Here is a 64363-nt window from a genome sequence, read left to right as displayed (position 1 = left end):
GGTTATGATCCTGGTCAAGACCAGATCTGGTTATGATCCTGGTCAAGACCAGATCTGGTTATGATCCTGATCACTGGAGGGTGTGGATTCTCACCTGAAGTAGAGCACGGAGCAGGACTTGAACTGGAGTAGGCCTCACTCACCTGGAGGTCAAAGGTCACACAGAGGAGACAGGGAGAGAGGAGATAAGGAAAGAGGAGACAAGGAAACAAGGAGACGAGGAGAAAAGGAGGATTCTTTCTGGAAAGTGTTGCCTTGCAACTTCAATCAATGTTCAAGTCAGTGAGTCAGGGGAAAGGTCAAATCATGGAATGTGTCCAGAGTAGGTTCTTGTTGGTGTCAATCGGTGGGACTGACACAATCCTACCAAAGGATCATCGTATGGGGTGGTAGAGGCTCACAGTTCGGCTGAGACGCTCGCCATCAATGGATCTCGTCAACCTCTTAGACACCAAGGCTGAGAGCATCACTCAAAGAACCTGACCTGTATTTGCAAAATAGGTTTTATAATCCAAATTCTCGTGTAAGCAACTGCAATTAGGTTCATTAGATTCACCTAAACGTAAACAACATAAACAACATAAATTTATATTATCAAATGGAAAATAACTAAATATAGATAACAAGTGGGTAACTACAGTTACTCTCCAAATAAATGCCTCATATTGTTAAAATATATCATGCAACCCAGAGTAAATTCAATGAAATGTAATAATATGATCACATTTTACCAATGCATTCACTTATTTATGAAAAACACATTCACTTTTACCATATTTTCTGATATGGATCATCTTTGCAACTCTTTTAACAGGATCTTAGACAAAATAAATTAAATACATTGTTTTAATTAACAAAAAGAACAGCTTTGCTGGTTTTACCCATTTTAAATCACTTAAAATGGCAATTGTATCTTCAAATGCTTTTTACTTAGCTTCTTTTGCAGTGTAAAATATCCACACTGCACCTTTAATGACACAGTGAATATCACCATAAATTATCCTTCTTACAGTCAATAAAATACTTTTAGCAATATATTTCTTTACACAATGAGCTTAAAATGATGATCTAGCGTCTTAACACATACAGTCAGAGTGAACTCACCAAGATTAACCCAGGAGTGATTCAGCAAAACAAAACTGCTGCATCAACGCTTCACCACCTCTTTTTTCAACCAACACGTGAGAGAAAAGACTGCGCTCTGTGCGACAATGAGCGAGGTTAAACTAACAGTGTGTTCATGCTACTTCCGGTTTACCGGAAAAAAAAAACAACTCCGGTTTTCAAAATAAAAACATTTAAAATTTCCAAACAATTGAAATATTATTTGACTCTAACCAGGCGGTGTACAGTAATATTAATATTAATATTAATATTAATATTGGAAGAATTGACGAGTGTACTGTGTGGTTGCTAGGTAACAGTTACGGAATTCCACAAAGGAAGTACAATTTTAATCCTAAAAAAAACGGTTCAACTGGAATTGCTAATTTTGTGTGTGTGAAATGTGAATGTCTAAGATCAAATCAGACGACATTTGTAATTGGGCTGTCAAAAATATCAGAAATGAGAACTAATCAATACTAAAATGAATATTGAAACCAGAGACTCATTTGAGCAAGTAGTGGTACCGAAGGTCAGAGGATCAATTCCTGGTATTTATTTTATCTCTCTGATTATTATTTTTTTTAAATCACATAAACAGGGCAAAATTTTTATCAGGGTTAACGACACGGAACAGCTTTCCCTTATTTTTTGTGTACATTTTTGACCATGAAGGTTAGTCCTGGTTTAGTCCTGTTTCAGTCCTGATTTAGTCCTGATTTAGTCCTGTTCTAGTCCTGGTTTAGTCCTGTTTCAGTCCCGGTTTAGTCCTGTTTCAGTCCTGGTTTAGTCCTGTTTCAGTCCTGTTCTAGTCCTGTTCTAGTCCTGGTTTAGTCCTGTTCTAGTCCTGGTTTAGTCCTGTTCTAGTCCTGGTTTAGTCCTGTTTCAGTCCTGGTTTAGTCCTGTTTCAGTCCTGGTTTAGTCCTGTTTCAGTCCTGGTTTAGTCCTGTTTCAGTCCTGGTTTAGTCCTGGTTCAGTCCTGTTTTAGTCCTTGTTTAGTCCTGTTTCAGTCCTGGTTTAGTCCTGTTTCAGTCCTGGTTTAGTCCTGTTTCAGTCCTGGTTTAGTCCTGTTTCAGTCCTGGTTTAGTCCTGTTTCAGTCCTGCTGTGGGTGGGTGCTGCTGAACTTCAGTCTCAGATAAACTTTAATCTGCTCCATAAACTCATTCATCAAAATTAGACGCTCCTCATAAATTCACTGACAGACACAGACCTCCTCTCCTCACAGCCAGAAAGTCCCTGGTTCAACTCCGGGCCTTTCTGTGTGGAGTTTGCATGTTCTCTCTATGTCTGTGTGGAGTTTGCATGTTCTCTCTGTGTCTGTGTGGAGTTTGCATGTTCTCTCTGTGTCTGTGTGGAGTTTGAATGTTCTCTCTGTGTCTGTGTGGAGTTTGCATGTTCTCCCTGTGTCTGTGTGGAGTTTGCATGTTCTCCCTGTGTCTGTGTGGAGTTTACATGTTCTCTCTGGATCACAGCCTTTAAAATACAAACTTAAAGGGACATGTTTCTAATTGTATTCCTTCTCTTACTCGAAATTATGTTTTGATTGATTCCATGAAAAAACAAAAAACAAAAAAACCAAACATCTACTTTAGTAAAAATATTGAAGTACCTGCTTACAAATGTGCCTAAAATAAAAAGTACAAGTATTTGAATGTCATTTTGATAAATATTTGAGCTGAACAGAAACAACTGGATTATTTATTTATTTATTTTCTGGCTGTTTTAATTTGTATATTTTTGTTTTGTTTTATTTGCAAATGATGAATCTGTTAAATATAAACCCTTAGCCTTTTCAGCAGGTCTCACACAATAAAAAAAAAAGCTTTTACTTTTCAAAACAGTTCAGAAATGTAGTGGAGTAAAAGTAAAAAGGATCCACTTTAAAATGTACTCACCTAAAGTACAGATACCTACATTTTACACTAATGTACTAATATTCACTGTAAAATATGAGTGATGTGTGTTAGTAAACATCGGCTGAAAAAGATAATTAATTATTAATTCAAATTAATAATTAATGGATTATGATTAATAATTAAATATAACTTTACAACTGCACAAGCCAAAGGTGAGTTTAAGAATGTTCTAACTTAATCAACTCATTAATCAACCCTAAAACCTGTTCGGTAACTAAACATGACTAAGTGTTGTTCATTGTGTAAATGATGACGTTTGACTTGTGGGAGGGCATCAGGGCGTTTCTGCTCTATCAATCCAGTGACGTTTGGACTTATCGCTCATGAAACAAAAGAAATGCAGGTTTAACGAAGATGCAGAGGGTTTACATTTACTAAAGAAACACAGACCTGAACACGTACAACATCTACAACTGAGGCTTGGAACACAACACCCTGGTCCCTTGGTTTCTCAGTCTCTTGCTTCCTTGGTCCCTTGTTTCCTTAGTTCCTTGGGTCCTTGTTTCCTTGGTTGAGTGGTCCATTGCTTCCTTGGTCCCTTGCATCCTTGGATCCTTGCTTCCTTGGTTCTTTGGGTCCTTGCTTTCTTGTGTTCTTGGTTCCTTGATTACTTGGTCCCTTGGATCCTTGTTTGCTTGGTCCCTTGCTTCCTTGGGTCATTGTTTCCTTTTTTGCTTGATTCTTTGGTTCTCTGGATCCTTGGTTCCTTGGTTACGTGGTATATTGCTTCTTTGGTCTCTTGCTTCCTTGGTCCCTTGCATCCTTAGATCCTTGCTTCCTTGGTTCTTTGGGTCTGTGCTTTCTTGTGTTCTTGGTTCCTTGGTTACTTGGTCCCTTGGATTCTTGTTTCCTTGGTCCCTTGCTTCCTTTGTCCTTTGGTTCCTTACATCCTTAGGTCCTTGGTTACTTGCTCCCTTGGATCCTTGTCTCCTTGGTCCTCTAGTTCCTTGGCTCCTTGGGTTCTTCATTTGTCCTTTGGGTCCTTGTTTCCTTGGGTCATTGTTTCCTCTTTTGCTTGATTCCTTGGTCTCTTGCTTCCTTGGTTCTCTGGATCCTTGGTTCCTTGGTTACGTGGTCCATTGCTTCTTTGGTCTCTTGCTTTCTTGGTCCCTTGCATCCTTGGATCCTTGCTTCCTTGGTTAATTGGGTCCTTGCTTTCTTGTGTTCTTGGTTCCTTGGTTACTTGGCCCCTTGGATCCTTGTTTCCTTGGCCCCTTGCTTCCTTTGTCCTTTGGTCCTTCCTTTGTCCTTTGGATCATTGATTCCGTGGTCTCTTGCTTCCTTGGTTCTCTGGATCCTTAGTTCCATGGTTACGTGGTCCCTTCGTTCCTTGGTCTCTTGGTTCCTCGGGTCCTTTATCACTTGCTTCCTTCGTTCCTTGGTCCATTGCTTCCTTGGTCTTTTGGGTCCTTGGTCCCTTGGTGCTAATCTGTGCTTCCCATCATCGCTCACTCATATTACGTTCACACAGGCCAGTGGGTGAAGAGTCTTGCCCATGGACACAACAAGAGCATTCCTTGGTTGGAGCTGGGATTGAACAGGGAATCCTCTGGTTTATGGTCCTGGTTTAGTTCAGCATTCTCTGGTTGGAGCTGATATTAAACAGGAAATCTTCTGGTTTTGTGGAGGCTGCTGTGCCCCCTGAGCCACTGTTCCTGTCAGCAGCTCCTGTGGTTTGATGTTTATGGGCTGTTATGATTCCTGATGATTTTATTGATGATTTACGGCTTCATGACGATAACGAAGGACAGATAAAACTGTAGGTGGAGGTCTGTGTGGACAGAACAGCTCAGGGACAGGTGAGATCACGTTTCCTCCTCTGGCAAGATTCATATTCATACAGGAGCTGAAAGGTAAATGTTCATATACGATTTGGAATTGAACCTTCATCCTTCTGCTCTGGTGTTTCTCCTGAATTTCTCCTGTTTGAAGACTCCTCTGACACAGGTGAGATCACGTTTCATGTTGTTTTAGTTTAGTTTGATTTAATTTCACAGAATCTGATATTTTATTCAGTTGAATGTGAAGGATGGTCACCAAAAACTCTCAGGGGCTTAAACTGACAAAGTTCATAAGGCTTGAATAAAACAGTGGAACATTCATATTTGTAGCTTATGAGAGACACAGTTATGGGGTTTAACAGGAAAAGCCCCATGGAAAAGTGAAATGTTTCAGAGGGAGACATTTTGTTTGTGTTTTTAAACTGAAGCTGAGTGATCTGGAAAGGAGGAGGCTGTTCCACTTTTTAGATCCTCTGTAGAATATTAAACTGTTTGTTTATTCTTTTCTCCTTTTTAAAAATCTTTTTTACAAAGTAGGTATATAAAACAAGTCAAGATGCAAACACAACAACCAAACAAAACAGCATCAGTGAACAGATGCACTAAGACTAAACAAAAACTATAAAACAAAAGTAAAATAAAGAGGAGTTTATCTTTTGTTTTTTGCTGATGTTGATCCAGTGGGAGCAGGATGAGGAAGTTCTCGTCTCTGGAGATGTTCCTCAGCCTCATCGTGGTTCTTCTGGTCCTCTGCTCCATCGGCCTTGCTGTCATCGGCTTCATCAGTGTCCAAAAGACAGGTAAAGCCACAAACCAGGTCTAAACCAGGATTAAACCAGGAGTAAACCAGGTCTAAACCAGGACCAATGATAATGACCTTTAGTATTATATTTATCATAATGTGCTCAGGTCACGTCTCAGTGCGGTGCATTCATATGTTTTATATTTATATATTTTATGTTTCACCTCCCAGGAGCAGATGAGGTCTTGTTCTTGGGGAACATGAGACTCTCTGGAGGAGCACACTTCTCTGAGGACCTCACAAACTCCTCCTCGCCATACTTCAAAACTCTGGCCTTCGACGTCCAGCAACTGGTCAGGGACACGCCCACTTTCTGTAGCACTGACCTTCTTGTCTCCTCTCTCCTTGTCTCCTCATCTCCTCTTTCCTCATCTCCTCTGTACGACCTCTATGACCTCTGTGTGACTTCTGTGTGACCTTTGACCTCCAGGTGAGCAAGGCCTATTCTCTGAGTGACCTCAAGCTCCAGTTCAAGTCCTGCTCCGTGCTCTACTTCAGGTGAGAATCCACACCCTCCAGTGATCAGGATCATAACCAGATCTGGTCTTGACCAGGATCATAACCAGATCTGGTCTTGACCAGGATCATAACCAGATCTGGTCTTGACCAGGACTGTCATTCCTCATTTGAGTCAGAGGTGAATTGCATCAAAAGTGTCTCTGCACATGCTCAGATGTTTCTGCACAAACACTTGTCACTACGGCAACACAAATGGACAAACTGCATGTGATATTCTATTTATTTGTATTATTCTTTAAATCTGTTTATTTGAAGTGATCTGAGCCCTGCGCTGGTGTTAACAGCTCAGTTAACTGTTAAATATAAACCTCATCAAACTGTATTTGTGAACTCAGTTTCACTTAAATGAACAACTAAGTTTTAACTGACAGAAATATTTCACTGTTTATAAAATAATGAAAACAAAGTCAAGCTAACGACACGACTGACACAAGTCGTCAAATGACTCAGATTAGGGAATGACAAGGATCAGATCGGGAGGTTTTCTTTAGAACTGAACCTGTCATGTTAAACTGGTGTGTTCAGTAATGGCAGCGTTGTGGTGACCTTTGACCTGCGCTTCCTACCTCCTATGAGTGCAGCAGAGGCGGAGCAACAGCTGGGGGCGGGGCTTCAACTTGTTCAGGACTCTGGATTGGTTATTGATCTGAGCAGCATCGGAGTGACAGGTGATTAAAATTTCAATTCATTAACTCACTCTTCTACTCCTCTCTGCTCCTGTCTGCTCCTCTCTGCTCCTGTGTCCTCCTGTGTGCTCCTCTCTGCTCCTGTGTCCTCCTGTGTGCTCCTCTCTGGTCCTCTCTGCTCCTGTGTGCTCCTGTGTGCTCCTCTCTGCTCCTGTGTCCTCCTGTGTGCTCCTCTCTGCTCCTGTGTGCTCCTGTGTGCTCCTCTCTGCTCCTGTGTGCTCCTGTCTGCTCCTCTCTGCTCCTGTGTCCTCCTGTGTGCTCCTTTCTGCTCCTGTGTGCTCCTCTCTGCTCCTGTGTCCTCCTGTGTGCTCCTCTCTGCTCCTGTGTGCTCCTCTCTGCTCCTGTCTGCTCCTCTCTTCTCCTCTCTGCTCCTCTCTACTCCTGTGTGCTCCTCTCTGCTCCTGTGTGCTTCTGTGTGCTCCTCTCTTCTCCTCTCTGCTCCTGTGTGCTCCTCTCTGCTCCTGTGTGCTCCTCTCTGCTCCTGTCTGCTCTTCTCTGCTCCTCTCTGCTCCTGTCTGCTCAGTGTAACCGACTCAAGCTCTAGGTTCATCAGGGCTACAATAGGAATAAGAACAGAGTGAGTGTAAATGAAATGGCAGGAGACAGAAATGAGCAATGACGGTTTAATTTAGGCAGAAAATCAAATAAAATGAAAATGTTTACAACTTAACAGCCGACATTCTGTGATTCACATTGTGTAAAATAAATTAAAAACCCTGAGTCCTACTGAGCTCCGTGGTGTCTCAGTCAAAGTCAGTTGTTCAAAAAGGTTCCTCGTTGTGTGAGTTTGAGCGGTTACTACGTGATGAGATCAACAAGAAGAGTGGAAAAAGTTGTCATTCTCCATTCACAGTTCAAGGTTCGGGGACACGCTCGTCATTTCCTCTGAGAGTCTTCTGAATTATCACCTGTCATAAAAAACCTAGCCTGCGTAACAATAATGTATACAGCTAGTTAAAAGTCAATTTCCATTATCTAATCTTTGTAGAAGTAGTAGCTATAGCTTAGTTTTTTTTTTTTTATTTCAGATTATCAAATATTGTATCCCCATTGTACAATTTACAATATCAGTAACATACATGCATGTTTTAAACTCAAAATATCATTGTTGCACCTGAAATAGTTTTTAACCCATGTAATAATGTGATTGTTCCTTTAATCTTTCAGTCTCTTTCAGTCGTCTGCACAGATAAACAGAACTGTTTTGAGCCTGGATTTAAACATTGTCAAAGTAGAGGCCTGTCTCACATCTTCAGGAAGAATGTTCCAGGTTTTAGCTGCATAAAACTTAAACGCCGATTCCCCATGTTTAGTCCTGACTCTGGCACCAGCAGGAGGCCGGTCCCTGACGTCCTCAGAGTGTGACATGGTCCATATGGCACCAACATGTCGGAGATGTACTTTACACCTAGGCCATGGAGAGACTTGTACAAAATTAGAACTTCTGTCAAGTCTAATCTTTGAGCTACAGGAAGCCAGTGCAGAGACCTGAGCACAGGACTTATGTGCTCGTACTTCCTGGTTCTAGTCAGGACCTGAGCAGCAGCGTTCTGGATGTTCTGTTCTGTGTTAAGGCTCGTTTGGAGAGGCCAGTGAGCAGGACGTTACAGTCGTCTAACCTACTGGAGACAAATGCAGGATAAGTCTCTCTAAGTCTGGTTTTGACAGTTTACCTTTGATTTTTACAATGTCTTTAGGTGGTAAAAAGCTGGAACATCATGGCATGGAACATCACACTGTCACGGCCACTCTGGTTCACACATGGAATCATCTTAAAATAGCAGAAACAACAGAAACAATTTCCCAATTAGAATTCTAATTTTGTACCATAATTACATCAAAATTATTCAGTGTGCATTCACCAACAATCTGTTAGCTTAGCAAAATAAAGGGTGCGTTGACTTTTGTGTGTGTCCAAAGCATAAAAGAACAAAAAACTAATGTAAACCTGACATCGAGTCTCAAGGAGGTGGGACTTAATGACGTTCTAATTTGTCGAAAGTATCATCCAAAGTGACTGACAAAACAGGAGGTTAGTAAAGCGAGAGAGAGGATCACACATCCTCAACCAAAATAAAAGTTTATGATGAGTGCATTAACATTAGGAGAGAAGTAAGGCATGTTTTCTCTACTGAGCTACATCTCGGTTTGTCTCTAAATGTGAGTTGTGTGTTTTTTTCTTTATTCAGACAAAGGAGGTGTTTCGACCACCTCTGTGACCCCTCACACCTCTGTGACCCCTCACACCTCTGTGACCCCTCACACCTCTGTGAGCCCCAGCTCTTCTCCAGGTGAGTGCCGCTTTATGATATAAATACAAAAAAAAAGAACACCCAGGTTTACTTACCTCAGACAATCCACAACCAGTTATTTTGTGAGTGGCACCTAAATCTGAGTCTGGGGTCTACTCTGCCATAAAATGATTTCATTTCAGTTCAACTCAGAGCATTACGTCTCTGGTGTGACACAGAATCTGCAATTTTGCAAACACAGAGTGCAGTATGACAGAGGTCCCTACACAACCCCTAACCCCTGACCTCTAACCCCTAACCCCGCTCCAATGTGACTCAGAGATGCTCTCGTCACATTTAAATAATTTTAAACCAAAAGTAAAATGAAAATAAGATAGCACCTTTTAATATCTGCTCTGTCTGTCAGCTTCCTGCCCGGAGGGTCACATGACCTGCTCTGACGGCTCAGGCTGCGTTCTGATCGATCGATTCTGTGACGGACGCGATGACTGTCCCGATGGGTCTGATGAAGACCAGCACACCTGTGGTAAAACATCTGTTACACACCTGTACCTGTCACACACAGACACACACATACCGGGGCATCTGTGGTACTAATACATCAGTACAATAACAGTGATCAGATACACTGCCTGGCCAAAAAAAATAAGGCGCCACCTGGATTTAACTAAGCAAATAGGTAAGAGTCTTCTTCCGGATTCTGTGGCAGCATTGAAGGTGGTGCTGGACAGAGGGAACCAACAGGTCCTTTTCCTCAGATGGGAAGAGTGGAGGCTGGTAACTTATGGAGGCTTGGAAATGGGACAGACCGGGAGCGGAACTCACCAAAGAGTTGTGGGAATATTCAATCCAGGGAAGGTGTTCCAGGTAGAGGGATTGGAGGAAACGACACAGCGCAATCCGGTGTCCAGATCTTTGTTTGCCCGTGCAGTCTGTCCATTTGTCTGGGGGTTAAAAGCCAGAAGTGAAATTGAGAGTTGTGCCCAGCTCTGCAAAGAAGGAATGTCAAACTTGAGTTGTGAATTTTGTCCAAGAGAATCCCATGGAGCCTGAACACATGGTGAGTAATATAATCAGCCGTTCCCTTGGCTGTTAGAAATTTCGACAAGGCAATGAAGTGGGCCGCTTTGGAAAACCGGTCAAAAACCGGTCAACAACTATGTTACCTTGAGACAAAGGGAGGCCAGTCATGAAGTCCACAGCGATGTATGACTAAGGGCGTTTCGGAACAGGCAATGGTTGGAGGAGGTTGGAGGGCAGCGAGTGGAAGGCTTTGCTCCTGGCACAAACCTGACAGGCTAAAACATAGGCTCTGGTGTCGCTGTCGACAGTTGGTCACTACAAGTAGAGTTTCAGCATAGAGAGAGTTCGGTTGACCCCAGGATGGCAAACGAATCAGGAGCAATAGACCCATTCCAGTACTTTAGAGCGGGCGGCATCTGCAACAAAAAGGGACCCCAAGAAACACAAAGACACAGCAGTTAAGAAAGTCCCGTAACACATCATTAATAAGAGCTTGGAAAAAGGCCGGAGTGTTGGTTTACCTAAAAGGCACGACTAGGTATTCGAAGTGACCCAGTGGAGTTTTAAAGGCCGTTTTCCATTTGTCCCCTTCCCTCATACCCACTAAATGATAGGCATTTCTGAGATCCAGTTTTGTAAAGATGGTGGCCCTGTGGAGTGGTGTGAAATCTATTAAAACTTTCCAGGACCTTTTTCCTACAACATTTTCTAGGTCTTTTGCAAAACTTTCCAAGACCTTTTCCCCATGACTTTTTACAAGACTTTTTCAAAACTTTCAAGGACCTTTTTCCTACAACATTTTCCAGGATTTTTGCAAAACTTTCCAGGACTTTTTTCCCATGACTTTTTCCAGGACTTTTGCAAAACTTTCCAGGACCTTTTTCCCATGACTTATGCAAAACTTTCCAGGACTTTTCCCATGACTTTTTACAGGACTTTTGCAAAACTTTAAAGGACCTTTTTCCTACAACATTTTCCAGGATTTTTACAAAACTTTCCAGGACCTTTTTCCCATGACTTTTTCCATGACTTTTGCAAAACTTTCCAGGACCTTTTTCCACATAACTCTTTCCAGGACTTTTGCAAAACTTTCAATGACCTTTTTCCTACAACATTTTCCAGGATTTTTGCAAAACTTTCCAGGACTTTTTTCCTACAACATCTTCCAGGATTTTTGCAAAACTTTCCAGGACCTTTTTCCCCATGACTTTTTCCAGGACTTTTGCAAAACTTTCCAGGACCTTTTTCCCATAACTCTTTCCAGGACTTTTGCAAAACTTTCCAGGACCTTTTTCCCATGACTTATGCAAAACCTTCCAGGACCTTTTTCCCATGACTTTTTACAGGACTTTTTCAAAACTTTCAAGGACCTTTTTCCAGGACTTTTGCAAAACTTTCAAGGACCTTTTTCTTACAACATTTTCCAGGACTTTTGCAAAACTTTCCAGGACCTTTTTCCCGTGACTTTTTCCAGGACTTTTGCAAAACTTTCCAGGACGTTTTTCTCATGACTTTTGCAAAACTTTAAAGGACCTTTTTCCTACAACATTTTCCAGGATTTTTACAAAACTTTCCAGGACCTTTTTCCCATGACTTTTTCCAGGACTTTTGCAAAACTTTCCAGGACGTTTTTCTCATGACTTTTGCAAAACTTTAAAGGACCTTTTTCCTACAACATTTTCCAGGATTTTTACAAAACTTTCCAGGACCTTTTTCCCATGACTTTTTCCATGACTTTTGCAAAACTTTCCAGGACCTTTTTCCCATGACTTATGCAAAACTTTCCAGGACTTTTCCCATGACTTTTTACAGGACTTTTGCAAAACTTTAAAGGACCTTTTTCCTACAACATTTTCCAGGATTTTTACAAAACTTTCCAGGACCTTTTTCCCATGACTTTTGCAAAACTTTCCAGGACCTTTTTCCACATAACTCTTTCCAGGACTTTTGCAAAACTTTCAATGACCTTTTTCCTACAACATTTTCCAGGATTTTTGCAAAACTTTCCAGGACTTTTTTCCTACAACATCTTCCAGGATTTTTGCAAAACTTTCCAGGACCTTTTTCCCCATGACTTTTTCCAGGACTTTTGCAAAACTTTCCAGGACCTTTTTCCCATAACTCTTTCCAGGACTTTTGCAAAACTTTCCAGTACCTTTTTCCCATGACTTATGCAAAACCTTCCAGGACCTTTTTCCCATGACTTTTTACAGGACTTTTTCAAAACTTTCAAGGACCTTTTTCCAGGACTTTTGCAAAACTTTCAAGGACCTTTTTCTTACAACATTTTCCAGGACTTTTGCAAAACTTTCCAGGACCTTTTTCCCGTGACTTTTTCCAGGACTTTTGCAAAACTTTCCAGGACGTTTTTCTCATGACTTTTGCAAAACTTTAAAGGACCTTTTTCCTACAACATTTTCCAGGATTTTTACAAAACTTTCCAGGACCTTTTTCCCATGACTTTTTCCATGACTTTTGCAAAACTTTCCAGGACCTTTTTCCACATAACTCTTTCCAGGACTTTTGCAAAACTTTCAATGACCTTTTTCCTACAACATTTTCCAGGATTTTTGCAAAACTTTCCAGGACTTTTTTCCTACAACATCTTCCAGGATTTTTGCAAAACTTTCCAGGACCTTTTTCCCATAACTCTTTCCAGGACTTTTGCAAAACTTTCCAGGACCTTTTTCCCATGACTTATGCAAAACCTTCCAGGACCTTTTTCCCATGACTTTTTACAGGACTTTTTCAAAACTTTCAAGGACCTTTTTCCAGGACTTTTGCAAAACTTTCAAGGACCTTTTTCTTACAACATTTTCCAGGACTTTTGCAAAACTTTCCAGGACCTTTTTCCCGTGACTTTTTCCAGGACTTTTGCAAAACTTTCCAGGACGTTTTTCTCATGACTTTTGCAAAACTTTCAAGGACCTTTTTCCTACAACATTTTCCAGGATTTTTGCAAAACTTTCCAGGACTTTTTTCCCATGACTTTTTCCAGGACTTTTGCAAAACTTTTCAGGACCTTTTTCCTACAACATCTTCCAGGATTTTTGCAAAACTTTCCAGGACTTTTTTCCCATGACTTTTTCCAGGACTTTTGCAAAACTTTCCAGGACCTTTTTCCTACAACATCTTCCAGGATTTTTGCAAAACTTTCCAGGACCTTTTTCCCCATGACTTTTTCCAGGACTTTTGCAAAACTTTCCAGGACCTTTTTGAGTATGAATGGCAACATATACTTATTCTTAACGGTTATATTGTTATATTTTATATTATATATTACGGTTATATTGTTAACAATTATTTTGTTAAGACCCCTAAAGTCCGTGCATAGTTTTAAGGTTTTGTCTTTCTTTGCCACAAAAAAGAACCCAGCACCAAGAGGGCACCAGGTAGAAGGTCAATGACACAATTGTAAGGTCTGTGGAGGGGTAGAGACAGTGCCTGAATTTTACTAAAGAAGTTCTCCAGGTCATGATGCACGCTAAAATCAAATCAAATCAAATCAAACTTTATTTATATAGCACTTTTTCATACAAAAAAAAGTAACACAAAGTGCTTTACAAAGCATTAAAATCAGTCCCACCCACCAAACCCACCCAGCCACCCGACAGCCCAACAACCCAACCCCAACACATCAATAATCATAACCAAACAACCCCCCACCCCAACACACACTCCCACCCCCCACCTCAACACATGTTAAAATACCTCAGTTTCATTTAAAATATGTTTAAGTGGAACAGGCTGGATAAAGATGAACCAGATGAGAGAGCGCCACCAGAGGAACCATCTGCACCAGGAACAGGGTCACCCACAGCCACAGGACACCAGCCCAGGGCCCAGAGAAGAGATGAGGTCAAGACCAAACCTCCAGGGCCCACGAGCCAGGGCCCACGAGCCAGGGCCCACGAGCCAGGGCCCAGCAGCCACAGCCAACCACAGCTCCCGGTGCAGAGGGCTCCTCAGAGGAAACACTGGCAAATCTAAAATGATTAAAAATAATAAAATAAGTCAAACCTAATAAATAAGTCAATAAATAATAAAATAAATAATCAATAAATAATAAAATAATCAATAAATAATAAAATAAGTCAAAACTAAACAAGTAAATAAAACATAAGTAAAACATAAACACACTAGCCAGCCTAAATAAGACTAAATAAATAGAGAAGTAAACTAAAATGATAAATACTAATCAAAAGCTATGCTAAAAAGATGGGTCTTGAGCCTGCTTTTAAAAACCTGAATGTTCGCTAGGCACCGAGTAGAGGTCAAGCTTATCCAACGGATGTCTATGGTGTGAGTTGGCCTCCCCTGCTGGAGACAGAGCAGACTGCAAACAGTTGGTATGGCAAAAGTAGCTCAGTTTGGATACCTTCCTGCTGACTCCGTCGATCATGGGATGTTTGACCAGCCAGGGATGGCCCAGAATGAGTGGCATGCAGAGATCACATAGAACTGCTCTGTTTCCTGGTGATTACCTGACAAAACTATGGAAATAGGTTCTGTGATATGTGTTAGCGTGGTTTTCCATTCAGGGCTAGGGCCGTCAGTGGTCTTTCTATTTGCTCCAACCCTACTCCGGCCTGCTCAGCCACCAGCTGGTCTAAAAAAATCATCCTCTGCCCCAGAGTCAATGAGAGCCAGAACAGGTAATGTAAAATTCTTTAAACACAAAGTAGCATCAATCTGAAGTCCATTGTGTTGCTTATCTGGGACAGATTGCTGGCCCACCAGCACTCCCAGTCCTACTGATGAGCGCCCTCTTTTGGCCGAACTGGGCAAGTTGCAAGAAAATGTCACTGCCTCCCACTTTACAGGCATTCACCTTCGCCTGGTGGGGTTGCTGCAGTAAGGCGTACTCAGCCCAACTGCATAGTTTCCTCTGTCTTGCAGACGGTTATCAATGTGGTTTGCTAGAGAAATCAGAGATTTCAGGTCAGGTGAGTCATCACAGGAAATGAGTTCATCTTTTAATTTGTCACTTAGCCCCTTGACAAAGACAGTCTTTAATACACTGTCGGTCCAGTCCACGTCTGCAGCCAGTGTCCAGGATTCAATGGTGTATTCTGCCTCTGATCTGGTGCCCTGAACAAGATTTAACAGGCGGAGAGAGGTGTCAGCTTAATAATGCGGGTGATCAAAGACAAGTTTAAATTCTCCCGCAAATCCACATCAGAACCAGGCAAACATTCCGAAACACCGTCCACTTCTGTTTGGGTTTGGTTCCATTTTGAGGACAGTTGACCATTTGAAAGATAATAGCATTTTTTATCCCTGTTTCAACCGTCCTAACTTTTCATCACTGTCTCTTCACAGCAACGTCATGTGATGGTCAGTTCCTGCTCCAGGGCCCCAATGGCTCCTTCACTTCCTCTGTGGGTGGGAACTACAGCAGTTCCACTTCCTGTCGCTGGATCCTCAGGTATTTCACAGTAAAATCATTATTCAGGAATTTATTGGTGCTCTTATTGTGGCGGTGCGTTTTAGGGTGGAGCCAGGCCTGTCAATCAGAGTGGACTTCCTGTTCTTTGAGACGGAGGAGGGAAGGGACTTCCTGCGGCTGTTCGAGGGCGTGGGGGCAGACCGGCAACTCATTGGTTTGTGCTTGCCTTACATTTGGACGTCCTCTCATCTGCTCTTCTGATTGGCTCTCGTTGTTCTCTCTAATCAGCTGACCTCTCAGGCTCCACCCCTCCAGGAAGAGTGTGGCTCCTGAGTGACCAATCAACAGTGGAGTTTGTGTCAGATGACCTGGGCGAGAGGCGGGGCTTCAGGGCCACATTCAACGCTGAGAATTTAACCGACATCAGCAGTAAGATACTTTATCCATATCTTGCAACATACTGACCCTATCCCGCAATATACTGACCCTATCCTACAATATACTGACTGAAGGATGGGTCAAACATAGATTTAACCCTCTGTGTCTCAGACGAGCAGAGGCTGAGCTGTTCCTTTGAGGACGGGTGGTGCTTCTGGAGACAAGACCCAGACCAGGACCAGGACTGGATCAGGACAAGAGGAAACTCCTTTCCCCCTGGGACTGGACCCAGCGTGGACCACACCACAGGATCCAGCTCAGGTCTGAACGAGAACTAGATCGGGCGAAACCAGGACAGAACCAGGACTAAATCAGGATTGAAGTGAGAATGAAACAGGACTGAACCAGAATTAAACCAGGACTGAACCAGGACTGAACCAAGACTAAACCAGGACTGAACTGGGACTAAACCAGGGCTGAACGAGGTCTGGTATGTTTCAGGGTTTTACGTGTCGACTCCGGTCAGTCCCGGGTCTTGGTTGAAGACTTTCCGGATCCTGAGTCTTCCTTTGAGACCATCCTCTGGCAACTCCTGTCTGTCCTTCTGGTAACTGCACTCACTGCATATGTGCTACAGCTCTACCCCTGTGCCACCATATTTTCTGAACAGAAGCTCAAAACAAGCTCAAAACAATAATAATAACGCTTAAAGCCACTTTACAATTTTGTTCATTTTTCATTGCCTACACTCTCAGTGGTGACTACTATTGCAGCCACAACTGCCCTGGGGCAGACTGATGGTAGTGAGGCTGCCAATGTGCACCATTGGCCCTTCCGACCATCAACAGCACTCACACACCACTTTCATACTAGGAAAGGTGTGGGTGAAGTGAACTGCCTAAGGACACAACAATTTCTTGCCAATTTTTGCTAGCACTAGTCATCTGAGGAGATCAGGCTTTGACATGGAGGTTTGGCCACAACAGCACAAAACAGCAGTTTAAACTCACTAGAGCCAGTCGCCAAACAGACCAGTAACTGACGAATAGAACCGTCAGGCCAACTCTCCGGCACCAATCTGTCCAGTTTTGCATGCCCTTCAAATGTTTCACTGACTCTTGTGTCGATCGTTCAGGTACCACATGTTCGGAACAGACGTCTTTTTTCTCAGAGTCCTGCTCCTCCGGCCGGACGGCTCAAATCAGCTCCTGTTCCAGAAACGTGGCGACTTCGGGGACACCTGGTACCAAGGCCAAGTCCAGCTCAAAGACTACAGCCACGGACAGGTACAGGGGTTAGTCCTGGTTCAGTCCTGGTCTAGACCTGGTCTAGTCCTGGTTTAGTTCTGGTTTAGACCTGGATTAGTCTTCGTTTAGTCCTGGTTTAGTTCTAGTTTTCGATGGACCAATCAGAGAGTCTGTTTCAGGTGGCATTCGAGGCTCAGAAAAATGGCGGCATGTTGAATGACATCGCTCTTGATGACATTACTTTTACATCACTGCCTTGTGGCCCCGCCCCTCCAGAGCCCACCAATGTCCCACCGCCGACCACGCCTGCCCCCCTCCCAGGTATGTCCCGCCCCTTCTCAGGTACGCAGAGTCAAAACAATAAAAAAATAGATATATATTGTGCATGACCATCGACTCTAAAATAAAACCTCGTTGACCCATAAATAAATGAATCACTCCAGGGGCGGGGTTTATGCGATGTTCTGGTCTCTGATTGGTTGATTGCTGTGTCTTTCAGCCGACTGTGGAGGACCCTTCGATCTCTATGACAACGGCACTTTCACATCCCCCATCTACCCCAATTACTATGGCAACAAGGCCAACTGTGAGTACTACTACTACTACTATTGCTACTACCAATACTACTACTGTTACCACTGCCAATACTACTACTACTGCAGTTTGGTCCTGGAAGGAACTTTTTTGATAGTTTTTTGGACAACAACTTTACAAACCTGAATGTTATTAGTGAGATGTACACTTACTGTTTTGATAGTGGTCTGAAGGGGGAGTGACTTAGCGCAGGGATTAAAGGGAAGGGAGACACAGAGCTTCAAAAACAAAGATGAAATTTATAAAACATGCTAAGACGCTGTTTTGGGTGAATGTAGCATTTTCAAGAAAATAAAAGGAAACATGGTGATCTAAATATGTTATGTGTTACAGTTAATACCCCATAGAGGTAAATGTCCCCTCTTTAATACCTCATAGAGGTAAACCGGGATCAAACCTGGACTAATCCCAGACTTAACCAGGGTTAAACCAAGACTAAATCAGGACTATCCCCAGACTAAACCAGGACTAAACCCAGTCTAAACCTGGTCTCTGTGCAGGTCTGTGGAGGCTTCACTGTGACTCAGGGAAAAATCTTCAGCTTCATTTCGTGGACTTTGACCTGGAGATGTTCTACGACACTTTGGAGATCAGAGACGGACCAGACCCGGACTCTACACTGCTGGGTCTGGACCACGGTCTAGGGATCTCAACCAGACTTAAAGGGGTCTTAATAGGTCTAGAGGTGGATCTGAACAGGTCTAGAGGAGGATCTGATCAGGTTTTATGAGGATCAGAGCGAGATTCTACTCTTCTGGGTCTGGATCAGGGTCTAGGGATCTCAACCAGACTTTAATGGGTTTTAATAGGTCTAGAGGAGGATCTGAACAGGAGAACTGGAACTGGTTTAATGAGGATCTAAAAAGGTCCAGTGAAGGATCTGAGAAGGTCTAGAGGAGGATCTGAAACAGATTTAGAGGGGTGGTTTATTCAGTATCTAAACAGGTCTAGAGGAGAATCAGAACCGGTCTAGAGAAGGCTCTGAACAGGTTTAGTGGAGGATCTGAACAGGTCTAGAGGAGGATCTAAACTGGTTTACTTCCCTCAGATGTGTTCACCGGAAACAAAGGCCCTGCTCATGACATCTTCTCTTCGACCAATCAGATGTCTCTGTTGTTCCTGACGGACAGCTCAAACTCGGGCAGAGGTTTTAAAGCAAACTTCACCTGTGGGGTCAATTTGGGGTCACCAGGTCAGAGCCACTGTTCGCCCGTCCTCCTGTCACCTGAGCCTGTCTGTGCTCTCTCTGTCTCTTCCCCTGTCAAATGTGTCACTTCTGTCTCTTTCCCTGTCCTCTCTCACCTGTATCATCCGTCTCTCATCCGTCTGTTCTCTCTCAGCTGTCCTCTTTCTCACATGTCCTTTCCCTCACATGTCCTCTCTCTCACCTGTCCTTTCCCTCACCTGTCTCCCCTGTCTCTCCTCAGATCCATGCTCCTCGGGACAGTTCCAGTGTGTCTCTGGTCTCTGTGTCTCCGCTGAGTCTGAGTGTGACGGACACTTGGACTGTCCAGATGGGACTGATGAGGCCCACTGTGGTGAGACCTGATTTAAACCTGGTTTAGTCCTGGTTTAGATATAGATCAGAGCTGGTTTAGACCTCATTTAGTCCCAGGTTAGACTGTTTAGTCTTGGTTTAGACCTGATTTAGACTTGATTTAGACCTTGTTTAGACCTGGTTTGGTCTTGGGTTAAACTTGGTTTAGACCCAGTTTAGACCGGGTTTAGACCTGGGTTAGACTCAATATAGACCCCGTTCAGACCTTGTTTTGTTTTTCAGTTTAAACAATATTTAGTCCTGGTTTAGTCCAGGTTTGGTCTTGGTTTAGACCTGGTTTAGTCCTGGGTTAGACTCAGTTTAGATCATGTTTAGCCCTGGTTTAGTCCTGTCTTGTACCTTCAGTGTTCCTGGACTCGAAGCGTCTTCAGTTTCAGATTAGCTCCTTAAACTTCTCCGTCTGTTCGTCCGCCTGGAGCCAGCCTCTGTCCGACTTCACCTGCAGATACCTGGGGCACAGGTGAGTCTGTGTGGGTCAGACTTCAGTGTGAAAGTGGACTGGACTGGTTTAAAGTCTGTCTCTCTGTCAGGTCTGGACTGTGGACGTCGGTCACATCTCGTCCTGAAGATTCCCCGTTTGTCTCTGTGTCTGTGACTAACAACAGCATCCACACAAATATAGTGTAAGAGCGCCTCCTACTGTATATGTGTGTATGTGTGAGAGAGCGCCCCTATTGTCTGACTCCTTTAATGGTGTGATTTTGTCACAGGGAGAACTGTAAGAGCATGGTGTCTCTGAGCTGCAGCAACCTCCGTGAGTCCAACACAACTCCTAATTTAGTCCTGGTTTAGTCCTGGTTTAGTTTTGACTGAGCTGTTGTGTTTTCAGCCTGTGGAGTCCGACAGGTGAACGCTACGTCTGAGTTTGACCAATCAGAGCAGAGAGGAGACTCAGACAGCCAATCAGAGGACTCGGGTGTGTACAGCAACGTTTTGTAACTGAACACAGCTGAACAGAAACGTTAATGAGACAAAGCAGAAGCAGTTAAAGTATCAGAACAATGTGTTTCTCGTGGAAATTGAACATTTTGGACAGAATTCTCACAGTGTCATGTCATCAGTGTGATGTCATCTCTACTTCCTGTAATTTTCAACATATTTTTCAACTTTTCTTCACAAATTGTTTCTTGATTTTTGTTACAATAATTTATATTTACAGGTTTTATTAGGTTTTACCATATTAAGTCACAATTAGAGACTCATCAAAACTATCATCATACCTACTTGAGTTTCAGAAAGTGGGAGGATTGTGGGCGGAGTTGATGCAGCAAAAGGGGCGTGGCCTTGGATGGTGTCTCTTCATTGGTCGGGTCGTCATGTGTGTGGAGCTTCTCTGATTGATGGAGACTGGCTGCTGACCGCCGCCCACTGCGTCTATGGGTTTGACTTTTGTTTTTATTGTTTCAAATAAAGTTTGTTCTTTCAATAGAGGTCATTCCCCAAAGTGAGGCATTTTTTTCATGCTACTTGGTTTGTTTTTTTTATTTTATTCCAGAAACAGTTCAGTATTTCTGTCATACTTAATAATATTGTAATACACTGCCTGGCCAAAAAAAAAAGTCGCCACCTGGATTTAACTAAGCCAGTAGGTACGGGCCTCCTATTGGATAATTACTGCATGGGATTATCTTTCAGCTGCAACAAGTTATTTAACCCCAACTGGTGCAATGAGTTGCTTCTCATTTCTTAAACAACAATGTGGAAAGACACATCCCATGGTCGTGGAAAAGATGTTACTCTGTTTGAGAAGGGTCAAATCATTGGCGTCAAGCAGAGAAAACATCTAAGGAGATTGCAGAAACTATCAAAATTGGGTTAAGGACTGTCCAACGCATAATTAAAATCTGGAAGGAAAGTGGAGACCCATCGGAGATCAAAGAAACGTTTGGGAAGGGAACTCAAAGGATTGGGACTGGACAGCTGTGTAGCCTTAAGAAAACCACTAATCAGTGGGCCTAACTGGAAAAAAAAGGCTTCAATTTGCTAGGGAGCATAAAAATTGAACTCTGGAGCAATAGAAGAAGGTCACGTGGTCTGATCAGTCCAGATTTAACTTGTTCCAGAGTGATTGGCGCATCAGGGTAAGAAGAAAGGCAGATGAAGTGATGCACCCATCATGCCTAGTGCCTGCTGTACAAGCCTGTGAGGCAGTGCTATGATCTGGGGTTGCTGCAGTTGGTCAGGTCTAGGTTCAGCAACAGTCTGTGCTCAAAGAATGAGGTCAGCTGACAACTGAATATACTGAATGACCGGGTTATTCCATCAATCGATTTTTTTCTTCCCTGATGGCACGGGCATATTCCAAGATGACAATGCCAGGATTAATCGGGCTCAAATTGTGAAAGATTGGTTCAGGGAGTATGAGAGTCCAGACCTTAACCCCACTGAGAATCTTTGGGATGTGCTGGAGAAGGATCAGCGGTCAAACTCTTACCATCATCAATGCAAGATCTGGTGAAAAATTAATGCAAGACTGGATGGAAATCTTGTGATATTGCAGAAGTTTATCGAAACAATGCCACAGCGAATGCGTGGCATAATCAAAACTAAAGGCGGTCCAACCAAATATTAGAGAGTGTGACCTTTTTTTTCGGTGGTGACTTTTGGCCAGGCAGTGTATTTTCTGTCTGTATCACTACAGAATCCGTTAAAAAGTATAGGCCTGTTCACCTTATTCTAGTACTTGCCCTGGGCGGCAACATCATGTCAGTGGGGTTGTATTATTTTGCATGGGGCTGTGGATCTTCACAGAAAATCAGTTCTATAGGGACAGAGCCATTTTAAAGCCTTTAAAATATCGGTGCAGTGTTGACTTGTTGATCACATGAAATTAGATTAGTTTACACAAATCACATTTTAGCAGCAAAACTTTTCTGAAATATGCATTTGAAATGAATGCTTCTGCACAAACACTTGGCACTTACTACGGCAACAAACATGGACAAACTACATGTAATATGCTTTTTATTTGTTTATTTGATGTGAGATCTGAGCCCAATCTTCAAGTTAATTGCTAAAAAGTTGGAGCAAACAGGTGAGTGCAGGGAAACATGAAGGCTCTGATCTGAGTGTGAGTTCATGTGTTTGTCATTACAATGATACAGGATTTGACCAGTGTTTTTTTGTTTTTTTTTTAAATAAAATAAATCTTTAAACTATATTTGTGAACTCTATTTCACTTAAATGAAGAAGAACTAAGGTTTAACTGACATAAATATTTAACTGTTTTTGGAGTGAAATAATGAAGTCAAGCTAATGTCTAGCATGACTGATGCAAAATTGGCAAATGACTCAAACTGGGGAATGACAGGAAAATAGGGTGTGCAGTGTTTGTTTTATATTTCCCCTTTGCCCTCTGATCTCTGCAGGAAGAACATGCATGTGGAGCGATGGAGTGCCCTGCTGGGGCTCACCGTCCAGTCACAGTCCTCTGCTCCCGAGGTGCAGTCTCGGCTAATCAGACGCATCATCATGCACCCGCTGTACGACCGGCGAATCAAACGCGCCGACATCGCTCTAATGCAGCTGCAGGAGACAGTCAGCTTCAGCGGTCAGTCAGTACGGCTCTCAAAAGTATTGAAAATCAGATACTAATCAATACTAAAACTAGTATCTAAAATGAAGTCTAAAGGTCACATTCACAGAACAGAAATGAACATTTCCTGAGTATCTTTAGAATCATCTTGAGCTGTATCTTTCACAAATATAAGACACAGACTAGTTTACACCATTGACCACTGTGGATTTTTTTTTTTTTTTTTTTTTTTTTTTGTATTGATTTGTTAGTTTGAAATCTAGGTATTGGCAAGGCAAGTTTTTTTTTTGTTTTTTTTTTGTACAATACAATTTGTACACAGAGTAATTCAAAGTGCTTTACAGGATAGGAAATACATTAAATCCACACAAATCAAAACATAAATAATCTCAAATAATCATTATAAAATTAACATTAAAACAGAAAAGTGCAGAATGATTTAGTCAACCACCAAATGTACAAATTCTGCCACTTAAAAGATAAGAGAGGCCTGTAATTTCTTCAACTATGAGATACAGAATGAGAAAAAAACAAATATTTGGTCACTTACAAACAAGCAAGTTTTCTGGCTCTCACAGACCTGTAACTTCCTCTGTCCTCCACTCATTACCTGTATTAATGGCACCTGTTTGAACTCATCAGTATAAAAGACACCTGTCCACAACCTCAAACAGTCAGACTCAAACTCCACTATGGCCAAGACCAAAGAGCTGTCAAAGGACACCACAAACAAAATTGTAGACCTGCACCAGGCTGGGAAGACTGAACCACATACAAGAGCACTGATAATCTCCCTTGATCTGGGGCTCCATGCAAGATCTCACCCCGCGGGGGTCAAAATGATCACAAGAACAGTGAGCAGAAATCCCAGAACCACACGGGGGGACCTAGTGAATGACCTGCAGAGAACTGAGACCAAAGTAACAGGCCACCATCAGTAACACACTACCCCGCCAGGGACTCAAATCCTGCAGTGCCAGACGTGTCCCATGCTTAATCTGGAATATGTCAGGCTCGTCTGAAGTTTGCTTGAAGCATTTGGATGATCTAGAAGAGGATTGGGAGGATGTCATATGGTCAGATGAAACCAAAATACTTTTTTTTTTTTTTTTAATAAAAACTCTACTGATTGTGTTTGGAGGAGAAAGAATGCCAAGTTGCATCCAAAGAACACCAGACCTACTGTGAAGCATGGGGGTGGAAACATCATGCTTTGGGGCTGTTTTCTGCAAAGGGACCAGGATAACTGATTCGTGTAAAGGAAAGAATGTATGGGCCATGTATTGTGAAACATTGAGTGAAAACCTCCTTCCATCAGCAAAGGCTTTGAAGATGAAACATACCTGGGTCTTTCAGCGTGACCATGATCCCAAACACACCACCCGGGCAATGGAGGAGTGGCTTTGTAAGCATTTCACCCCAGACACATCCTCCAGCTCCTCTGGTGGGACCACAAGGCGTTCCCAGGCCAGCTGAGAGACATAGTCTCTCCAACGTGTCCTGAGTCTTCCCCGGGGCCTGCTCCCAGTGGGACATGCCCAGAACACATCCCTAGGGAGGCATCCTGAACAGATGCCTCCTGGTTCCGCTCGACATGTAGGAGCAGCGGCTCTATTCCAAGCTCCTCCCGTGTGACCAAGCTCCTCACCCTATCCCTAAGGGTGTGCCCGGCCACCCTACCGAGGAAACCCATTTCGACCGCTTGTATCCGGGATCTTGTCCTTTCAGTCATTACCCAAAGCTCATGACCATAGGTGAGGGTAGGAACGTAGATTGACCGGTAAACCGAGAGCTTTACCTTCCTGCTGAGCTGCTTCTTTACCACAACGGACCGATACAGTGACCACATCACTGCAGTATTTGGTCAGTAACTTTTGTTATCATTTATGCATCTCCAATTGCTGGACCAGCTGCTGATTTGGGAATAACAGACAGGTCAAAGAAGATGTAGAAATTATCATACAGAGCTCCTCCTTTTGTAATGAGCAGGTCGAGAGTGTGCCCTGTGGGTGTTTTCACCTCCACCAGTACACACTCACTGTGATGTACACACTTTTTCTTAATCAGTGATACTTGTAGGATTTATCAACATCACATAGTCATTTTGATACAACTAAAAGTATGCGGCACTTTGTTGTGAGGACATTTACGGCGTTGTCAGCTCCCATTGAGCACTGCAGTTTTCTAATGCAGAAGTCAGTGGACTTGTTTCTTTGATTAAGTTGTTTTAAATTAATATTATGATTTAAAATGTGTATCTTACAACATAATGATCCACAGGTGTCATAGTTTTTAATTACAGAGAACTACAATGTTTCACAATGACACATCTGATCAATCTTGCATTTCTCCAATTGCAGGTCTTAGTGTTGCTAAAACGTACTGTGAATCTGTAACCTGTAACCTGTACCTTTGTGTGCTGGCTTCTGCACAGACCAGAACTTGTATGTGGTCGCCTCTCCACAGACCTGAGATGTCTCTTCTCTCTGCAGATTACATTCAGCCAGTGTGTCTCCCTGAACCAGGACAGGACCCACCCCCCGGGACTCTCTGCCACATCACTGGCTGGGGACGCCTGGCGAGTGGAGGTGAGAGCCAATCAAAGTGCAGCACACATTCGAAGCAGCCAATTAGAGCAGAGCCAGAGGAGCAGAGCCAGAGGAGCAGATGATGCTGTGTCTCCCCGTGTCTGGATGGGTTTCCTCCGGGTACTCCGGTTTCCCCCATTAACCAAAACATGAACGCACTTCGAGACAACTGTTGTTGTGATTTTGGGCATTACAAAAATCAATGAATTGAACTGAAATGAATTGAATTGTAATAGAGTTGTGTGTTTCTAGGCCCTCTCCCTGACGTTCTGCAGGAGGCCGTGGTTCCTCTGGTTTCTCAGTCTTTGTGTCAGGAGCAGCTGCCTCAGTACAACATCTCAGACCTGATGCTGTGTGCAGGACGGGAACAGGGTGGCACCGACACCTGCCAGGTACAACAACTGCCCAAGTTCAGTCGGTACTCCTGACCAGGACCAGGTCTGGTCTGGACCAGGTCTGCACCATAGACTTTACATATGTCTGGGGATAATTAACCCACTGGCCGGCCACGTTCCAAACAGGAAGTGAGCATGGGCACAAATTGGCTCCATCAACTAACTGACTATTAAACTTGTTATTAAAGAACAATGCAAACTCATTGCACTTAGATCTGGAAATTAGTTCTAATGGTAGTGGAGCTGGGGAGTTTGTTAATGTTAAAGAGGTGTTACTACAAGTTCCACTAATGTCAGAAAAATACCTCTCCCTTGTTCTACATAAACTGTGGTTGTACATGTGCATCTTTTCTCTGTAAATCTCATAATGAACCTGGAGCTTTGATTTGTGCCATTCCCGTTCGGCCCTCTGGGACTCCCTTTTCTGTGCGTTACTGACTCATCATTGCTCCATGGCGCTTTCTGCTTATCTTTAACCATTTTAACCTTCATCAGGGCAATGGTGTCCAGAACATTCAAAACACTCGAAGTTACAGAGTTCATCAAATCATCAACATTAGAACATGAGGCATTTTCAAAGTGCATCATTTCCATGAACAGTGCACCTGTTTTATCATTTATGTGTCTCCTTCGAACAACTGCAGGACCAGACGCTGGTTTGTGAATAACAGACAGGTCAAAGAAGACACAGAAATGATCAGACAGACCAACATCCACCACACTGACATTTGAAATATTTACTCCTTTTGTAATGAGCAGGTCCAGAGTGTGTCCTCTGTTGTGGGTGGGCTCGCTGACATGCTGAGTCAGACTAAAGGTTTCAATGACAGAACTGAGCTCTTTAGTGTTTCTGTCAAACACATTATTCACATGTACATTAAAATCACCTGTAATGACTAAACCATCAAAGTCTGTGCATACGACTGAAAGCATCTCAGTAAAATCATCAATAAAACTCAGACAGTGCTGGGGAGGTTTGTATATGACTAAGTAGAGTATGGAGGGGGATTGTTTTAGCTCCATTTTAAAGGAAACATAGAAAAAATGTATAAATGGTTTAAAAGTCTTGGTTTACCTAAAAGAAAATCATAAATAAACAAATCTTCCAGCAGTGGAAGAGGTAAAATCATTAACAAGAAAGTAAAGAAGGAAGCATGAGGAGCAAGCAAGGTTTGAGTCTGAACTCTTCAGAAGCAGGAAGAAATAAGAGGCTTGCTCAATAGATCTAGCCTACATACAGAAACTTTTAACAATGGCTGTTTCTAGTTTCAGTGTAGTCAGCTCCTCCCTTCAGACCGATATAAGGCAGTGTCCACCAGCAATCTGACCAGAACTGAAGAAGAGACTTGGATGAGCATCAAACGTCTTCACTCCTACAACTTTTTGTCTAGTTGACAGATTTTATTTTTGTGTTTGTATATCATTATTTTGTCAGTAAATCATGATATAAATATTAATAACAGACCAATCAGGTGCTTTCTTTCCCCAAGGTTGCTCCTGTTAGCGTTAGCAACATGTTTGATTGACAGTGTAGCTCGTGTTCTGACATTGTCTTTGTGTCTCAGGGAGACTCTGGAGGTCCTCTGATATTCATGCAGAGCGGTCACGGGATTCAGATCGGTCAGTCACACTTCAGGCATAGCAGAATTCAAGTTTTAGTGTTTGTTTTGTGTTAACTTTATTCATTATTGAAATGCAATTATACTGAGTCAGTGCAATTGTCCGCTTGGTTGGTTCAGGTGTGACATCATTCGGCGCCGGCTGCGGAGAGCCTCAGAGTCCTGGAGTTTACGCACGAGTCTCTGCGTTCACTTCCTGGATCGTCCAGACCCGACGGTCGCATGCCTGAAAATACAGCTGTGACCAGAGGACTACCAATCTCACAACTCTGCCCAGAGGACTAAAACTCTGCCCAGAGGACTACAACTCTGCCCCGAGTTGCTCGAGGACTACAAATCTCAAAGTTCATTGTAAATAGTAAATATAACCCTACAGTTCCTTAAGGTGGTTTTCAGATTGCAGACTACTTTACAAATGTTGAACCTGATCATTTCTATTAATAATTTCCAGTAAAATCACGCTAGAGGTGTTGTACATGTGTCTCCGTGGTAACTGCTGAACATCCTGGCACAGAAATACAATGCACATATTAGTAAACACAGCCAACAAAAGTTGTCTGAAAACTTCAGTGTTTATGGCCTTGTTTAGGAGTTTGATTTTGAACAGAAAGGTGAGTGTGTCCAACTGAAAAACTGTTAGCTAATGCTAGCTAGCTTGTGACTGTGATGTTATTTGAGAGGGACTTGTTTAACAGCACAAATCATCTCACCTGTTGTATTTCCAACCACGTCAGCTCTTCTTGGTCAGATTGTGTTAAAACAAAGCTCAAATCAAAATCAAATGACGCCTTAGACAGAGCAGTGCCTACAGTTAGCATCACACCCCCAGAGAATGTTGATGATGTCATCTGTGTTAAATACGATTGGCCCGTGGAATGTGACGATGTCATCTGTGTTAAATACGATTGGCCCGTGGAATGTGACGATGTCATCTGTGTTAAATACGATTGGCCCGTTGAATGTGGTGATGTCATCTGAAATATATCCACAGATTTAATCTGATTTCGTGTGGCCAGGTGCAGAATGAATGGTCCAGACACCAGCAGCTCCAAAAAATAATGTCCCCTGCAGGTGATTAGAATTACTTTTGGTTTGATTTGGTTTCCTCAAAAGCACTTTCAAAGTCCATAAGCAAATGTCAGGAATCTAAGTATTCAACTTATTTCAGGCTTTTCCAGTTTCTTTATAATAATCAAAACTTTTCAAAAATAAAATAGTAATAATAAAAGACAAAAGGCAAAGGATACAGCCAACGGCAGTGGACCTATTCTATAACAAAACAGAATAAACACTTCTTAGTTTACTTAGCTTATTCAAAATGCAATAACAATAAATGTACAATAAAAATAAAATTATATTGTTTAGTAAAATTCAACTCAATTCAAAATGGCGGACAGTCTGCCCAGAACAACCCTGCACACCAAAGGACCCTGGACAGTGCCATCTCTCCTCTAATTTTGTACATTTGTGGTGAATTCAGTCACAAAACAATAAAACATGCTTAAACATTCATAACATTTGCCTCTGATTTGTATGTAACACTAGCTCACGTAGCTCAGTCTTTCCCCTGCATGAGCCGTTAGTTTTCACAGGATGGTCAATCTGAGCCAATCCTCGGTTCTACAAATTAAATGAACAATAATCTTAAGATATGACGCTCATTACAGCATTGTTTATCAGTATCAAATATCATTGTTGTTCTCCAAACCATTTAAAAGAACATTTAAACAATTAAACCACAGTTTTCTGTCTATATCTCAATGAGAGGCAACTTCAAGCGACTACCGCATCATTCCTCATACTACAGTGACACCTACTGGCTAGGCAGAAAATTGCAACCAATTATTGTTAAAAAGTTATAGTTTTATATTAGCAAAGGCATTTTTTTTTTTTTTTTTCTAACATTATAACTCTTCATATAAATATCTGATTCATTGTTTTAGGCTCTTTGTGTATTTATGTGAGACAAAACTGAAAAGATAGTTTTGTGTTGAAGTATCTGTGGTATGAGCTCTGCCATTTAAACCTAAACATCTATTCATGAAATTAATAAAAATAAAAAAATAAAAAAAACAGGAACCTTGTCATTTTTTGTGTAAATGTGACTTTTTCCACTTTCCTCTGTGGAACTGACTAAACCAGGACTGAACCAGGACGAAACCAGGACTGAACCTGGACTAAACCAGTATATGACAGAGAAAGTTTATACGACAGAGAAAGTTTATACGGCAAAGCACAAATAAAGTTTATACGACAGAGGCAGTTTATATTACAGAGCACAGGGAAAGTTTATAAGTGTCAAGAGCCCAGTCCGTCCTGTGTTTTTGTGCTGTTTTCCTTCTCCCTTCTGTGTCAGAGCTTGGAACTGGCCAGCGATTCGGGCTCTTCCCATGCACACCTGCAACTACTTGTTAATCAAGCTGCACCTGGGGAGGACAAAGGGACCAAGGACCTGACACTCAGCGCCAGATTGTCCACAGTGGTACTGCTCTGCTTGGCTCAGTCTCGTGTTTTGCATTTGTTGCTTTGTGCTCAGTTGGATGTCTTTTGTTCCTCGCCAAATCCCGCTCCCTGAACCTGCACAGCTCCTCTGCCTCCGACCCAGCTCTCCATGACCAGTATGAACCTCTCATCTTCCGACCCAGTTCGCCTCGACCCGTATGGACTACCGTGTCTCTGACCCCACTGCCCATGATTCACTCAAGGACTACTGCAAACAACCCCGCTCTCAACTGACTGCTTCATCTACGTATATATGGGATTTGCATACGGGAGGGGACGAATAGAAGACTACCTTCAAAACTTTCCAGGGACATTTCAAATATTTAGTCATGTCTTTTGGATTAACCAATTCTCAGGCAGTCTTCCAGGACCTCATCAACGTCGTGCTTCAGTATTTTCTCAATCATTTTGTATTTGTGTAATGAAAGAAGCAGAATGTCATCTCAAGTCCCTACAGGAAACACCAACACCACGTGTGCCAGGTCCTCCAGCGACTACTGGAAAATAAACTCTGCCTTGACATAGAGAAGTGTGAGTTCCACGCAGATAAGATCAGTTTCCTGGGGTTTATTGTGGGGTATGGAGAGGTAAAAGCCGACACAGAAAAGATTAAAGCGGTCACTGAGAGAAGTTGTTTCCTGTTGGTGGATGTAGGCCAAAGATTTATTGGGTTTGCCAACTTCTACAGGCGTTTCATCAGGGACTTTAGCCTTGTTGTTGTTACTCCACTCACTAAACTCACCTTTGCCTCCAGACAGTTCTGTTGAACCTCTGAGCCCCAGTCCTCCTTTGAAAAGCTGAAGGACCTATTCACCTCGGCCTTGATCCTACGTCAGCCTGATCCCTCCCGCCAGTTCATCGTGGAAGTGGATGCCTCAGACAAAGGTGTTGGGGCAGTTCTCTCACAAAGGTTTGAACCCCATAATCAATTGTCTACCTGTTCCTTTTTCTCTAATTGCCTTTCCCCAGCTGAGAGCACCTACGATGTGGGGGAACGAGAACTGCTGGCAGTCAAGTTTGCCCTGGAAGAGTGGCGTCACTGGTTGGAGGGGGTGGAGCATCCTTTTCTGATTTGGACAGAGCACAAAAACCTATCTTACATTCAATCCGTTAAATGTTTAAATTCCTGTCAATCCCGCTCGTCACTATTTTTCAGTAGATTCAACTTTATACTCACCTATCGCCCGGGATCCCATAACATCAAGCCGGATGCACAGTTCTCCCAGGAGGATACTACCACCCCGCAGGAGCCCATCGTATCCCCTACCTGTGTGGTCGTGGCTGTCCAGTGGGAGATTGACGACCTAGTCCAGGAGGCTCAACACACCCATCGTGATCCAGGTAATGGCCCACTTGGTACTCTCTTTGTTCCAGATCCTGTCCGCTCTAAGGTGCTTGAATGGGTCTACTGCTCTCGGTTCACCTGCCGTTCAGGGGTTAACCGCACACTCTCCCTCTTGAGACGTAACTTCTGGTGGCCCACCGTCGACAAAGACACCAGGGCTTATGTCTCAGCATGCCACGTATGTGCCAGGAGTAAAGCCTCCCACTCGCCACTTTCCAGAGTGGAGTACTACTCCATTCATTCCAATGAGACCATTTATGACCTTGTTGCACCTGAACGGTTGGAAATAGAGGTATGTCTTCGTTGGCTTTTTTGTTCAGTATGATGAGAGGAATAAGTGTACCAAATTTCAATGGTCTATGACACAGTAATTATTTTTCATCCCTGTTAAACAAAACCCATGTATTTCAATGGGAAATGTCAGACGTTGCCATGGCAACACCTTTGGAAATAGAGGTATGTTCTCATTGGCTTTTTTTTTTTTCAGTATGGCAAGAGGGATGTCCATGCCAAATTTCAAATGTTTGTGACAAAGTAATTTGTTTGCGTACCATAAATAAGTTCAAGGGGGCGCTGTGGAGCAATGTAATGTTTGACATATGTAAATTGCATGTCTATGCACTCAGATCAAGATTCTGAAAACAAAATGTATATTAATGCCGGGAAATAGGATACTGTATGTTTGCGTTACGGGTCATTTAAAACTTCAAAAAATGTCTTTTTCATTGCAGGCTGGCCACACCCACATTTTATGACTTTAAAAAATTCAGAAGAGTAGCCTATAATCCCACATGGGTCTAGTTCAGGGGTCGGCAATCTGCGGCTCTTTCAGCCTTATACTGCGGCTCTGCATGGCATGGGAAAATAAATTTTAATTATATAAAAAAATAAAAATTATATTTTAAATAATAAAATTATATAATTATAAAATAAAAAAAAAATTTAATTATATAATTTTAAATGATATTTTCTTATTTTTCGTTGCTCAAAATAAGTGTCACACTCGCGGAACAATGTTCAAAACAAACACCGCTCACCTTCTCACGTCTCACACACACACACACAGACACAGCTCACAGTCCTGCGTAAAAAGCCCTGATTTTGAGACGCTGTGCGCACAGGGGTCAGGAGCAACTTTGGCCCGTCCCTAATGACACACTAATAAGCTCGTCCGTAGATGTATCATGAAAATCCTGCTGGAAATCGCCACAGAAATCTATTTGATGTAGTGTCAAGTATATTATCTGCTCTTGTCTCCGCGATGACGTCTCACGTATAACACATCAGACACGTCGCCCAAAACAAAAGTCTTTGGAGAGCTTTTAACAAAGGGGAAAAAGGACAACTGAGGAGCCAGAAGAGGAGACTACGACCTCCAAGAAAAAGAAAGATGAATTTAACAGACAAAATCTGGGTTTGTCGCTACAGGTGACTCTCACGCACAGTTCGCTCTGCATAATATGCGGGAAGAGCAAATGAGGCAATGAAACCTTCAAAACTGCTTTGGCACATGGAGAATAAGCACCTGGGATTAAACGATACGCCTTTAGAGTTTTGTTTTTTTTTAAAGAAACTGCGGAGCAGAGTAGACATAATCACATAATCAGTGCAGGGCTCACACTGATGCAGCGGCTTGGTGAGTTATATTTTTTTATGCACTTGTTATTTTTGCCATATTTATCTGCCACGTGTAGAAGGCTTGTCTGTGAAAATAAAACCTACGTTATATTATTATTATTATTATTATTATTATACACAGTGTTATCTTCATTTTAGATGTCAAAAAATATTTGCGGCTCCCAGTGTTTTATTTTACGTGGAAAGTGGGTCCAAATGGCTCTTTGCGTGTTAAAGGTTGCCGACCCCTGGTCTAGTTCATTTTGACCAATTTGTAAGTCTCTTGAATGAAAATCAGATGCGCAAAAAATTCAAATGTGAGAGGTAAAATTTTGAAAAAATGGGGTTCCGTCCACAATGGTCGACTTCCTGTAGGGTTTAGGGTGGGGTCATAGTATAATTTTTTTACTTGTCTTGTTGTGTTCTATTTTTGTGCCAAATTTTCATTTGTCTATGATGAAAAAGGTCTCTCATTGCCGTGATGTATTTAGATTTTTGAGGTGGCGCTATTGAGTCATTTTGAAACATAAATTTTTTTGCACATGAAAATACAACATTTGTTGCCAATCTTGAATTTCAGGCCATAGTTTGAGTGTAGAGCATCTATTTAGTCTACAACAAAGTCCAGTACTCTGAACCCCATTCATTTCAATGACACATTTATTATGTTACCACGGAAACATGGTTGCATTTTCAAATGTCTATGTCAAACTTTGTAAAAAAAAAAATGCATTGGGGTTGTAGGGGGCACTGCCGAGTCATTTTTCAATATTTTTCAGTAGGAATTTCAAAAACCTAAATTTTTCACCAGTCTTGAATTTTAGAACCAATAAAATTGACTTTTTGTTAATGTTCAGGGGGTCAAAAGTGGCTTCAAAGCGGCACATTTAATAATAATAATAATGGAAACATTTTTTCCACCCATTATTTAGATCATAACAGCTAGAGTCATGTGACTTTCTCGCACTGTGTCCCATCACAAATAAGGCCCCTGGGAATTTTTTCACAAGTCCACGAAAAATTGATTGTATTCTATGAATTTTTGAAAATGGAAATTGAAGAGGGCGCTAGAGAGCATATTGATTTGCACATCATTGCGTTCAGCTCACAAATGTGCATAAACACTGTATTAGCTTTATCCCAACAAACAATGTCTGAAAGAGAAATATTTTATTGTAATATTCCAAAAATTGTGATTTTGTTGAAAATTCACCCTGACCACACCCAAAGTCATAATCAAAATGTAATTGTTAATCTTTAATCACACATGGGTTTAGTGGGATTTGGCCAAATTTGAAGTGTTTGTGATGAAAACTGTGCGAGAAAATGTCCTGAATGTGAGGGCGTGCACTTTTGTCATTCCCGGCTTTGATACAACATGGCCAACTTCCTGTACATTTTAGGGGTTCTATTTTTTTATATGAGTTTCGTATTTTTACATTGACTTTGAGTCGGGCTCCCATTGGCCCCATGAAAATCCAAGTTTGAGGTGGCGCTACCGAGTCGTCTTTCGTTATTTTTTCTCGGGGTCTTTTGTGAAAATTAGAGCTTGTCATGTTCTAATTTTTGACACCATTCACTGCCATGTCGGGGCGTATTTACTACTTGATTTTTGCCATTTTCCATGCTCCGGACGCGGTTTTAATGAGTCCCTCGCCGGGACGGAGTCCCAGGCTCAGGCCTAATGATAATAATGGAATTTTTTTTCCACCCATTATTTTTCTCCTAAACCATAACAGCTACAGTCATGTGACTTTCTCACATTGTGCCCCATCACAAATAAGGCCCCTGTGAATTTTTTCACAAGTCCACAACAAATCAACTGTCTTCTATGAATTTTTGAAAATGAAATTTGAAGAGGGCGCTAGAGAGCCTTTTTGTGAGAGATTGCCTTGATTTGCATATCATTGCGTTCAGCTCATAAATGTGCATAAATGCTGTATTCGCATTTTTCCAACAAAAAATGTGTGAAGGAAATATTTTATTGAAATATTCCAAAAATTGTTATATGCTTGAAAATTCACCCTGACCACACCCAAAGTCATTTTCAAAATATAATTGATAATCTTTAATCACACATGGGTTTAGTGGGATTTGACCAAATTTGAAATGTTTCTGATGAAAACTGTGCGAGGAGATGTCCTGAATGTGAGGGTGTGCACTTGATTTTTGCCATTTTCCATGCTCCGGACGCGGTTTTAATGAGTCCCTTGCTGGGACGTAGTCCCAGGCTCGGGCCTAATAACCAAATTATTATTGTCTTTTTTGCTTGTCTCCTGGAGCTCTGTCACTGCTGTGAATTTTGTGGATGTGTGTTTGCTCCCAATTCATTTTAAAATTTTCTAGGTGGCGCTGTCCAGTCATTTTGAGTTGAACAGTCTGGCGATTTTAGCAAATTTTTCACTGGACTGGTCGAGCCTGTAGCCGGTTTGGGGATTTTTTGTTGATGTTCAGGGAGTGAAAAAACCCATTCACTTTGTGACTGAACAGGGGAAAATAATGCATTTGATTTATAATTCACATTTCAATGTGCTTTATGATGGATTATTCATTCATTCCACACCAGTAAAACAGGATGAAACTGGTGTTTAAAGAAGAACAAGGACAGATCACAAACGTGATCTGTCCTTGAATCAACACAATAATAAAATATGAATGATTAACCTTCATCAGCCTCTGGAGGATCACAGTCCAACATCTTTACTGTTTTTCAGAGATCTCAGGAGAGACTTTATATCAAACAGAGCAGAAGAGGAGCAGAGGAGGAGCAGAGGAGGAGCAGAGGAGGAGCAGAGGAGGCTCACAGAGACTCAGGAGGTGTTGGACCCACTGTTTGTCTGAGGTAATAATGACTTCACTTCTAATGGGTTATTGAGTCATATTTTCAGGGGGTACTCAGCAAGATTTACCGGGACTACCCAGGTGTGATGGAAAACTATAAAAAAAACTGTAAAACTGTATAAAAAAGTCGTAAATTAATTGAACTAAGTTGAAAAGTTCAAGGGTCAACAGATGGGTAACCTAAAATAAGATAAATGCTGTGTGAATGTGAGGAGGGGACTGGGACGTTGTTCTACTGACAAATAAGGAAATTGTTGAGGAATGTTAAGATGCTAATGAAAAGGCTGTTTTTAGGAGGAGACGGTGGAGAAGAGAGAAGAAGACCTCATGGAAGCAGTCTGTGTAGTTTCTTTCTCTGTGCTCCTTCCCTCTGATCCCCTCTGATCAGAGTAAATGAAAGTCTAATACCTGTTTTGAGTCGTTTTCGGTAAAACAGCACATCGAGAACAGAGTTTTCTTGACAAGTGTCTTGCCTAAAGGTTGTGGGGATGATGCTACTTAGTTTGGAGTTCAAGAGAAAACTCTGTTATTGGAGATAGGCTTTTTTTTAGATCTGCAAATCTAGACAAACATTTTTTTTTTCCTTGGGAAATATAATCCTAAACTCATATTTGGTTAATCTGTTACAATGGGACAGAAAAATATAGAAGAAAATGAAGAAAATGAAACTGTGTAGAACCACAGATAAACAAAGTTCAAGAAACATGAGGCAGTTAGACACATGTCCCAATAAAACACAGGAGTGAAGTCCCTAAATGAGACTCCAGACTCCAGTGCTGAGGACTGTGATCTAATGTGGGGTCCCCTGTGTCCCTCAGCAGCACCTCTGCCCTCTCACTGTCACTCAGACTGGACTGAGCATGGATCAGAGAGAGACCAGAGAGGACGGAGCCCCTCCCTCTAAAACCACTCACCCCCCCAAAGCTCACAGGTAAGAGAGGATCACTCCACCACTGTTCTCCATGTCAGAGCTCAGACTAAAGCCACTGCTCCATCTGTGTCCACAGACCTGCTCCTGGGGCCAGCGCCGTCTCATTCAAGAGTGTTCGCTCTATGCTACGAGGTATTAAGTTTAAAAGAGAAGCTGCTCCAGAGTAAGTCAGACTCAACACCTCATAATGTCAGGACTTTATGTTCACAGCCTTTTTAGAATGATATGGACGACTTGTTTTTTATTAAACTCAACATAAGTGTAAGAGCTGCAGATGACTCTGTGACTGTGAGGAGGAACTTCATGCTCGTCTCAGCAGCAGGAAATGCAACACACTTATGTCTTTGTCCTACAAAAGGCCTTCTATGAGATCCTAGTCCAGATCAATCACCCACTGGACCTGCTCAAGTCACATGACTTTAACGGCTGTGCTTCTCCAACAGAAATACTTTTGATTTGAAACTGGATTAAAATGGACTCTGAAAAGAGCCAACAGTTGACAAACTTCTTTAAGGAAAGGAAGAAAGCAACTGTTAAGGTGTGTTTTTTTATTCCTACAGGGACAGTGTCACTAAACACTGACCAAAAGGAAAGATGCATTGTACCAGGTCATGGATGAGAATGATCATTTCCACCTGTCGTCCCAGGCCAGGACGATGTAACACAATCTAAAAGTAGATGGAAACATAACCATGTCACCAAACATTATCACAGAGAACTTACTAACATTTCTTTCATAATACAATAGTCCTGCTTTTGGACCAGACGTAAAGAAACTGTTCACTAGTGACGGCCAACGAGACAGAGCTCTAGAGCAATGTGTGTGTGTGTGTGAGTGAGAGTGTGTGGGGGTGAGTGTGTGTGTGTGAGACTGGGGTGTGTGTGTGTGAGAGAGAGACTAACGTGTGTTTTAGTCTCATGCCGTGTGTTTCAGTCTCACGTCGTGTGTTTCAGTCTCATGTCGTGTGTTTCAGTCTCATGTCGTGCGTTTCAGTCTCATGTCGTGTGTTTCAGTCTGGAGTTTGCTGGAGCTGTGAGGTTGACACCAGGACTCAGAAAGTGTAAGTGTTAAATTAACTCAATTTGAAACAGACATTTATTTAAAATGGATAAAATGGCACAGTCCTCACATAGAATATATATTGTTGTGCGAGAGACCTCAGACTGTGAGGTCCACAGCTGTGTCCACGACTGACTCCTGAAGCAGATCCTGAAGAGTCCAGTCTGGAGCTGTGTAACTGCACTCATGTTTCAGCTCAAACACAACAGTGATCTTCATTCTTCTTCTGGAGACAGTGGATTTAAACCAATCCCCTGTTCTCCTCTGAGCTGTGCCTCTGCTGCCTCCTCCTCATCACTAGAACAACAACAGACACACAAACACTGGCAAAAGGACAGAAGCTGTGAACAAGCTCCTGAAACACAGAGCCACATGTCTCAGCCCCTGTGTGCACCAAGCCCCATCAGAACTACTGCTGCTGGAGCAAAGGAGGAGCACCAAGCCCCATCAGAACTACTGCTGCTGGAGCAAAGGAGGAACAAAGGAGGAGCACCAAGCCCCATCAGAACTACTGCTGCTGGAGCAAAGGAGGAGCAAAGGAGGAGCACCAAGCCCCATCAGAACTACTGCTGCTGGAGCACAGGAGGAGCACAGGAGGAGCACAGAGGAGTGTAGGAGGAGCACAGGAGGAGTGTAGAATGTGTGGAGTGACGTCAGAGACTGGAGCTGCACTTTGTCACTGCAGCAACAAACTCAAGTTTTACACTGAAAATAATCTGAAATAGATGTGAGGCTGAAACTAAAGGAAATATAGAGCTGATGCAAAAGAAACATGAGCCAAATATAAGACTGACATGATTCACAAATAAAATCATCAGAATAAAAATACATTCATCATAAATAATTGACTTTAAATCCATCTTTCATGAATAGATTGACCCATATTAAACTATAATTAAATGTGTGTCTCCACATGGGACTAACTGCTGCTGTGTTGTGTCTTCTCTCCATCAGATTTCTGTGATCTCACTCTGGATCCAAACACAGCTCACAGAAAACTCAAACTGTCTGACAACAACAAGAAGGTGACACTTGTGTGGACGGAGCAGCCGTATCCAGATCATCAGGACAGATTTGACTTTTGGGCTCAGATTCTGTGTTCCACTGGTCTGACTGGTCGCTGTTACTGGGAGGTCCAGTGGAGTGGAGATGTTTATATATCAGTGTCTTACAGAGGAATTAGAAGAAAAGGAGCCTGTGATGACAGTGGGTTTGGATGGAATGATCAGTCCTGGAGTCTGGTCTGTTCTAAACGTGGTTTCTCTGTTTGGCATAATCACAAATACACCTCCCTCCCTCAGTCCTGGTCCTCCTCTTCTGGGACAGCCTCAGTGTTTGTGGACTGTCCTGCTGGCTCTCTGTCCTTCTACACAGTCTCCTCTGACCAACTGACCCACCTCCACACCTTCAACACCACATTCACTCACACTCTGCTCCCTGGGTTTAGTCTCTTGTCTTCTGACTCCTCAGTGTGTGTGTGTGCTCCGACACACTCACCCTCCTCTGTGTAAAATACAACAGTCAAATCTGTAGAAAAATCACTCTGTAAATGTTTTATTTTGATTTTATTTGAGCAGAGATTTCTTTTCTAATGTGTTATTTCCTCTAAAAGACAAACTGCAGACATCAGCCTCACACTAGTGTCTGTACTGAACAAATCACTGTGTTCAATATGAACTTTACAAACTCATAAACAGGCACCACATGCAGTAAGTGTACAGTCTGTATATGTGCTACTTTGGTCCTTGTTTGTTTGATTGGGTTCAATACTCCCATAAGAAAGTATGTTGTATTTTTATGTTCTGAGGCAGTGTTTTTGTCCAATAAGAAGGAGGAGGAGACACAGTGGTGTAGACCATAGTAATTAGTACATGTGGTCTTTTATCAACCTTTCTTCAACTTGGAGAAGCCGACCGGAGCCACACCAAACAAACTAAACCACGAACTCATATAAAACAATGGAAATATGAGTCTTATTGTGTTTTCAACCACAAATAAAAGACAAAAGTTGAAACATAAACTCTGCTGTTTATTGTTTCTAAGGTTTGTGAATGTGACATAAACATTAAACTACTTGGCGTACCTAAACACGAGGAAAGATTTGGTTCAGTTTGTTTTTGGCATCAAATAGAAAATAAAAAGTATAATACTTGATGGATTCAAAATATATATTCAAGTTATATTATGTTATCTCACTGTTCATTTTAAAGGTACTGTAATGTAATGTTCACTCTTTATTTAGTCATTACTATTAGTTATAGTCAGTTCACTACTTTATTTAGTCATTATATTCAACTATGTAAACTATGTAATCTGCACTAATGTTTGTTCTTGAGTCTTGCAGAAAATGTCTTTTGAAAGTGCAGGATCCCACGGGAAGAAGGTCACTGTGAAACCGAAACATCATGGGAGGATGTTTTGTGACCTTCTGGAAATGCAAAACAGAATATATTTCTCTGTGAATTTCGTCATATGTTTTTACACTGCTTGCCCCCCCCCCTTTAGATGTGTATGTAACTAGGGTTTCCTAACTTTAATAAAAGAGGTGAAAGACGGTCTGGGCCCCAGAGAGGGTGGTGGTTTGTAACTGGGGTTTTTTGCCTCTCCGCTCTTTCTCCTCAATATTGAGACAAAATAATCTCTCTTGTCTTCTCTTCTCTTTTGAACTCTAATATAGGTTGTGAACCTATCAACTTGGTCCTTCGAGCCGGATCCCAATATACCGGAGGACTCGATGTCGGAGACCCAGGAGAGACTGTGGCCACAGCATATGAGACCTTTTCCAGGACTGGTTTTCTTCGATATCTTTTGGAGTCTAAAGGTTGACGGGATACCGAGGGAGAGAGACGAGACGAGTGAGTAAGTCTTGCTTTAAAAAACGGTATGACTGGGGGTCATGCGCGTAGAAAAACCCTAATTATCCTAGGCTCCAATTAGGTACTAAAACCTACTAATACTAATAGTAGTAGTAGTACTAGGGACGGATACGGAGTCCCGTTACCGGGTAAAATAGTGATATTTTACTGGCTGGTACAAAACCGTGATAAGAGGGACGGATGCGGAGTCCCGTTACCGGGTAAAATAGTGATATTTTACTGGCTGGTACAAAACCGTGGAATAAAAAGCAAGGGTGTGTGAGAGAGAGAGACGTGTGAGTGGAGATTCTGAACCACTAGGTGACGAATCTCATACCAAAAAGGTTGGGGAAATACGGTGTATTTCTGTGGATGCAGAGGCAAGATCTCTCCGCCTGCTGAGGCTAAAGTGAGAGATACCACACTAATCACTCGTACCAACCTGTTGTTGTTGTATTCCAGCGATAGAGACCTCCCTAGGAGTTAAAAGCTGGACTAAATTTGAGGAAATAAAAATGGGAAATAAAACTACAAAGTTGACACCAAAAGATAGACTAAAAGTAAAAGACTAGAAAGCCGTGCACGCAAAATATCCTGAAAAATGTACATAGTTAGATTTGTGGGTAACAAAATATAAATTTGAAGGCGAGTTAAAATCTTCTAAAATAATGGAGCTCCAAAATAAAATACTAAATAAAATACAAAATGAAATACAAGAAAAATGCAAAAATAAAGAATATGATATGTGTAAACTATCTATCATTACTATACTATACTATACTATACTATACTATACTATACTATACTATACTATACTATACTATACTATACTATCATTTGGAAAGATGGTTGGAATTGGCACAAGCCAGAGGAAAAGGCCAACCAGAGGCAAAACGTAAGCAACAAATTATGCTTAATACAAAGGAGGAAGATGATTTCACCACTGTAATCTGTAATAGCGGCTCAGCCAGAAACACCAGTACAGCAGGCTCAAGCTGAGATAGAGGGAGCAGTAGCGGGAGGGGAGCAACAAGCGCCCCCGCCCCCATATCACCCGTATCAAGAGGCAACAGAGCTATTATACCAGATGAAAACTACACAAACTAGAAGTGAGGCAAAAGCTAAAGGTGAAAAAATTGAATTTAGTAAAACCATGAACAACCTAATGAAGCATCCAAGCAGGAACAAACTTTCATTATTCCTACTGCCCCCATGATAAGTAGTACAGAGGTACAGATCAAGATAATTTGGAAACACTGTCCCATGATGACAAACAACTCCTAGTTAGGTTGACAGCATTAAAAACAAGGATCCAAAATAGATTCACTAGGAGAGCAAATTATATGAAAATAAACAGAACTAAACAAAAAGAGGATGAAGATTTTGAGGAGTTTAAACACAGATTTACAAAAGTGTTTAAAGTACATAGTGGACTTGAAGATGAAGCTGGCAATGAAAATTGTGCATACAGACAGCAATTAAAGAATACTTTGCACGCTAATTCTACCACAAGAATTCGTAATTGGATTGACAAGCATTATATAAATTTTGCTACAGGGGCACTGGACCAATATGTGGATCATGCAATGCATGCAGATAAAGTGATAAAAAAAACCACAGGAAGGAAAAATACTAGTTGATTTACAAGCTGCATTAGGGTGCGGACGCACCTTACCAAAAGTTACTCTACTTTTTAGTTTAGTTTTACTTTAGTTTGTTTATTATTGTGTCTTGCATACAAAGAGTGCCGAGCCCTTAAATTCCACAGGTTATAAGACACCATTAACAATCCGTGTGATACAACAAACAAAAACAAAAAGAAAACAAAACAAACAAAATCTACTAGTTAATGGGGTACAAATTTCTTTCTTGTGTGATACTGGTGTGTGCAAAACCACCATGAAAACTAAAGTCCCACATATGATACACAGTGGGGAGAGCAGCAAATGGAGAAATTACACATGTTTCACTGACAAAACCTGTCATGATACAAGATCCGAAGGGAAAGACAATAAAACTAGCTGTATTGTATTTCCCTGACTGCCCGTTAAATTTGTCGTTATGCATTGGTAGCTTTAGGATTAGTCCTAATCCCAGATAACACAGATAACATACGTAACATACAAGTAAAAATAATGCAAGAAGTTCAAACCAACAACTTATATGTTATTCACCCAGATGATGAGGAAGAACTGTTTCCCTGACATGCATTAGAACTTACACAAGAGGAAGAGGCCATATTAAGTGACATACCACAGTGTTTGTGGTCAAAAGGGCCATCTGATGTAGGTCTGATTAAAGGGGTAATACCAGTAACAATTAGACCCAAATCCGAATAATACAGACCTTGTGTGAAACAGTATAAATTAAAACCTGATGCTATAGAAAATGGCCATAAAGTGAGTAAAAATAAGCTTCAAAAATACAGTGAAATATTTAGGACATAGTTTAAGTGCTGGAGGCCGTACAATAATAGCAGGACGTAAAGAGGCTATACTTAAAGCACCAAAACCTCAAACAAAGAAACAAATGATGTCATTTCTAGGAGTAACTAATTACTGTAGACAATGGATATTAAGGCAATGTTCAAATATTAGGCAATTTAAAAAAAAACTGTATAAATGTCATATTCTGTCCAGATATACCAAAAGAAAATCCTAATTAATGGTAGCAGTGGTTATATGTATACTTTTTTGTTGATAGAATGGTTCAGTGATGATGTACAGGAAAGATTATGGTGATTTTTGTGATAATAACATGAACAAGGAGAATAAGAATAACAAGAATAATGAATATATAATAATAAGAAGAATAATAATAAGAAGAAAAAGAAAAAGTAGTTAATACTAAGAAGTAAAGTAAAAGGAAGGTGGATGAAATTTTTGTTCAAAGTTTGAATCAGAAGAACGGGGTGGGATTAAATAAGTGTACACTTCTTCCCACATCCTTTTTGATAATGTTCAAAGTTTTTGTGGAAGATAATTTATTTTATTTTATGGACTGTAATGACATGTATTACATGATTTATGAACATACTCAAATAAAATTCAAATAAAATTCAAATTCAAATCACATAATTGTATTGAATTGGCAGAAGAGACTACTAAGTGTAGACCAAAAGACATTAAAGGGACAAAATCATACAGGTTATGCAGTAGTCACAGACACAGAAATATTACAAGTAAAAGCGTTGCCCCATACTTATTCTGCTCAGGCTGCAGAATTAGTTGCATTAACTGAGGCATGTAAACTTATGAAAGACAAAAGATGTACAATATTTACAGACAGCACTTATGCTTACTCAACAGTGCACACATTTGCTAAATACTGGCAACACCGAGGAATGGTTACTTCTATAGGAAAACCTGTAGTACATGCTGAGTTATTAAAAGCTCTGACAAAACTGCTAAAAAAGCAGCAGAAAATCTAGTGCATGTGGCTAGTCTAAAAATAGACCAGGAACTTGACATAGGACTGCTAAAAGACATCAGATGTGGTTAAAAAAGGGAGCTAAATTAAATGATGACATTTAAATGATGACCAGAAGGAAAACCTATTTTACCAAAAAATCTTTTAAAATATGCAGCAATTTTGACACATGGTGTCTCCCATGTATCAACAGTGGGGATGGTAAAGCATATAGGTCAAATATATACAACGTATGGATTTAATAATTATGCAAAAAAGTTTTGTAGAGCATGTCTCATATGTGCTAAACATAATCCACAAGGAAATTTAAGACCAAAAAGAGGAAGTTTTCCAAAACCAAAATATCCATTTCAAGAAAAACACATGGACTATATACAACTAAATAAAAGTGAAGGAAAACAGTATTGTTTGGTAATAATAGATGCCTTCTCTAAATGGATAGAGTTATTTCCAACCAAAACAGCAGATGCGCTAACAGTAGCAAAAGCATTGTGCAAAGATATCATAACTAGATATGGAATACCAGAAATAATATGATCAGATAATGGAAGACATTTTGTAAATGAAGTAATCACAAACATAGGGCAATTATTCTGCATTAATTTAAAGAATCACTGCGCTTCTCACCCCCAAAGTGCAGGATTAGTAGAAAGAATGAATGGTACTATTAAAAACAGATTAAAAAAGTGTATGGAGGAAACTAAAAGACCATGGACACAGCGTTTAGACCTGGTAAAATTATACATTAATGTACTATGACATCAAAAGGTTGTAAAAAGGTGATACGTGTAAAACAATAACTTATGTTATTTACATGTTTATGCTCACTATGGCTGCAATAATGCTCACACTGGCATTTTGGTATGGGTTAGTACCTTTAAGATCTGTAAGACTGCCTGCCCCTTCAGTGACACCAATGCAAGCTGTGCATTCCTACGTTTATGTGAAATATAAACGTAATATGTAATAAAATACGCTAATGACTATTGGTACCTTACTAATGATTTTCAAAACCAAGGGTGGGATACATTAGTAGCTGACCAGGATAATACATGGACACCGACACAGGCAAAAACTGACTGGGCAGGTAGGCAGGCAGAGCTCCTAACCTTAGCCAAAACCAAATCCAATCTACTGGTAACAATAAATAACATAAAGAAAAATTTGACTAATAATGGTCAAGAATGTTGGATGTTTTTGCTGAGACCTCATATAACAGGGATAGATCCTATTTACAAATTAATTATATGTGAAATGTTACAAACCGCTGAACCGGTTCTGAGTCCCAGGCTGCAAAGTAGCGGAATAAAAATTAAAGCAACAGTAACTTTTACTAAAGAACAAGTGTTCAATATGGCAACTGGTGTATCTGATTTTGGAAACAATTGGCTAACAATGATAGAACAGGCATCAAAGTACTTTAATAAAGACTGTGTTGCTTGTACGGGACCCAGACCGCTTTTGAGAATGGTACCAACACCTCCTGAGTTAACAGTGCAATGTGTGGAGGATATCTTAACTAAAACAGCACCAGAGGCACTAACTAAACCTGAAAAACAGAAACCAATATTTGAGGCCAAATTGCCAAAAGGAAATTACACCTGTATCCAACGCTCAAATTCGGTAACGAATGTTTTAGGTAATATTGATGGAAATCTATGTGAAAAAAAATCTGACTACAAATAAAGCACTACCCAGTGGGAAAATACTTAGAGCAAATATGCCAAATGAATTTTCTGGAGTATGCGCTTTAGTTAATCTGATAATACCTATAGAAGTAATGTCAATAGAACAAGAACAATTAACAGCATTGATTGAACAACAATCTACTGAAAACCATGCGATTGGAGTGCCCAGAGGGGTTCCTGATAAATATAAATTAGCTAATCAAATTGCCACAGGATTTGAAAATATTCCTTTAATAGCCGCTATAATTCCAATCACTCCCAATAAAAACATAGACAGAATCAACTACATCCACTACAAAAATTGGGGAACTACACACAGGAGGGGTTTGAAGCAGTGCACGAGCAATTAAGCGCCACCTCACTTATGCCGCATAGCTGTTGACACGCTCCTGGCAGAACGGGGTGGAGTTTGTTCTGTTATTGGGGCCAGCTGTTGCGTGGTCATCCCTAACAATACCGCTGCAGACCTATCAATACTAACAATGCTAACATGTGTGTGCAGATCCAGAGGCTGAATAAAACCCAGAGCCTCTGTGTCAGACGTCATCACATCTGAACAACGGCAGCAGCTCCTTCACACAATGGCACCACCAACAGGATGAATGGAGTAGGATCCTGTTCGTGACGCCATTCTGATATTTAACTCAGTTCTAACATGACTTCAGAATTAACAGAACAGAACAGCAGGTTTCAAAACATTTTAAAGGACTATCCAAGGGCTTCACAGAGATGGGAAAGCACATTTACAAATAACTGTTCAAAACTTTCTATTGTGTCTTTTCAGTCGTCAAACGTCCTCAAAATGGCCCCTGTATTAAGAAACTAAACCAATAATGAATGTCCATTTGAGAGGGACACATGAAAAATGACTGTGGTCTGTGCTGGACATGGACAGGATATGAAAGTCTATTTATATATAAATAGACATATATATGTACATATACCCCAAAAAATCCAACAGTGAAAGGCAAGGCAAGTTTATTTGTACAGCATAATTTGTACACAAGATAACTTCAAAATGCTTTACATAATATGAATGCCGTAATGTCCGGGGGATCAAAGATTCTGACTCGGGGTAAAAAGTTTAACAGTCACCACTGCAAGGGGATAGACTGGTAGTGGAACTTACCAAAGAGTTGTAGTTGTAGGAGTATTTAATCCAGGACAGGTAGGTACTCCAGGTAGAGGGATTGGAGGAAACCACACAGCTTAGTGTGGTCTTCAGATCTTGGTTTATATGTTCCGTCTATTTGTCTGGGGATGAAAGACTCACAGCTGCACCAACCCTTCACAGAAGGAGCCCCAAACTTGTGAGGTGAATTGTGTTCCTCGGTCGGAAACAATGTCCAGGGGGATCTCATGAAGTTGGAACACATTGTGAATTATATGATCTTCAGTCTTTTATTTTTATTTATTTAACTTTTATTTTACCAGGCAAAACATTAAGAACACATTCTTATTTACAATGATGGCCTGGGCATGCCAGAGCAGCCAAGGGAAGGGGAGTTAACACAATTAGACTCACATCATTTCATTAAAATATAAAACATTTACATCTGTCACTAAAAATCTCCTTTCGTATCATTAGTAAAACATTAACACATGTCTTTAAAAATTACCTTCAGTCTCCTTGGTGGTCGGATGTTTCAGTAGAGCAATGAAGTGGGCTGCTTTGGAGAATTGGTCAATAATTGTGAGTATGACTGTGTTACCTTGAGATGGAGGGAGGCTGGTCACGAAGTCCACTGCAATGTGTGACCAAGGGTGATTTGGAACAGGCAACAGTTGGAGCACACCTGCGGTCAGGGAGTGGAAGGCTTTGCGCCTGGCACAAACTTGACAGGCCAAAACATAGGCTCTGGTGTCTTTGTCGATAGTTGGCCATCAGAAGTCATGTTTAAGCGAGGAGAGTCCGGTTGACCCGAGGAGGGCTGGCGAATCAAGAGCAGCAGCGACCACACATGTAAGCGGTATGATGGGTTCTGGAAGAAAAGGTAGTGTCTTCCTGCAGTGAGTGCGCATCTGGCTTGACATTGCGAGACCCTGGACGATAAGTAAGGATAAAGTTGAATCTACAAAAAAAATGGGGTGAGTTCACACGCTTTGAGAATTGTATGTGCGTCAAATATTTATGGTCTGTCCAAACCAGGAAAGGCTGCACCACCCCCTCCAATGAGTGGCGTCATTCCTCCAGGTCATACTTTACCGCTAACAGTTCTCGGTCTCCCACATCGTAGTTACTCTCGGCTGGTGTAAGATGGCGTGAGAAAAATGCACAGAGGTACAAACAATTGTGGGGGTCAAACCTTTGAGAGAGTACTGCCCCAACTCCCATTTCTGAAGCATCCACTTCCACGACAAACTGGCAAGAGGGATTGGGCTGACGTGGTACTGGAGCAGACGTCCTTCAGCTCGACAAAGACCAACTGGGCTTCTGGGGTACAATTAAACTGTTTAGAGGGAGAGGTACATTTGGTCAGAGGTGCCACAACATGACTAAAGTCTCTGATGAACCGTTGGTAAAAAATTAGCAAATCCAATAAACCTCTGTAACTGCTTTCTGCTGCTGGGTGTCGACCAGTCAGTCACCGCCTTTACCTTCTCTGGACCAGCTTTGACTTGTCTCCTTCCAACAATAAAACCCCAAAAACTGACCTTGTCGGAGTGGAATTTAAATTTCTCTGCTTTCACATAGAGCTTATTCTTTTCCATTTTTTTTCTTATTCTTTTCCATTTTTCCCCTTCCCTTACTCGGACTAAATGACAGGCATTTCTGAGATTCAGCCTATGAGTGGCATCGGATACTTATTTTTAATGGTAATAATTTTAAGACCCCTAAAGTCGACCCATAGTCTTAAGGTTTTGTCTTTCTTGGAAACAAAAAAGAACCCAGCTCCAAAAGGCGAAGAGGGCAGACAAATTCCATCGTATCCTGTTCAGGTATGGAGAGGTTGTAGAGACGGCTGGAAGGCAAGGGGGCGCCGGGTATTAGGTTGATGGCCCAATTGTAAGGTCTGTGGGGGGAAGAAACAAAAAGAGCTCCATTAAAATACCTTTCCGCTGACCCAGTCGACCATGGGATTATGTTTGACCAGCCAGGGATGGCCCAGAACGAGTGGTGTGGAGGGAGCAGAGATCACATACAACGGCTCTGTCTCCTGGTGAATGCCTGACAAAACTATGAAAATTGGTTCTGTGATATTGTTTACCCTGGCCAGTAGTTTTCCATTCAGGGCCCCTTGACAAAGACAGCCTTTAATGCACTGTCGGTCCAGTCCACAGCCAATGTCCAAATTTAATGTCTGCCGATCTGGTACCCTGAACGAGACTAAACAGGAGGAGCACCTGTGATTACATTTTAATTTCCCTTGGCAAAGCAAGCACGTGTGCAAGACATTTAAAAAATAAAATTTAATTAGGTGTCATTACGCTCCTGCTGGTGAACCGTGAAAAAAAAAAAAAAATTATATATATCTTTGCACCCCTGCTGGCCAACCCTGAGAAATGAGTCATGTCCGAGATATATATTTTTTTGCTTCTTGTCATGCATCCAATTTATTCCACAATTTTTGTAGGAATCCAATAATGTTAATATTTCATGTGTATGGTAGGGGGCGCTATAGTGTTCATTTTGATTAGACTTAATAGTGCATTCCATTCATGTCTGGATCCTGCATTTATGATAGTAGTTTGAGCTCTGTGGGCCAAAGCTCGTGGTTTTGAAAAGACATTGAAAAAACAGGAGACAAAGGCGTTTTTTGAAGGCGTGGTACGGCCAAACCAAGTTCAATTTGCTAAAAACATGGATGCTTCATGAAAACACATATGTCTCGATGTGGCATGTGAAATCTGAGCTCATTTGGACCAAAAACCTGGAACTAGGTACGTTTTGAAAACATGCAGCAAAAAATTTGGCAAATTTCCAATCCAATATGGCCGACCTCGTGTCCATCATAGGGCAGTGCTATGATTGTGTTATTTGCTTATCTCCTGGAGCTCTGTCACTGCTGTGAATTTTGTGGATGTGTATTGGCTCACAATTCATTTTTGTCATTTTGAGGTTGGCCATTTTTATCAAATTTTTCGCTGAACTGGTTGATCAAATGCATCAATGAAAAAAAGTCAATAATGCATTTGATTTATATATCAAATGTTATAGTTGTTCCCCGCTATATATCGCGGTTCATCTTTGGGGGTCTCACTGTTTTGCGAGTTTTTACAGTGTATGAACCTGCATTGTTCTGCGTCTCCTGTACAGTACAAAATGTGTTCAACCAAATCTACATAAATGTTTGATCAACACTACAGCAGAGCGGAGCCAGGACAAAGAGGCGTGGTCAGAAGAACCGTGAAATACATGTGAGCCACTATTAACTAATTAAACAAGAAAGAAATGTGACTTGTGAAATTTTAATGCCTGTTTGAGAAAAGTGTATAAAGTGTGTGGTGAGGGGTTTTACAGCTGCAAAACATATAGAATAATTGTAAAAAATAAAGCTGACTACTTCGCAGATTTCCCCTATTGAGAGTTATTTTTAGAACATGACCCCCGCGATAAACGAGGGACCAGTGTATTTTACATTTCAGTTTTCTCAAAGTGCTTCATAATGGATTAATCATTCACCTTCATCAGCCTCTGGAGGATCACAGTCCAAAATCTTTACTGTTTATCAGAGATCTCAGGAGAGACTTTATATCAAACAGAGGAGAAGAGGAGCAGAGGAGAAGAGGAGCAGAGGAGGAGCAGAGGAGGAGCAGAGGAGACTCACACAGACTCAGGAGGTGTTGGACTGTTTGTCTGAGGTAATAATGACTTATATTTACTTGTGTTGTGTCACAGTCACTTTGTGGCTTTTTGAACACATTCTTTATGTAATCCTAGTTTTATGGTCTCAGACTCTTCACTTCTAATGGGTTATTGAGTCATATTTTCACCTGTTTTACATTTAAAATACACTCAACTTTTAACATTAGTTTAACTTTTATTTGAAGTTGTACTTGATTCATTTAAATCTGAGATAATTCAGTCAGTGCAGTTTTTATGCTGTGTCTCTGTGTCTGAGGATATATTTTTAGGTAATTGTACTTTTTTGAGTAGATTTTTAAACCTGTACTTGTACTATCTGTTAAAAATGAAGTAGTACTCTTATTTTAAATGTGTACTTTTTCCTTTTACTTGAGTACAGTGGTTGAAGCTTGTACTTGAGTCCATCTTTAGCCATGCAGCTGTACTTTTACTTGAGTACACATTTGCAGTCCTCTTTCCAGCTCGTGTTGTAGCTGCTGTAACCTGTTGTATTATGCTGAGCCATAGAGTGTAGATGAGACAGGCCAAAGACACTGTTTTACACATGTAGTGTTCACTTTGAGCAGCTCAAATGTAGAGGGACAGGGCCAGAGGGAGCTGCAGGCTCAGACCAGCTCATTTACATTTATTCACCAAATCATCTTTTGGTTTTCTAGTTTATACAGAGAAGTGTCAGAAAGACTTGAGTGTTTGGGATATGAGCCTGTTATTGGTTTGTTTTGTGTCACAATCACAGGTCAAAGGTTTGATATAAAGTCTCTCCTGAGATCTCTGATAAACAGTAAAGATGTTGGACTGTGATCCTCCAGAGGCTGATGAAGGTTAATCATTCATATTTTATTATTGTGTTGCTATAGTTTCAGACGTCACAACATTCTATAGAACAATCATATTTAATACACAAGAGTCAAATGTGTTTTATTCAAACACTCAGGCCCTGGAGGCTCCGTTCAGTTAAAGGTGCATCTTTTCTGGCAGAGGGTGCACCACCTCACTGTCTCTATGGAGATTTCATTGATCAGAATGTTCCACAGTATGGCTTTAAACGTATCTGTTTTGCATTAATTCATTTCCAGGTGTTTTTATTTCTCAAAATTGCAAAACATACATTTTTACTACAAGTTCAATCACCACCAAATGGCGTCACCTGCTTGTTACAAGATAGAGTTTAATGCCATACTATGGAACATTTTGAGTAAAACAATAACGTCTCCATGTAAACAAGCAGGTGTCTGACCCTCCACAGCAAAGTTACACAGTGCACCTTTAAGAGAAAATAAGAAAGAAGAAATGTGATGTCAAAGATGTTTGTAGAAAAGTAAAGAGGGAAACGTTTAGGACCAGACTCAGGATCTGGGCCAGATCCAAGTCACAGACAGAGTCCAAAGTCCAGGTCCAGGACAGGTCCAGACAGCAGCAGTGATGGAAGGAGTTGAGCTTTAAAGCTCTGAGTAATGTCAGGTTTATTTCTCTGTGTTCTGCTGAGTCCACATTAAAACACATGGGAATAGAACCACCAACCTGTCGCTGAGTCCAAATGTGCCTCTGTGTCTTTGATTCTTTACTGTCTGTTTTACAGGACACTGTGTCTCTGTGTTTCTGTTTCAAGTGTCTTGCCTAAGGGTTGTGGGGATGATGCCACTTTGTCTGGAGTTCAAGACAAAACTCTTTTATTGGAGATTGACTTTTTTAGATCTGCAAATCCAGACAAACATTAACGGTCTTTTCCTTGTGAAATATAATCCTAAACTCATGTCTGGTTAATCTGTTAATTCAATTCAATTCATTTATTTTTGTAACACCCAAAATCACAACAACAGTTGTCTCGAAGGGCGTTCATGTTTTGGTTGATGGGGGAAACCGGAGTACCCGGAGGAAACCCATCCAGACACGGGGAGAAACATGAAAAACTCCACACAGAAAGGCCTGGGCGACCCGGGGATCGAACCAAACCTTCTGCTGTGAGGCATGAGTGTTGCCACTCAGCCACCGTGCTGCTGTTACAATGGGACAGAAAAAAGAATGACATCTCAAAAGTGATTGTACAGAAAAATGGGTTAAAATCCAAAAAAATAGAAGAAAATGAAACTCTCTAGAACCATCCATCCATCCATCCATTTTCTTCCGCTTATCCGGAGCCGGGTCGCGGGGACAGCAGTCTAAGCGGGGACTCCCAGACTTCCCTCACCCCGGACACGTCCTCCAGCTCCTCCGGTGGGACCCCAAGGCGTTCCTAGGCCAGCCGAGAGACATAGTCCCTCCAGCGTGTCCTGGGTCTTCCCCGGGGCCTCCTCCCGGTGGGACATGCCCAGAACACCTCCCTAGGGAGGCGTCCAGGAGGCATCCTGAGCAGATGCCCGAGCCACCTCAGCTGGTTCCTCTCAACGTGTAGGAGCAGCGGCTCTACTCCGAGCTCCTCCCGTGTGACCGAGCTCCTCACCCTATCCCTAAGGGTGCACCCGGCCACTCTGCGGAGGAAGCCCATTTCGGCCGCTTGTATCCGCGATCTTGTCCTTTCGGTCATTACCCAGAGCTCATGACCATAGGTGAGGGTAGGAACGTAGATTGACCGGTAAATCGAGAGCTTCGCCTTTCAGCTCAGCTCCTTCTTTACCACAACGGACCGATACAGCGACCGCATCACTGCAGACGCTGCACCGATCCGCCTGTCAATCTCCCGCTCCATCCTTCCCTCACTCGTGAACAAGACCCCGAGATACTTGATCTCCTCCACTTGGGGCAGAGACTCACCACCCACCCGGAGAGAGCAAACCATCTTTTTCCGGTCGAGAACCATGGCCTCGGATTTGGAGGAGCTGATTCTCATCCCAGCCACTTCACACTCGGCTGCAAACCGCCCCAGTGCCTGCTGCAGGTCCTGGCTCGAAGAAGCCATCAGGACAACATCATCTGCAAACAGCAGAGATGAGATCCTGTGGTTCCCAAACCATGCCCCCTCCGGCCCCTGGCTGCTCCTAGAAATTCTGTCCATAAATATAATGAACAGAACCGGTGACAAAGGGCAGCCCTGGCGGAGTCCAACATGCATCGGGAACAGGTCTGACTTACTGCCGGCAATGCGAACACAGCTCCTGCTCCAGTCATACAGGGACCGGACAGCCCTTAGCAAAGGGCCCCGGACCCCATACTCCCAGAGCACCCCCCAAAGGACACCACGAGGGACACGGTCAAATGCCTTCTCCAAATCCACAAAACACATGTGGACTGGTTGGGCAAACTTCCATGAACCCTCGAGGACCTGATGGAGAGTATAGAGCTGGTCCAGTGTTCCGCGACCGGGACGAAAACCACACTGGTCCTCCTGAATCCGAGGTTCGACTATTGGTCGGATTCTCCTCTCCAGTACCCTGGAATAGACCTTACCGGGAAGGCTGAGGAGTGTGATTCCCCTGTAATTGGAACACACCCTCTGGTCCCCCCTTCTTATACCACCACCCCGGTCTGCCACCCTACAGATACTGTCCCCGACCGCCACACGATGTTGCAGAGACATGTCAGCCACAACATCCAGAGACTTGAGGTACTCAGAACGGATCTCGTCCACCCCCGGAGCCTTGCCACCGAGCAGCTTGCTAACCACCTCGGTGACTTCAGCCAGGGTGATGGACGAGTCTGCCTCCGAGTCCCCAGTCTCTGCTTCCTCCTCGGAAGACATGACGGGGGGATTGAGGAGATCCTCAAAGTATTCCTTCCATCGCCCGACAACATCCCGAGTCGAGGTCAGCAGCTCTCCACCCGCACTGTAAACAGTGTTGGTGAAGCACTGCTTCCCCCTCCTGAGGTGTCTGACGGTTTGCCAGAATTTCTTTGAGGCCGTCCGATAGTCCTCCTCCATGGCCTGAACTCCTCCTAACCCCGAGTTTTTGCCTCTGCAACCGCACGAACTGCGGCACGCTTGGCCCGCCGGTACTCATCAGCTGCCTCAGGAGTCCCACGAGCCAACAAGGCTCGATAGGACTCCTTCTTTAGCTTGACGGCATCCTTTACTTCCGGTGTCCACCACCGGGTTCGGGGATTGCCGCCGCAACAAGCACCACAGACCTTACGACCACAGCTACGAGTGGCCGCATCGACAATAGAGGTGGAGTCCATGTCTCCAGCCTCCCCCGGGATCAGGGAGAAGTTCTCCCGGAGGTGTGAGTTGAAGACCCCTCTGCCAGAAGGCTCTGCCAGGCGTTCCCAACAGACCCTTACAATATGCTTGGGTCTGCCAGGTCTGTCCGGCTTCCTCCTCCGCCAGCGGATCCAACTCACCACCAAGTGGTGATCAGTTGACAGCTCAGCCCCTCTCTTCACCCGAGTGTCCAAGACACGCGGTCGGAGGTCAGATGACACGACAAAAAAGTCGATCATCAACCTCCGACCTAGAGTGTCCTGGTGCCACGTGCACCGATGGACACCCTTGTGCTCGAACATGGTGTTTATTATGGACAAACTGTGACTAGCACAGAAGTCCAATAACAAAACACCACTCGGGTTCAGATCAGGGAGGCCGTTCTTCCCAATCACGCCCCTCCAGGTGTCACTGTCATTACCCACATGGGCGTTGAAGTCCCCCAGGAGAACAACAGAGTCCCCGGTTGGTGCACTGTCTAGTGCCCCTCCGAGGGACTCCAAGAAGGCCGGGTACTCTGCACTGCTGTTTGGCCCGTAGGCCGACACAACAGTGAGAGACTTGTCCCCGACCCGAAGGCGCAGGGACGCGACCCTCTCGTTCATCGGGGTGAACCCCAACACGAAGCGGCTGAGCTGTGGGGCAATGAGCAAGCCCACACCAGCTTGCTGCCGCTCCCCGCAGGCAACGCCAGAGAAATGGAGAGTCCAGCCCCTCTCAAGAAGTTGGTTCCAGAGCCCAAACTGTGCGTGGAGGCGAGGCCAACTATATCTAGTCATAACGCTCAACCTCCCGCACAAGCTCCGGCTCCTTCCCCCTCAGCGAGGTGAGATTCCATGTCCCCAGAGCCAGTCTCCATGTCCAGAGATCCGGTCGTCGAGGCCCCCGCCTTCGACTGCCGCCCAGATATTCAAGCACCGGCCCCTTACGGATCCTCTTGCGGATGGTGGGTCCACATGAGGACGGCCCCACGTCACTCCTTCGGGCTGAGCCCGGCCGGGCCCCGTGGGGAAAGGCCCGGCCACCAGGCGCTCACTGTCGAGCACCCACCCCAGGCCTGGCTCCAGGGTGGGGCCCCGGTAACGCCGGTCCAGGCGACGTAACTTGCCTTGTTTTTACACTCTTCATAAGGGGCTTCTGAACCGCTCTTCGTCTGACCCGTCCCCCTGGACCTGTTTGCCATGGGACAACATAGCTCCCAGGATCATTCGGGCACTCAAACCCCTCCACCACGTTAAGGTGGTGGTTCAGGGAGGGGCAAATCAAAACATAAATATTCATAAATAATCATCATGTAATTAACATTAAAAGAGAAGAGGCAGTGTGTGTGTGTTTTAATATTACTCGTTAATAACTTCTTATCTAATTTTTCTTCAGATGGTGTTAATTATTCATTATCTAATATGTGGAGTGTTTTCTTTGTGGCCCATGTCTTTATAAATCAGATATAAGTAAAAGTCTGAGTTCTGATTACTGTTTGTTTGATGGAAGGTCATTTTGTCTTTTTGTTTCTTCTCAATGTGAACATTTCATTGTACAGTTGTATTTCATAAATGTTTAGCTCTTTTGGCGTCTCCTTCTTTACATTTTGATGTGACAGTTTCTTTATGGAGACACTTGACAAAACATGAGATGAACCATGTGAGCAGTGGGCGGGGCTAAACAGTGTGATGTCATTCTGTAGGACTTTGGACTGAGCATGGATCAGAGAGAGACCAGAGAGGACGCAGCCCCTCCCACCACCAGCAGGGCGGCGCTGGAGAGTGAATGTTCTATTGGACGACTGATTGATTTTAAAAAGGAGCATGGTCCACAGTGAGTCTGAGCCAAAGATTAGATCTGCCTGTTGGAGTGTGTTTACATGCACAGAAGAAATCTGACCACAAACACCAGGTTTACATGTGTCGGGTTATTGTAGGATTAGGGTCAAACTCAACTGATTTTAGTCTTCACTGATCTTTGTCGTTGCTGCATTTGTTTGACCTTTTTGATCTATTTTCTTCTTTAACACATGAGGTGTAAAAATCTGAATGAAATCACATCAGATTTTACTGTTTTAAGTCACATTTGAGTAATCTGACAACTGTAGAAATCAGATTATGATCATATTTTAAGTGTGCATTTAAACACAGACACTGAAGGATTTACAAGTGAAAACGTTTAACAAACATCCATTACATTCAGTGTCACTGTCAGGCCTCGACCTGGACCAGAGTCTGGACATGAACAACTTTGAGGTTTAAAATAAAAACATGTTAACAATAGAATGAATTTAGAGAAATAATGAAAGAGAAAATACTTTGTAAAATGTGGTGTTTCTTTGTTCAAACTGTGGCACTGCAGCGTCTTTGTACAAGTATCAGACCTGAGTCATAACAGTCCCATGTGTTTTACTGTGACTGAAGTGTGTTTTCTTCTGTGTCTCAGGATCCACCAGAAACATCCTCCATCTGAACCTGGTCCCATCTGTGAGTCCCTCAGGAGTGACAGGTCTATGGGACATCGACCTGTTTTTGACACAGAGCCGTGAGTTTCCACTGAATAAAACAATTGAAATGAACATAAGTGTTTGATGAATCTCTCTCACAGAGTGGAGCAGCAGGGTCCAGAGGTCTCCAGTGGTCAGCACCATCAGACACAGCTGGACTCCATATTTAAGGTCTGTCACTAAAGTTTGTAAATGTTCAGATGAATGAGAACTTGTTCCACACAGATCTGACACTGACTGCATTTGTGTTGTTTATAATGTGTCTGTTCAGCTTCTGGAGGAGGACATCTTCACTTTTGTCCAGAAGGAGCTGAAGAAGCTCCACAAGGTTCTGAGTACAGATTACCCAGAATGCTTAGAGCCTGTGGAGGATGAAGAGCAGAGGAGCAGCAGTGAGGCTGTTATGAAGATCACACTGAACTTCCTGAGGAGGATGAAGCAGAAGGAGCTGGCTGAGCGTCTGTGGAGCAGTAGGACCATTTAACACATTTAACAAGGTGCTCACAGTCATTTTATATTCTCTGAGACTCAGGCCTGTATCTGTTGTCTTCATTCAGGGACTTATTCTGGAGTTTATCGGCGTAAACTGAAGTCTAACCTGCAGCAGAAGTTTGAGTGTGTGTTTGAGGGCATCGCTAAAGCAGGAAACCCCACCCTTCTGAATCAGATCTACACAGAGCTCTACATCACAGAGGGAGGGTCTTCAGAGGTCAACCAGGAACATGAGGTCAGACACATGGAAACAGCCTCCAGGAAACCAGACCAGGCAGAGACAGCCATCACATGTGAAGACATGTTTAAAGGCCCAGCTCACACACATGGACCCATCAGAACAGTGCTGACAAAGGGAGTGGCTGGCATCGGGAAAACAGTGCTCACTCAGAAGTTCAGTCTGGACTGGGCTGAAGGCAAAGCCAACCAGGACATACAGCTGCTGTTCCCGTTCACTTTTAGAGCACTCAATGTGCTGAAGGAGAGAAGCTTCAGCCTGGTGACACTTGTTGATCACTTCTTTAGTCAAACACAAACAGAACTCTGCAGCTTTGAACACCTCCAGGTGCTCTTCATCTTTGACGGTCTGGACGAGTGCAGACTTCCTCTGGACTTCACCAAAACCAAGGCCCTGACCGACCCCACAGAGTCCGTCTCACTGCACGTGCTGCTGGTAAACCTCATCAGGGGGAGCCTGCTTCCCTCCGCTCGCCTCTGGATAACCACACGACCTGCGGCGGCCAATCAGATCCCTACTGACTGCGTCTCCATGGTGACAGAGGTCAGAGGGTTCACCGACCCACAGAAGGAGCAGTACTTCAGGAAGAGGTTCAGAGACGAGGCCGACACAATCATCTCCCACATCAAGACGTCCAGAAGCCTCCACATCATGTGCTACATGCCAATCTTCTGCTGGATCGCTGCCACAGTCCTGGAGCATGTGTTGAAAAGCAGAGAGAGAGGAGAGCTGCCCAAGACCCTGACTCAGATGTACATCCACTTCCTGGTGGTTCAGGCCAAAGTCATGAACATCAAGTATGAAGGAGGATCTGAGACAGACCCACACTGGAGTCCAAAGACCAGGATGATGGTGGAATCTCTGGGAAAACTGGCCTTTGAGCAGCTGCAGAAAGGAAACCTGATCTTCTACGAGTGTGACCTGAGGGAGTGTGGGCTGGACGCTGCAGCGGCCTCAGTGTACTCTGGAGTGTTCACACAGGTCTTTAGAGAGGAGCCAGGCCTGTACCAGGACAAGGTCTACTGCTTCATCCATCTGAGTGTGCATGAGTTTCTGGCTGCTCTTCACGTCCATCAGACCTTCATCAACACTGGGATCAACCTGCTCTCAGAGAAACAAACATCATCACGGTCAAATATTTTTAGCAGTAAATCAGTCCAGTTTTACCAGACAGCTGTGGACCAGGCCTTGCAGAGTCCAAATGGACACCTGGACCTGCTCCTCCGCTTCCTCCTGGGTCTTTCATTGTCGACCAATCAGAGCCTTCTACAAGGTCTGATGACACAGACAGAATGTCGCTCCCAGACCAATAAGAAAACAGCTGAGTACATCAAGAATAAGCTGAGTGAGGATGTGTCTGCAGAGAGGAGCATCAACCTGCTCCACTGTCTGAATGAACTGAATGAGCATTCTCTGGTGGAGCAGATCCAACAGGTCCTGAGTTCAGGACGTCTGTCTGAAGGTGAACTGTCTCCTGCTCAGTGGTCAGCTCTGGCCTTCATCTTACTGTCATCAGAAGAAGATCTGGACCAGTTTGAGCTGAAGAAATACTGTGCTTCAGAGGAGGCTCTCCTGAGGCTGCTGCCAGTGGTCAAGGCCTCCAACAAAGCTCTGTGAGTAACATTTGTTTAACAGAGGATGGTTTGATTCAACTTCTACATGAACAATGTTTTCTCTCTCCAGACTGAGCAGCTGTAACCTGTCAGAGAGAAGCTGTGAAGCTCTGTCCTCAGTCCTCAGCTCCTCCAGTCTCACACACCTGGATCTCAGTCACAACGACCTCCAGGACTCAGGAGTGGAGCTGCTGTGTTCTGGACTGAAGAGCGCCCCCTGCAGACTGGAGACGCTCAGGTGAGACACACCCATGATGCACTCTGCCCCCTTGTGTCCACATGAGTGTAATGCTGTGTCTTTAGGCTGTCTGGATGTCTGGTCTCACAGAGGGGCGGGGCTGCTCTGGCCTCAGCTCTGAGCTCCGCCCCCTCCCACCTGAGAGAGTTAGACCTGAGCTACAACCATCCAGGACCCTCAGCAGAGCTCCTGACCGCTCTACAGGACCAGTGCCCCCTGCTGTCTGTCAGGTGAGAGCGCCCCCTGCTGTTTGTCAAAGGCACAACCACACACACAGCAGCACACTGGAGGTGAGGCCTTTAGGCACAAAGGCAGAGGAACCACCAACCCTCAGGCGACTCCCAGCTCCATCTGCATTGGTCCAGATGTTGGACCTGGTTTATGGATCATATCTGTGTAATTACTTGGCCTCATGAGAATCGAAAACTGGCTCAAAGTTCTGTGTTTTCTCTGTCAGCTCAAATGAACTAAGTTGAACATAACTTATATTGTACAGCAGTAGTAGTAGTAGTGGTATTTATAGTAGTATTTTTACCTGTATATGTCTCCTGTGGTCCCTTTATTCACAGAGGTGTCAGGATTGTCCCAGAGCTAGATGGGGTTGGGCTGAGGTCTGTCCTGGATCTTGGGTTTAGACCTGGTCCTTCTCCTGGTCTCTGTCTGGATCTGAGGGTCCACTATGTAGGACTCAGGGTGGGGTTCTGACGGGACTGGGTCTCTAACCTGTGCACGTGGGAGTTGAGGATGAGGAGATATATACAAACATACACCTAAGTCCTGTGCTTGTCCTGTGGAGTCTGCTGCTCCTTTCTGCTCACTATGATCCTGGTGTAGTCCTGGTTCAGTTCTGGTAGATCCAGTCCTGGATTATTGTGAAGTAAATATGTGTGTTTTAGTGGTGTTCAAAGTCAACATCACTGACACGTGCTGTAACAGTCAGTATTACCAGTGTATTTCTGTTGTAGTACCTGATAGCACCATATGGTGGCGCCTCTCTATTTGTAATGTACTGTAAGGTCACAGGTCATCACTTGTTGCTGTGTTATGGACACACACCTGTGCGCTCTACAGCTCAAGTAATGTGTGGTACAGGTATAAAACGGACTCTTTCATGTGTGATTGTTGTTGCCGTGGAGACGTGGCATTGTTTGGTTTATAAATGTGAAATAAACCAAGTATCAGTGTAAATCTTGTTGTTCTTCTATCCCAGAGCACATGTTAATGGCTGTAGCTAGCGCTCTCTGCCTGACCACTACCACACGTTACAGTGCTGAAAACTCCATGGCTAACTCCCCGCGCACATATTCACTTATTTATTTCTCCACTCTGGGTTTGAAGACTTTAGTGTCTGTTTCTCACTGATTCCTGGGTCTTTGTGGATCATTTAAAAACTCAGATGGAGCTCAGACTTGTCTCTGTCGCTCTGTCTGTACAACAGGCTCTGATCCTCATGTGTCCACACACAGAGGCCCCGCCCCCAAAGTGTCCACACACAGAGGCCCCGCCCCCAAAGTGTGTGTGTGTGAAACTAATGCGTGTTTCAGTCTCATGTCGTGCGTTTCAGTCTCATGTCGTGCGTTTCAGTCTGATGTCGTGCGTTTCAGTCTCATGTCGTGCGTTTCAGTCTCATGTCGTGCGTTTCAGTCTCATGTCGTGCGTTTCAGTCTCATGTCGCGTGTTTCAGTCTCATGTCGTGCGTTTCAGTCTCATGTCGTGCGTTTCAGTCTGATGTCGTGCGTTTCAGTCTCATGTCGTGCGTTTCAGTCTCATGTCGTGCGTTTCAGTCTCATGTCGTGCGTTTCAGTCTCATGTCGTGTGTTTCAGTCTCATGTCGTGCGTTTCAGTCTCATGTCGTGTGTTTCAGTCTCATGTCGTGTGTTTCAGACTGGAGTTTGCTGGAGCTGTGAGGTTGACACCAGGAGTCAAAAAGTGTAAGTGTTAAAATAACTCAATTTGAAACAGACACTTATTTAAAATAGATAAAATGGCACAGTCCTCACATAGAATATATATTGTTGTGTGAGAGACCTCAGACTGTGAGGTCCACAGCTGTGTCCACGACTGACTCCTGAAGCAGATCCTGAAGAGTCCAGTCTGGAGCTGTGTAACTGCACTCATGTTTCAGCTCAAACACAACAGTGATCTTCATTCTTCTTCTGGAGACAGTGGATTTAAACCAATCCCCTGTTCTCCTCTGAGCTGTGCCTCTGCTGCCTCCTCCTCATCACTAGAACAACAACAGACACACAAACACTGGCAAAAGGACAGAAGCTGTGAACAAGCTCCTGAAACACAGAGCCACATGTCTCAGCCCCTGTGTGCACCAAGCCCCATCAGAACTACTGCTGCTGGAGCAAAGGAGGAGCAAAGGAGGAGCACAGGAGGAGCACAGGAGGAGCACGGAGGAGTGTAGAATGTGTGGAGTGACGTCAGAGACTGGAGCTGCACTTTGTCCCTGCAGCAACAAACTCAAGTTTTACACTGAAAATAATCTGAAATAGATGTGAGGCTCTGAAACTAAAGGAAATATAGAGCTGATGCAAAAGAAACATGAGCCAAATATAAGACTGACATGATTCACAAATAAAATCATCAGAATAAAAATACATTCATCATAAATAATTGACTTTAAATCCATCTTTCATGAATAGATTGACCCATATTAAACTATAATTAAATCTGTGTCTCCACATGGGACTAACTGCTGCTGTGTTGTGTCTTCTCTCCATCAGATTTCTGTGATCTCACTCTGGATCCAAACACAGCTCACAGAAAACTCAAACTGTCTGACAACAACAAGAAGGTGACACATGTGAGAGAGAAGCAGCCGTATCCAGATCATCAGGACAGATTTGAGACCTGGGCTCAGATTCTGTGTTCCACTGGTCTGACTGGTCGCTGTTACTGGGAGGTCCAGTGGAGTGGAAGGGTTTATATATCAGTGTCTTACAGAGGAATCAGTAGGAAAGGAGGCAGTTATGTCAGTTTGTTTGGAGACAATGATCAGTCCTGGAGTCTGGAGTGTTCTAATGGTGGTTTCTTTGTTTGTCATAATAAAGAACGCACCTCCCTCCCTCAGCCCTGGTCCTCCTCTTCTGGGACAGTCTCAGTGTTTGTGGACTGTCCTGCTGGCTCTCTGTCCTTCTACACAGTCTCCTCTGACCAACTGACCCACCTCCACACCTTCAACACCACATTCACTCACACTCTGATCCCTGGGTTTATGCTCTGGCCTGACTCCTCAGTGTGTGTGTGTGCTCCGACACACTCACCCTCCTCTGTGTAAAATACAACAGTCAAATCTGTAGAAAAATCACTTTGTAAATGTTTTATTTTGACTTGATTTGAGCAGAGATTTCTTTTCTAATGTGTTATTTCCTCTCAAAGACAAACTGCAGACATCAGCCTCACACTAGTGTCTGTACTGAACAAATCACTGTGTTCAATATGAACTTTACAAACTCATAAACAGGCACCACATGCAGTAAGTGTACAGTCTGTATATGTGCTACTTTGGTCCTTGTTTGTTTGATTGGGTTCAATACTCCCATAAGAAAGTATGTTGTATTTTTATGTTCTGAGGCAGTGTTTTTGTCCAATAAGAAGGAGGAGGAGACACAGTGGTGTAGACCATAGTAATTAGTACATGTGGTCTTTTATCAACCTTTCTTCAACTTGGAGAAGCCGACCGGAGCCACAACAAACAAACTAAACCATGAACTCATAGAAAACCATGGAAATATGAGTCTTATTGTGTTTTCAGCCACAAATAAAAGACAAAAATTCAAACACAAACTGTGCTGTTTATTGTTTCTAAGGTTTGTGAATGTGATATAAACATTACTTTTCACGGCGTAACTAAACACGAAGAAAGATTTTGTTCAGTTCATTTATGGCATTAAATATAAAATAACATGCTAAAATGCTAACAATGCTAACATGTGTGTGCAGATCCAGAGGCTGAATAAACCCCAGAGCCTCTGTGTCAGACGTCATCACATCTGAACAACTGCAGCAGCTCCTTCACACAATGGCACCACCAACAGGATGAATGGAGTAGGATCCTGTTCGTGACGCCATTCTGACATTTAACTCAGTTCTAACATGACTTCAGAATTAACAGAAAAGAACACCAGGTTTCAGAACATTCTAAAGGACTATCCAAGGGTATGGTGTGTTCTAACAGACACACACACACACACACACACACACACACACATAGACCTGAACAGACAAGCCCCGGAGCTGGGGCTATTCTGGGAAGAAGGGAGGGGAGCAACGAAGGAAGGCACTTAAATAAAAAAAACAAAAAAAAAACAATGAAAAACACCACACGCAAATAAACAGTGCACTGCAAATGAAAAGAATTACCACCACCAGAAGAACCAACACAACACCAGACCGGACACTCAGCTCCTGAAAACAGACATAATATTAAAATTGCCAAATACAATTGTGATCCGTTATCTTCATGAGTTGCAAATGCAGTATCTGTCCACGCGCAGATACTTGATTGTCCATGCTAAAAATACAATACAAAGTTATCGAACAGACCACTACATTTTTAAATGAGACCCACTGGAGCATCTCTTACCTGCCATGAGGCGCAGCTAAACAGGGAAGTGCCGGTGAAATGGGGCAGTAGAAGCCAAAGGGACAGCAGCAAAGACTCAGGCACTTTTATGGCCTGACATCGC

At 42.8% G+C, this 64363-nt stretch overlaps 2 protein-coding genes and 1 long non-coding RNA gene across 3 annotated transcripts; all 3 read left to right on the top strand.

The window, feature by feature from the left end:
* Positions 1–4826: 4826 nt before the first annotated feature.
* On the top strand, positions 4827–28462 carry LOC117381565 (enteropeptidase). The gene is made up of 28 exons (XM_033978547.2): positions 4827–4968; positions 5484–5602; positions 5776–5897; positions 6035–6102; positions 6649–6791; positions 8999–9100; positions 9468–9587; positions 15407–15512; positions 15578–15687; positions 15762–15902; positions 16023–16172; positions 16353–16458; positions 16987–17137; positions 17278–17419; positions 17598–17684; positions 18193–18318; positions 18741–18884; positions 19120–19230; positions 19596–19710; positions 19781–19873; positions 19961–20004; positions 20080–20166; positions 20486–20630; positions 22619–22800; positions 25278–25373; positions 25626–25765; positions 27334–27388; positions 27508–28462. Exons 2-28 carry the CDS (start codon positions 5494–5496, stop codon positions 27615–27617), a joined length of 3105 nt encoding a protein of 1034 aa, XP_033834438.1. The 5' UTR covers positions 4827–4968; positions 5484–5493; the 3' UTR covers positions 27618–28462.
* A 7124-nt stretch (positions 28463–35586) lies between these two features.
* Positions 35587–63452, top strand: LOC117381187 (protein NLRC3-like). Its single transcript, XM_055226610.1, has 11 exons — positions 35587–35693; positions 36511–36623; positions 36700–36786; positions 57025–57123; positions 57187–57256; positions 57357–57555; positions 57643–59428; positions 59499–59666; positions 59732–59896; positions 61551–61597; positions 62399–63452. The coding sequence occupies exons 2-11, from the start codon at positions 36553–36555 to the stop codon at positions 62950–62952; spliced, it is 3246 nt and encodes a 1081-aa protein (XP_055082585.1). The 5' UTR covers positions 35587–35693; positions 36511–36552; the 3' UTR covers positions 62953–63452.
* On the top strand, positions 36807–39689 carry LOC117381220 (uncharacterized). Its single transcript, XR_004542224.2, has 3 exons — positions 36807–37161; positions 37638–37684; positions 38638–39689. It is a non-coding gene; the product is annotated as an uncharacterized LOC117381220 (long non-coding RNA).
* Positions 63453–64363: the final 911 nt, after the last annotated feature.

Source organism: Periophthalmus magnuspinnatus, chromosome 14, assembly GCF_009829125.3.
Source record: "Periophthalmus magnuspinnatus isolate fPerMag1 chromosome 14, fPerMag1.2.pri, whole genome shotgun sequence".
NCBI lineage: Eukaryota > Metazoa > Chordata > Actinopteri > Gobiiformes > Gobiidae > Periophthalmus > Periophthalmus magnuspinnatus.
This window is presented reverse-complemented; position numbering and strand designations above follow the sequence as displayed.

Excerpts from the sequence above, each read along its gene's own strand:
- LOC117381565 (XM_033978547.2), top strand. The coding sequence starts at position 5,494 with ATGAGGAAGTTCTCGTCTCTGGAGATGTTCCTCAGCCTCATCGTGGTT. Across the intron at positions 9,101-9,467 it reads GAGCCCCAGCTCTTCTCCAG|CTTCCTGCCCGGAGGGTCAC; the intron begins GTGAGTGCCGCT and ends TCTGTCTGTCAG. Across the intron at positions 20,005-20,079 it reads TCTGAGCTGCAGCAACCTCC|CCTGTGGAGTCCGACAGGTG; the intron begins GTGAGTCCAACA and ends TTGTGTTTTCAG.
- LOC117381187 (XM_055226610.1), top strand. The coding sequence starts at position 36,553 with ATGGATCAGAGAGAGACCAGAGAGGACGGAGCCCCTCCCTCTAAAACC. Across the intron at positions 36,624-36,699 it reads CACCCCCCCAAAGCTCACAG|ACCTGCTCCTGGGGCCAGCG; the intron begins GTAAGAGAGGAT and ends CTGTGTCCACAG. Across the intron at positions 61,598-62,398 it reads GACACCAGGAGTCAAAAAGT|ATTTCTGTGATCTCACTCTG; the intron begins GTAAGTGTTAAA and ends TCTCTCCATCAG.